Consider the following 60,948-nt stretch of genomic DNA (forward strand, 5'->3'; position numbering starts at 1 on the left):
TTTATATGTTGGTATTCAGACATAGTAAATACTTTTTGAATGTTGTAATATTTATTAAGTTTAATTGTAAACTTTCATGTACTTGCGAGAAGTAATTTTAAGATACATTTAATATATTTGATTGTAAACGCAATAAAACTGGTTACCGTTATAATTAAATGTCGGTCAGAGAAACCGGTTTGTTAAAGTACATGTGACATGTGATGTACATTTCACTACACGATTGAATGAATGAACATTCCATAGTAAATGTGTATCTACAGTTTATAGTAACACTATTATATTAGGTATCGTTTGAACTGTATTAAAATTGTCTGTGATATAATATGTGTATAATATATTCTATATGTTACATGAACTATCATTAATGTTTATAATCTTGTTATTTCAGAGTTTTTATTCTCTGGTAATAAAACCATCCGAACCTTAGAAAGTCTTCTAGTTATTAATTTATACCGGAAGAGACCCCTTTCACATAACCAAGCATAATCTTAAGATGTGGAATAAAAGTATACTCTAAAAATATAACTAATTCCAACCATCTACTAGGAAGAACTAGTTAAACGCAGAACCAACGACTGAAACGACGACAAACCAGAACTTTTATAGAAGTTTCAAACTTTTCCATCTTGCAAAAACACAATGCACAACAAACGCAAGAAGAAACTTCTAGTTTTACCAAAAACTGTTGATCAAATCGACATATATGGTATTTGGACACGTACAACCAAAGGTGATCTATTTCTGCTAACAGACGACAACACAGTTGGGTGTATGCTAATCTTCAGTACGCAAAATAATCTACCTCCTTATCAGCTACAGATATTATATATGGTGCTGGTACAACCAAAGACAACACATCATCTAGAGGGATGGCACAGCAAGCTGAAGAAACATGTCACGCATCAACATCCTAACATCTTTCAACTAATTAAACTTCTTAAACACAAGGAAGCCTTCAACGCCCTGTCCATGATACAGTATGCAGCCGGTGGGAAGAGAGTGGCAACGAAAAGAAGTATGTAGAAATCAACAATGCAGGAAGTCACAACAGTAGAATTTGGTGATGCAGCCTCCCAGCTTCTTCACATGGAAAAGATTGATAAACTGTTTGTGCTACAATGTGTGATTTGATTTAGAAATGTTGTATAATTTGTGTTATATTATGCTTGCTAGTATCTACAGTTGAATTTGTGTTATAAAAGTATTAAAATAATTTACTTATATTTGTTTTAATTTCTTTGATATTTATTTTGTTTAAAAAAAAAAACAGAATTCAAACAGAGGCAAAAATAACTTATCACCTGTTCTAATAATAAAAAAAGAACACTGGTCAATTAACAGTTGATTAAAAAATGTTTGTACAGTATAATCCTTTGTTTGCACAAGTTTTCCTCCTATTCCCACATGAAATTTTACCTTTTCTTACCAGATTTATAAAAGTGGGAATACAGGGAATGAACCGATGACATGAGGTCCCATAATAAAGTGCACATGTAAATTAAGAAAAAAAACATGATGTATTTCGTGTGATCATAATCCTCATGATCCTAGCTAAAACTGTAATTATAAGTATTGAATGCGTCTTTTTGTAACTTCATAAGGTTGTTAAATCGCTGACCGTGCGCTCATTTTTAGAATAAAACGGGGAAGTATTCATATAAAATGTACTTCGGCCAACGCTTTTACACCCCAAAAAAGTTCCCAAAAAAAAAAGCATTCAATTTTTAAATGAAAATCCCTGTGCCAATACAGGAACATGCAGGCAGTTGTAAAACATTCGTTCTGTTTGTTAATAACGTTTTATTTCTGCATCTTTTATGAACATCTTCATTTCAAATTTTTCCTCGGAGTTCGGTATTTATGTATATAGCTGATTCATTAAAATAAATATGTAACAGAATATCGAGATTTCCATAATTTTCATATGATGGAGACATAATTTTTCAATCAGTTTTATTAAAGTCTGGAGATGGCATGTCAGTTACTGCTAGTAGTTCTTTGTCAATTCTGCATATTCGTCTGTTACCTATTCTGACATCGGACTCGGACTTCTTTTAAACTGAGTTTTACTGCACGTATCGATGTGTACTTGTTAATTTTACATTGACAAGAGGATTACGAAGAGGTTTGAAATCCTAAAAAACACATTTAACCCTACTGAATTTTTGTGCCGGTTCCTAGTCAGGAGCGTTTGTTCCTTGTAAGTCTTGTATATCTTTTTTAATTTAATAATTTAATAAATATTGATTCATATATGCTTCTGAGTTAAGTGTGACATCCATTTTCGCTGAACTACAATAACTTGTTTAGGAGACAGCTTAAGGTGGTATGGGAGTCTAAAATAAAAATGATAGAATTTGTTCATACTTTGCCAAAACGTTGTATCTATTGATACATGTTGAAAAATATAATAAAAATGATAGGTCACCGCGCATTTTCTCAAGCTACAGGACGGGACAAAATGACACATTTTGTATGGATTATACAGGAAAAAACACCATTTTGTGATTAGAAACTAAACAAAATGATAGAATTGTTAAATACTTCAGGAAAAGATAGCTTTCAGACACTGCTTTGAGAATATCAAAAGGAAAGATAGGGTCACCGTACGTTTTTTCCGGCTAAAATACAAAATAGGAAAATTCCATACAGAATCCTTCAGAAAATGCACTTTTTCAGAGTTACCTCCCCTTAAAATGCCAATTTAAAAAAAAAAATAAAAACAACCAAAAATAATTAACATTTGCAAAAATATCAATATTTAGAAGTTATATTCTTATAAATTGGTACTTTTAAATGAAAATGTACATTAAACATTTGCATTCCTGCATCAAATTTTGCTAACTTGATGGAAAATCTGCACCTTTGATTCTCTGTTTTTTACAATCCAAGATGGAGGAAGACACCCATACCACCTTAAGCCCGGTTCCGGTTGCAGGATTTTTTTGTATTGAAGACCCATCGTTAGCATTGTGCTGATTTTTGCTCTTTGGTAGGGTTGTTGTCCTTTTGGCTTTCCCTTTCTATTTTCATTTTTTTACATTTAAACAAGCAAAAACCAATCCCTTACACAAATCAAAATTTCTAAACAGAAGCTGATATCTTACCATAAAATCTAAATCATTTAGCACGCTGCACCTAGGCTTTCGTACCTCCTTCAATAAGTAGATTTAAGTGAACCAAAACATTCGATTGACAGGTTAACGATTTTTGTATTTGTGATAGCGCTTAAAATCGTGTAAATTGTGCATCTTTATTTGGAACTATTTGAAAATAGTATTTTTTCTTAAGCTTGCTATTTTTGGACTTTATCTGAAAAACTACTCGGTCATAAAATGTATTGCTGTTATCATGGTAATCATAATAATTATATTTTAACCATTGTATAACTTATATTTTACGGTCAAAGTAGTCGTACTGACAGCATCAACTAGTATATGAAACTACATGTACGCCATTCTGAAGTCATCATATTGATAGCTACTGCACAGGACTTGTGTCTAAATCTTCCATTGGAGTTAAAGCGAGTCTTCACAGGTAATTAAGGGACTAGGTTACAGTCATTGTTGTTTTTTTCTATGGTCGGGTTGTTGTCTCTTTGGCACATTCCCCATTTCCATTCTCAATTTTATTTTATTGTCTATCGTTGAGATTGCTACCTTTTGCAAGCGGTCGTGTTTCATCTCGTTATCATCGTCATTCTAGTAGCTAGTCTCCTGGGTCTGTTGTTCAACCTGTCGTTAGTGCTAACGCGTCGTTAGAATTTCTTAATCATTCGATTAAAATTAATCATATGATTAGTGTGTTGTTCAACTTGTCGTGAATTTTAACGCTGCGTTAAAAAGGCTTAAACTGTCGTTAAAATTAATCCACCTCTTTGAGGTGTATTAAATTTTAATCATATGATTAAAGCATCCAAGATGGCTGCTGTACCAGTGCAAAAATGAGCTCATCCTCGAAATATGAGATGTTTAAGATATATTTAGCTCCTGGAAAGAGATTTCATCCAGAAAGAGCTTTAATATTTGAAAGAATCACAATATATTTACTAGGAGTTGAGTTGAAACATAAATTGGAAAGAGATTTGACAAGATGGGGCGAAGAATCGGACGCACTCATTCAATGGTCATTTGATAACAGAATGAAACTGCACATTTCGGCAGATTTCCGTTTGTATTTTACCGCTCAGTGACGGTGTTGATTGCAACGACGGCCACATTATTGTGCGGAATCATATAAACATTATATATTTTTTACCATTTAGTATTAAAACGTTTGGTGAGGACCCAAATCATGGGCGGATCCAGCCATTTGGGGGTAAGGGGGGTTGGGGGTTGGGGGGTCCAACAGTGCCTAAGTTAAAAGGGTTGTTCCAACCATATGTCTCCTTTCAAAGGCTTTGATTATCAAATAAAAATTTAGGGGTTCACGGACCCCAGTTACCCCCCTCATGAACCTCCACTCCAATTATTTATCATTATTATTGAAAATGTTGTACCGTAAGTGTTTTATGTTAGTGATTTAGTAAAAAAAAAAAAAAAAAAATGTCTTAAATTTTTCAACTGACGTGTAATATACAAAATCAAGCACCTGTTATCAAGAATCTGGAAAATCTCATTTGATTTTCCGAGTGTCAGAGATGTTTCAAAAGAAGCAACTCACCCCCGTTGGGAAAGAGGGAGAATTTCAGTTACTAGTGCCGGTCATTTAAATAATTTGGATCATTACAAAACATAATTTTATGTTTGATTTATTTAACACTCAACTATATGCTGAGTGGTATACCAAGAAATTTATTGTATATCAATAAAACTTATGTAAATCTATAATTAGTTTGAAGGTAATTTTCAAATATGAGATGTAATTAAAGAACTACCAATCAAAACGCTCGCTATCGCAGGTCGGAGACTATTAAGTAAAACCGATAAAACTTAATTATGTGTTGAAACTTCATGCAATAACATCTCTTTCGTGTATTTGAAAACGAGATAAAATGTTTTTATTTTACACAGCGTATATTATTTCATATGTCATACTCTCTTTATCTTTTGCATCAGCAGATAACAACAGAAATGGATTTGAAAAGCAGTCAAATCAAAAAATAATTTCAAGTAATACAACATTATTGGTAGATATCATATCATCATCTATTGAATGTGCATGTGTGTGTTCTATGGTACAGCAGTGTTGTTCTACAAGCTATGAAACGGCATCTGGACGCTGCATTTTAGAAAAGCGGAGTACACCAGAAACAGAGACAACTGACAATTCAAACATTATGGTGAAGATTCCAGGTATTTCAAATCCTTTTTTAACTTTAGATATGATGCTCTGTTAAAAAATGTGCGTATATGTGTTTGATATTTATATATAGTTTTGAAATCCTATTTTAAAAATCCTTGTTAATTTAACATAGTTTTTGAAAGACTTTAGTTTCAAATGCTTAAAGTTTGAAATAAAGTTTAAACATAAGACAGTTGATAGCATCAAACCAAATTTTAATGGTATGTTATCTATCAATAATTTTGTCTAATGCTTATTTCGTTTCTGTGTGTCGTTGTTCTCCTCTTATATTTCATGCGTTCCCCTTAGTTTTAGTTTGTGACCCGGATTTGTTTTTTTTTTTCTATCGATTTATGAGTTTTGAACATCGGTACACTACTGTTGATTTTATTTGAATCTGGACAACAGACTTTTTTCCTTTTCAATATAGGATTAAAGGCCTTTTTAAAGCAACTTATTTGTGTAAAACTCGAGAATTCACTCACAAACAAATAATGATATGTTTGTGAGTGACTTGGTCCAGTTTATACACCAATAAATTCCTTGAAAAGGGCGTTTTTTTTTCAATGTATTTTTTTTAAATTGGAAACAAGGGACATATTTTTTTCACACTCTCTATCACACGTAAATTGTACACTGGTGTCATTTAATTGGCCTGGCGCATGAATATATTTGTTGGTTAACGCATAAGTATGTACTCCGTTATTTATATACTATTTATCTATTTTAGTCTAATAAAAAAAATGTCATTTTAAAAAACAGTATAACTAAGCATAACTTTTTGTGAAAGCAACATCAGAAAACAATTTAAAATATTAATTCTGACGAAGGAAAATTCATGAATTCTTGTCGCTACCAATGATTTTACTTAGTAGTCCATAGTATATATTATTAATTTCTTACTTGGTAGAGGCATTTTCTTTGAAAATGTTGGGTTGAATTTGGCTTATAGCTTGTTTAACTTCTCACTTGTATGACAGTCGCATCAGATTTCTTTTATACAAAACTATGCGTGAACAAAACAAACAGACATGATAGGTAAAAATTTCAAAAATAGAGATAAAACAGTCGACATTGTGTTAAAATTGTAATCACAATAACAAACAAAATATGCACAAAATGGCATATAGACCAAGCATATTAGCAAACTTGTTTTAATTAGTACTTTCTTGATCTATGACAAATCTATCACACAAGGTGTAATATCACCAAATTATAGTAAGACACATCCAGTAACATACCAAAAGGGATAAACAAAGTGCAACCTATAAGCTTTCTTTGAACTATCTTAAGTCTTTACTGTCTCTTCGTCATTGTTTTGACATTGCACAATAAAGGCAACAATAGTTTCCTGCTTTTCAAAAGTCATAGATCGATTGAGATAAACACAAATCCGGGTAACAAAGTAAAATCATGATTTTTCATCCACTTCAATATATTATGTTCTTTCTGCAGATCAAAGTAACCTTAAACCAAGAGACTGCAGTGACCTTCCACCTTGCACGAGGAGCGGAGTATTTGAAATATACCCGGATGTCACTAACAAGATAGATGTATACTGTGATATGGATACTAATGGCGGTGGATGGACGGTATATAAGATTTATAAAATCAAAACCTTCAAAGAAAAAACAAAAAATAAAAAAATGGCTTATGAACCATTTGAACAAATAATCAAGTCAAGTCCAGGCAAAGAATCAGATATCGGTATGAGAGTGAAACATTCCTTAAGGACAATCTAGTATATTTACTTTAACTTCAACTTACCTGACAGTTCTTAGTTAGTATTGCCTTTGGTTTTGTTTGGTGAACTTGAAAATGTCAATTACAAATGTAATACAAGACACTGATATCCCTATGTTGAAGGCCGTACCTTGACCTATCATGGTTTACTTTTATGAATTGTTATTAGGATGGAGAGTTGTTTCATTTGCGATCATACCCCATCTTCCTTTATATATTGTTTGAAACAATAAGGTTAGATGTTTCTTCCATACCAGATTTTTACGGTTTTATTGTTGTATCATTTATACCTAAACACATTCATATTATAATTATTCTGATGATTTCGATATTTTTCATCTGCTGTTTTTAATTTCGATGCTTTTATAAGCTAATTGGTACCAATTAATCAACGCTGTCCTAGGATCTGTCCTCCGACCTATCTTAAGATAATATTAGGACCAACTTAATATACTTTTTAAGTAGTTAAAATAATGTGCTGCGGTTTAGTACTTAACAGAGTTCAACAAGACATCTCTTGCAAACGGACTACAGGAATTATTTCATTACGGATCACTGGCGATAAAGGATTGGACACCCTTAAGCTTTAATATCAGTATTTTATATTGATGTTTTTGTTTTGAAACTTTAAAAAATCTAAGAAGTTTTCTGATACAACCCTAAAACATGTCATAATCCTTAAAAACAATTTTCAACAAGCTTTTGCTATCTTTAATGAGTATTTTGATACGTATAAACTTGACATGATTTCAAATTCAAAAATGTCGCAGTAGTTATCTCGTCATATCGGTTATCGTTTAGTACATTGATTTTGTCATAGTTTTTGTAAGTTGAACATGGTTAAGTTAAATAACTTCCCAGAGTAATTAAAACAGTTCTCTTCAAACAAGCAAATAAAAAGCAAATGAAATGCTTGAAAATGTATAGTAAGTCAAACAATCTACATTAGAAATGTTGTTTGTGTGTTTCAGCTTAATATTTATAGTGTGTTTCAGCTGAATTAGTGTGTTTCAGCTCAATAATGATAGTGTGTTTCAGCTGAATTATAGTGTTTAAGCTCCATTTTGATAGTGTGTTTCAGCTCAATATTGATGGTGTGTTTCAGCTGAATTAGTGTGCTTAAGCTCAATATTGCTAGTGTGTTTCAGCCCAATTAGTGTGTTTCAGCTCAATTTTGATAGTGTGTTTCAGCTTAATATTGATAGTTTGTTCGAAAACGCTTGCAATAAAGCGAAGTCACATAATTTATCAACAGACTAAGATAGGAAACAAATCTTATTTGGAGAGTGAAATTGACAAAGTGTACAGTAAAAAATATTACTTTTCGTGACTTGTCTTTAAATGCAAAACGTACTACTGCGAGTGTCTTGTAAAATAATAAGTAATAAATTAGCACTCGTATAATCCCACATACAAAAACATCTTTTGACAAGGATGAGTTTGTTGGCTGCTCAAAAGTCTTTTATTGCTACAAAGAACATTACATTGAGCACAAATCGGAGGACTTACAAAAGCTACACAAAATTCCATACCAACAACAGCACATTGCCGACTCTTCTACATGTTCGACGTTAGAAATGTCCATTATATTGACAAATATTATTTCCTCAGTTAAAGAAGATCTTTAGAAATACTGTGAGACTTTTAGCTCGATTGGTGATATGAACCATATGAGGATTCTGAGATCTGGATAATTTTAAATCTCGATCGATCTCTGAAATTAGTTTTATTAAAACTTTTGATTTTTTAACTCTGCAAACCACCATTACACATTATTATACTCTTTTTTTTTAAATACACATACGAATGCTTAGTACGATTGATCATTGTTTAATAGGATTGATGCTATTAAATAAACGTTAATAATATCAGTATACTCATGCTTTAGGAAATGTAAGGTGAAAATGTATGGGGTTTTTTAAACAGTGAGTTTTTTTAGCTCGATTGGTGATATTTTTCTACATTTTTGTTTTTTTCTTGGATTGCTAAAAACGTCCCAGTATGTCAAAAATTTAAGTACAAATGTACAAATTTTGCTATTTATATTAAATCAAATGGTCGACTTAAGATGATAATAATGAAATTTGAACAATTGCATTTTTTCCCCAATTTTTATAACAAATGTTTTTTGATGGTTTTCTTAATAAGTTCAAAAAAAATATGAATTTCCTAATCATGTATTTAATCGATTCATTTTTATTATCGGGGCTCACCTATTGTTCGCTATATAATTTAATGTAGTGATTAAACACCTTTTAAGCACACTTAAGTGTCAATTGTTCCTACATCTACAAAGAGGCAGAGTTCCTATTAGATAGTCAATATTTGTTAATTTATTTTTTTTTAATTGAAAATATGTTTTGAACTAAAATATTTTAATAACTAATAATGGTATTCTTTTAACAAAGAAAGCAAAGAGACATTTACATTCAAAGTAAATTCACCAATAAAACTTTAGTGTATAAAACATTTTCTTAGACGTTTCGGTCACTGGCCTTCTTCAGTTTTTTTATTCTTCTAAATAACATGGTAGACCTTTAAATTTCACACTTATTAAGATGCTGTTGATTTAGTTTCTTGGTAATATTATAAAAGTAAAAACACAAAAATACTGAACTTAGAGGAAGATCAATTGGGAAAGTCCATAATCACATGGCAAAATCAAATAACAAAACGCATCAAAAACGAATGAACAAAAACTGTCATATTCCTCACTTGGAACAGGCATTTTCAAATGTAGAAAATGGTGGATTAAACCTGGTTCTATAGCGCTAACCCTCTCACTTTAATGACAGTCTCATCAATTTCCGATATTTTTACATTGATGCGTTAAATAAACAGACACAATAAATATAATAGTCAAAATATGGGTACATCAGTCATCATCGTTTAACAATTTTAAAAGGAACAATTTAACAGAACACAAAAACATCTACTATCTACGAACACATTTATTGATTAAATGTCTACTGTATAGTCCAGAAGTATAATAAATGAACTGAAGACGACCAGGGGCCTAAAAGTCTCGAATAATGGTTTATATACACCAATAACATATAGTTTGTTCTCTGTTGTCTATTTGAATTTTAAAACAAGGAAATAAAGTTATGTTATCAAAGAAAACTAATATTTCACTACTCCTTTTCCAAATTCTTTCAATTAACATGTTTATATTTAAAGTATTTACAAAACACGATTATTCACCCATATAAGCTTTTTATATGATAATCAAATGTATAATAAAAAGGGTTTTTATATCACAGTACACATTGAAATCATAAGTAATCATGCTAAAAAAAAGTAATAAAATGTAATCAGTTACTATAAGTTATCTACGTTCATATCCGTATATGGATATTTTAACACCATGAAGTACCCCAGTACACCTTGAGGCGTAGCCGAAGGGTGTACAGGGTACTGAAGGGTGTTAAAATATCCATATCTACGGATATGAACGTAGATAACGAATTTATCCCCGGTCTTAGTCCGAATCGGGCGAGTTTTATGGAAATTCGGGTACAAACTGTAACGCGAAAACAACGTTTTTTTCATTATCTAAAAAAGTTTTATTGAAATTTGGAAATTTTACATATTTTTTACGGGGTGTAGGGTACTACCTTTGGTATAACCCTACAGGTAGTCAAATATAAGTCGTTTTTAATACGGAGACAGAGAAACTGTATAGAGTCAAATTTGGCGCTCAATGTTGTGAGCGTTACGCCATAGATGGTGTGACGTCAACGTGGGTCATTTGCATAGCTAGGTCAGTAGTCCCATTCCTTGAAAATGTGGCAGTCAAGTGATGCATGTAATGAAATGAATGTAAATAATCGGCATAATAGGACAAAATCGTTAATGAATCAAATACTTAATTACAAACATTATGGATAATCTACAGAATTCATTATTTCACAAGGAGCAATCATGGAACTAAGGAAAACTTGCGTGAAGTTCCCCGGAATAATGGTTAGCAACGTCCGGGGATATGAGTTAGCAACACCCAGGGGCTATGGGTTTTGTAACGACGTGCGTTAACCAATCAAAATCCTGGATATATACTAAGCCGGGGATAAAATTTAATATAGGTCTAATTGTCATGTAATTGATTACATAAAATTATCAAAGTTATTGTAATATAATCGGTTATATTTTAAAGTTATTAACCTCATCCCTGTTCCTCATGTGAAATTGTAAAATCTTCTTATAGAAATGATTAACATTGTTTTTCAACATCAAAATGGTAGCATACGCAATAAACGTATTACTTTGAGATACCATACGACACATTTTTCTAAATAGACAACAAAATAGAAAAGCATGCTAAACAGAGGAACAAGTGATCAGTTTGCTGGAGGTTTTTTTATTGACAACATATTTGAGTAAAGAAGAAGACTTTTCAAAAGAATTGTCGACATTCCTATGGAAACAAACTTTGCGCCACGCCTTGGCGATCTCTTCCTGTTTTCATATGAGTCGAATTCTTGCAGACGAAGTCCTAAAAAGTAATCAAAGAAACCAGATCATCTTATTTCAAAATCAGATATATTTATGTCGTCTTTTCCATTAGCAATCAAAACTTTTCAAGTTTGCTTCAGTTATTATATTCTTAAGAAATTGAAGACTCAAGACACGGATTCTTTGCTTCATTTTTACACTTATACCTCAAATTTGACATGAGAGGTCATTTAAGTACCAGCATTTATGATAAACAATTCGATTTTAATATTTAAATTATAATTCCCTCCCTTTAGTAATATTATATAAACTTCACCTGCATACGGGTTTACATTTCGCAACTCTGTATTCAAGAGCTTGCAGCTGCAATTCAGACTTTGTAAAACGTTCACAGACAAGAGATTTGATGAATTAGGGGGTATTTCAAAGAACATCGCACTTTTACTTCAATTTAATAGGAAGATACCAAGAGTTTGTTATACCTTACAGTAATAAACGATGTTCTCGAAGCATAGTATGCAGTTGCTGGCGTTGTTTGTCATATTTATGTAGTGTTATAATATTCTTGTATTTGTCTTTGTAAATCATTATTTTAACTGTTTATTCTATTTTTGGCAATATCTATATGACGTGGCTCGGTATTGTACCTCTTTGTGATATTGTGTTACGGTAAAATTTTGTGTTCTTGTCTTTTGCTTTTTTTCAAATGTTCTTTATCTATGGGCCTCTTTGATTTTCTTCGATGACATATTTTTGTTTATAGTGATTAATATTATAACAGAATATTAACTGCTGTACATCAATTTTTGAGATTTTTACCTATAATGTCTGTTCACACAACGTCGTCAAAATAATGAAATTTTTGGCGACTCGCATACGAGTTAGAGGTTTAACATGTTTAGCTGGCTATACATCAAGGTCAAATCCACTCTTTTCAACATAAGAAATTCCTGTACCAATTAAGGAAAATGACAGTTGTTATTCATTTGTTTGAAGTGTTTAAGCTTTTGATTTTGCCATTTGATTGGGGATTTTCCATTTAGAATTTTCTTCGGAGTTTTTTTTTTTTTTCCTGCGATATAATCTAAATTCTCACTGCTCTTTTATACTAACTTTCGATATAATAATTACATAAACCGAAAGCGCGTCTTCTGTCTCACATTAAATATTTCTCCGTGTGTCCATTATGAACTCTGCCGGTAATATGGTCACCGGCATCCCTTGTAAAATAGATATAGACGTCTACTTGAAGTTGCAAAACGTAGTAACTTTCGTTTTCCATTTTGTTCTAGCAAACTCAACATCTATTGTTGTACTTGTCTTTTGAACCAGTCTATGATGAATAATATGAGATGTTGGGTTATACGCCAATAATACAGTAACCCAACTAAAAACTAACCAAACGATATTAAGAGGACACCATCATTCTTCACCAATCCACGAAACAAAATGTTAACGAGTGACAAGGACAACAGTTAACAATTATTTATTTTGTCGCATTAGAATTAGGCCGATTTTTATTAATTATTATTACAAACGGTATAGATTTTGTTCATTGTTAAAGGCTGTACGGTGACATACAGTTGCTTAAGTCTTTGTTATTTTGGTCTCGGGTGGATCTCATTTGCAATCAAACCGCATGTACTTATAATTTAAATACTGAATTCTTTTATCATTAATTAGTGTACTAAAATGACCGCTCATTCACCTTTGTCTAAATATGAAGCAGAGAAGCCGTATCTGTCGTTTCTTTAATTTTATGTTCTTGTGGATATAACATTATATAAATAACACATAGCTGAGAGGGTGATAGAGCAGATTGGTAACTCAAGAAAACATTGTCAACCGTGGCAAAGCCAAGGTTGACAATGTTGACAATTGTATATTGTCTATTTATGATCGTTACTCTTTCCTTATAGACGACAAGAATTACGTAACTGAAACATGTCTAACATGACAAAAACACGACACTTCTTCATCAAGCCATGACACCAAATTTTCTGTAATCTTACATTGTGTGCAAGGGTAGCTTTTTTATAATAATTTACGGCAGTTTTATATCATAACGAAATATGTGATGTAACAGACAGTGAGCAAAACACGTTTCATTAAGCACTAGAATCAAATCACAACTTTAAAATCTTTACATAGTCAAGCATTTTTCTGAAACAAAATAATAAACTACAAGATACTATTGTTGATGTTATATTAGCTATAAAGAAAGATACTTACATGACTAACTACCTTGAATTAATGGTATGAGGTTCCTTTAACCAAATATTTGAATATTTATTTTTTTGGTATTGTTTGTCATCAAAAAGACTTTTCAGTTTCGTTGAAATCTCGTTCTTGAATTATTTTCAAATCATGTGATACAAGTGGAAAATATCAATGAAATTAAAAAATATTGTAATCACACACAACTCTATCAAAATCATCAAAATTGGGAATTTTTAAAGGGCCGTAGCAAAAAAAGAAGTGCACCACCATATGATTGTTTCTTCACCGATTAATTATATACATCTTTAACACAGTAATGTCTAACTAAACAAAACAATGATAAAATTACTGTACTATACGCTCCTCGGTATGACGAGGTTACTTCCCGTGAATGATATCATCGGGAATACCTGGGGTCGATTAGTCAAATATACGTTTTGTGCTTTAATTGAATTATTTTTGTTTACAAACAAATGTAATTACTCATTCATTGATATATTTTAGATTATACAGCGACGCGTCGACAGTGTCGTTGATTTCTACAGATTCTGGAGTGACTACAAGAATGGCTTTGGAAGTGTTTCCGAAAACCACTGGCTTGGTGAGTATCAGCATTGAATTTTTCAGGTAATAAAACAGGGCGGCATAAACTAAAAAAATATTTGAAAGATTTTTTTAATATATGTATTTGCAATATCAGCCTTACCATCTTTGAGCATTAAAGAACAAGTAAACAATGATATGATCACAACTTTGAAACTATATTTTTTGTAAATTAAATTTGTTAATAGAAAAATCAAATTTATTATCAGTACTAGTACTTCATTCGTAAATTCAAATCAATATTCAGACAACTTATACGTTCAGGTATTTCACATCCAATTTTTATGGTATATTCTATGCAAAGCACAAAAATATAGGCATTTACTTCAGAAGATAATTAAACTACTACACAGACGTATTCAGATGTAAATTACTGAATAACAACGGACAAACTTTTATTAATTTACGGAAGTACATAATACATCACTATTATGAATAATGAACTGTGCTTAACACGAATGTATCAACGCCACAAAAAAGTGACGTCAATGTTCATTTTTTGAATATAGAATAACAAAAAATTAAGATCTACCGGATCGTTATTAATGTGGGCAGTATCTTAGGAGAACTCTTATTTATTGAACGAAAAGATCTTATCAAGATAAGGGTAAATGTTGATAAATGTATCCATGAAATATAATTTAAATCTATACTGAGTTTGGCAATAACAGTAAAGGAACAAGTCTGCTATTACAGGGACACAATCGGTGCCAATAGATCCGAGATATTTCGTAATGCATTTTTGTCAGACAATAAGTGAATATAAAAACAACCACCTGCGTTTTTCAATAATATTTTTACAGTGTGTTGTACTACTTTTGGGACAAATTATATCAAAATTATAGAAACCTTTATCGGCTTTAACTCAAAATACGGACAATGTTATGTTAGTAGGGTCTTGAAATCTTTTGACAACTTCCGAAGTACTAACTTTTAATCTTTTTTTCAGCTGGACCAAATCATTGCTTTACTTTAAAATCCATGACCCGTTGTTTTACAGTGTAATTTATTTCTACTTGCTATTTGAGGCATACAACATTAAGAAATAATACATTTGGAAGGGGTCTAACAATAAATGGCAAGCAACACCCTGTCCACACTAGGGACTATATTCCTTGACAACGAAAATCAGAGGACGGTAACTGTGTACTCGAAACAAAAGGAATACATTCAACCTGCCGACAAACTATCAAAAACTATTTAAAACATCCAAAGAGTTATATGCAATCAAATAATTTATTCCATTTTTATCACGGTTTTTGTATCAGAATGAACTGATACATACATGTATCATTAAAATATGTCCCCTTAATGGTTTTTTCAGTACAACTAAGAAAGTAAGAAAACAAATTTCAATCGACTTAAAATAGCATTTTCTTATTTTAGAATTGCTTCATTATCAAAGTCATAGTATCAACGGTTAAATTTGTTTTCAAATTTCAGAAATTTAAAAATCCAAAGCAATTTGTGTAATCTTTTAACACTAATATGATCATCCATGTAATCTCTTTTTTAAGGTAACGACAATTTACATATTTTAACGACATCAAGAAACTATGTCGTGAGATTTGAAATGCATGATTTCAATAACGATACTGCTTACGCAGAATATCAAGCATTTAAAGTTGACAATGAAGCTTCAAAATACAGGGTTACATTTACTGGATACAAGGGCAATGCTGGTAAGTGTTCGTATCTTGTTACAGGTTAGAATAATTTCAATGACAGGGGCAAATACTGTAATAATATGTTTTAAAAAAATGCGACCTTTTCATTTTAAGGTCACAATATGACCAGAATTCACCTGTATATTAAACATATATCTCCATTTCAAACAGATATTTCTAATGTTATTTTACACTAAGGTCCCAATGGTAAACAACAGTCTTTAAACAAATTAATGGACGACATAATGTTTGTTTTGATAGTTATGATTTTTATGATAGACCATATATTACAACTGTATATTTACTGTCGAAACCATGATTCAGTTTTCGTTTCCTGCTAAATGCCTTCACCAAAAGTTACAAATCTCTGAATTGTTACGTCATGATAGTAGTTATTAAAAGTACCAGGATTATAATTTTATACGCCAGACGCGCGTTTCGTCTACATAAGACTCATCAGTGACGCTCAGATCAAAATAGTTAAAAAGCCAAATAAATACAAAGTTGAAGAGCATTGAGGATCAAAAATTCCTAAAAGTTGTGAGTCATAAGACGCATACAACAAGTGAAGCTATTTCTGTTCGCATTAAAAATTCTTTTGTTTTTAGTTCATTGTGGAGCTAACCTGTTAGCTAATAGGTGTTAACTCTATAGTTAAAAATCTAAGTTGTTTCTTTTAATGCAAATTTTTCGATAGTGTAATTGGATTTTTTATACTAAATATTTATAAAGTGATAAATATATGTTGTATCATAACAATTGTGACAACTATCCACCAGGGTCAAAACGTCAAGAAAAGATAACAATGAAACAACCCAGAGCAAAACACAGCTTTATATTCACTTTTTGGTTATATTGCTGGAAGTGATTTTTATCTCCTTATCTATAGTTGAATGTCATAAGTTGAAGAACTCAATAGAAAATCATAACCTCCAAGCAGGAAACATCCATTATCCTAATTAATAAACACTAAGAGCAAGCTGTGTGTCAACAAATTGTATAGAACTTTCATGGAGCTAATAACATTTGGTCTCGTGAGGCAATGAGATAATTTGTGTGCTACCTTTTTGTAAGGTTGCAGTATAAAATGGTGGTATATAAGTTTCTCTTGATGATCAAATTTATAAACTATTAACTTCAGTAAAGTAATTGTAACTTAAATTTCAAAATAACAAAACATTATTGATTCATTGTAATATATGATGTCATGTAATTCGTCTCAAACATTGCTATGTAAATATAAAGAAGAAGACAATCCATTGTTAAACGAGCAATTAATAAACTGGACCAATGCTTTCACGAATTACAATGATGATAATTTTTGAATTGTTATTTACGATTTCAAAAAACATTTATACCAAATGTATAAACATGGAAACATGTTTGATTAAACGAATAACATTCCTGCATCTTCCGACGATTAATATGCAGAAAACAATAGTTCCAGCTGTTGGTAATGTGTCCACAATTTTGAATGTAACGCTTCTTCTGATTGGCTGACAGTGTTTTGTCTATCAGCTCATTGTCATAGGTTTGTCATGTGACCAGTACGTCATCAACGTTGCTTTCGTGATTGACTCCAGTTTTAATTGGAATTTGAAATTATATCATAACGAATGACTCCAATATTTGTTATGTCTAATTGAAATGAATTTTGAACGCTAGACACAAGTTTTGCTTCCAAAAGATCATCAGTAACGGTCGGATAAAAGTGTTTAAAAGGGAACTGTTGGAAAGACATATGCTCGTCATTCAACTGTATGTTATGTATTTGCATTTATTTATTAGGTAATGGATTTGAACATAATAATGGAATGAAATTTACTACACGAGATCGTGACAACGACCTTCACCCGTATCATTGTGGAAAGGGACAAATAGGTGCATGGTGGTACAACGCATGCGGAAAATCTAGTTTGAATGGCATTTACAAACCAGAAGGAACCGCAACAGGTGCCAAGATGCTATATTGGCACACATGGAGACAAACTACATTAAAAGCTACCGAAATCAAAATAAGACCTTTCAATTAGAAGATCCGGAAAACTTTTACCTGCATGAAGATTGTTGTATTTATGGAATGGAAACCTGCTTTATAAATATTTTCTATTGCAGTTATATTTTAGAATATAACAAACTAAGGAAAAATAAATCAGAGTAACCTATTGATATAATAAATTGATGAATGCTATACCGTAGTATCTTTCAGAATTACAATAATTAATGTTTGTGAATAAAAGTTGCAAACTGTCTGCATTTAAATAAAAAACGTAAACGAAAACCATGCTACAAGAAAGAAGAATAAATGTCATCCATCATGATTGGGTTTATTCTCCTCCATGGAACTTCCCGAAGTAAAAGAATGGTATTGGGTTTTTTTGGGTTTTTTTTCTTTCTTCATTTTAACCTCTACAACATCCTTTATCAGTTGATATTCGAATATCATCGCTGTGGTGTTAAGTTGTTATTCCAAAAACTACTGTCCGCTTTTCTCAATTTTTTTTCAGCTTGATTGTGTTTTTGTAATTCCTTTACTTCAACAGTTAGTTAGCAACCCCCATAGCAAAAATACCATCAAGTTGTTATTTATTTCTTTTATTTTATCTTAACCTCTACAGTATCCATTATCGATTGATATTAGAATAATCGGCGGCGGTGGTGTTTAATTGTTATTCCAAGAACTACTTTTTATTACTTTCACAGCTTCATTGTCTTATTTTTACCTCATTCACTTAAACAATTCGCAACCCCTATAGCAGAAATACCATCAACTTATTCTATACTTCTTTTAGAACTTTAGCAGCGATATTGTTCCTAATGTATACAAGTCGTATGAATTATTTTGCTGCGAACATCTCGTGTTTATAAATACTATTCATTATCTACGCTCGATACCTAACACCATCGCAAAGAAATTACTGATTAGTAGTTACAATTCTGTTCCTTAGTCTGATGAGTCCGATGACATTTCTTGATTAACTTTTATCAGGAATTCCCTAAGTTGAAAGTCGATGATGTAATGAACAAAAGAAACACTCAGAGCTTTATCATATCAAATAAACTGACAACGCCTGACTAAAAATGAAAAAAGACGAACAGACAAACAAAAGTACACATGACACAACATAGAAAACTAACAAATAAGAAACGCGAACCCCACCAAAAATGATGGGGGATCTCAGCTGTCCGGAAAGGTAAGCAGATCCTGCTCCACATGTGGCACCCGTCGTGTTGCTTACGTTATGACACATCCGGTAAATAGTCTAACTCGGTAGGTCACATTCATGAAAGGGAAGGGGATTGTAGTTACGACGCAAGGAACAAATCCGATATCATTTGTGAAACGGTTTTTCCATAACGGTCAACCAACTCGCGATGGCGTCCGTAAAATTTATGAAGCGATGATTTCAACTTCACCATTTGGACTTGGGTTAATAGCATACTTGTGAGCAGCAACACTCCATCAAGAAAATCATGATAGGAAATGCAAGCACGGGAATATCGTATCAATTCGGAGATATACACCCTGCTGAAATGTTGCTACTTAGAAATGGAAAGTTCACAATTGGAAAGCTGAAATCATCTCTTGTGTCGGTAAGTTTTGTTTTTAAATGACCCTCATTGTCAATTTCAAGATGTAAGTCAAGAATTGAGGCCAGCTTAACTGTATCTGTTGTATCCTTTATCTCTTGTTCGATTAGATAGATAACCTTCAACATAAACGCCAAAACCTGAAAATGGAAGTCACAGAACTATTTTACAACCTTTCTATCCGAACGTGTATGTACAGTGGAAGGATAAAAGGTTAATCACCATAGCTGTTATGACTGACGCTTTCGCGTAGTCAGGTGATCTTGCAATGATATATAAAAAAAGCAATAGTATAGATGCAGTCAATTTGATTAAAAAGTAAAATAGCAAAAATAATTCTCATAACACATAAAACGAATGGACGCCAATTGTCATATTCATAACTTACAGGTAATTTATGTAGAAAATGGTGTAATGAACCTAATTTCATCAATTATTACTTGAACGTTAATAATGTTTGTACTCTTGATACAGATTGTCTGAATTATATTTAACGAACATTCCTAAAGCTTTGATTTGGATGGGAGTGACCCGGTTACAAACTCGTCGAAGAGTGATAACCTTGAAATAATCTTTAGTCGACAAACTTCCTCGGGTTAAATCGGGTTTTTTTTCAATGGATCATGAGCAGTGTTGGTATATGACGTCATTGTGTTCGCAATCTTCTGGACTGCTTACACTATACACGGAAAGATTAAAGGAAAATGTCAGAAAATACGATAGTTGTTTAAGTAAACCTCAATCAAACTAAGTTCTACGCAGTTGATTAAGTGTTTAGTTTATTGCAAAAAAATGCAATTTTCTCATATGAGTATGCTAGATATTATTGGTGTGTAATCTAGAGCGATTAACTCACAAACTTAATAACTTTATAAATTTTTTGAGCCAGCGATCTAGTAACCTCAAGAACAAATGTGTTGAATCCTTTTTGTTCTTAACCTTAAAATTTGCAAGTTTCAATTAACAAATGATGATACACCGGCAACTTTCTATCATCAAATGCATAATTAAAATATCTTTACTTTGGAGTAAACTGCTATATTCATTTCTTAAATCCATTTAATTTTCGAATTTTTCAAAAGAATCTAGAATAAAATAACACCTACCTCAAAAACTTACTTGTATATAGATGTTATTAAAAATTTAAGCGTACAAGAAACGGAATAATCTTCATCTTGCGAGTTTTCATTCTCATATGACGTTCAAGTTCATAAAATTTCGCAGAATTTAATAATAAACTCCAATGTATCATTTCTATTTATGAATCATGAGAATATATGAATAGCAGTTATGCATCTGGGGTTTTTTTTTTAAATCACCATATGTTTAAACAGACTTATCCCATGCATCTTTATCGCGCAAAAACATCACAATAAAGAAATAGTTTCGGCCATATGGTCTGTGGAATTGTAAACCAAGGTAAGATTTGAAACGGACAAAACCAATTCAGATGTTTATAGATATACAAATCATATAAGATCATTACACAATACATCATTTGCTATTACACATCAAAGTATACACCATTTAAACATATATCATAACACTGAACCACAAAACAATGACAAAACATAATGGATGTCGACAGACACGTGTTTACAATCCAAAGAAACGACGCCATCGTGTAACTGATTCGTTTCATTTTTAGGAGACAACTTGAGGGAAAGCAACAAAATTGGTCTCTTAAGACAGGTGGTCTTTTAATACAGGTTAATTTTTATGACATTACCATAGAGGGATCTGAAATTAATGGTCTTGTCACACAGGTTTTTGTTAATTCAGGTAGTCTCTTGAGCAGGTTTAACTATATATACATATTTGTTATTCAATTTACTAACTTATTAACACTTTTTGATTTTTAGAAATCTTCAGAAATCAGCGAACAACTAGTCGATCATAATTATGTTGTAACTACAATCTGTTCCCTTTTTCACAAATGTGACCTACCGAATAGGACTATTTACTGGGTATGTATTAACACGAGCAACACGACGGGTGTCACATGTGGAGCAGTATCTGATTACCCTTCCAAGCACCTTGTTTGTGGGGTTCGTGTTCCTTGGTCTTTTGTTTTCTATGTTTTTATTCCACAAAAAGAATCAAACCTAAACTTTTGAAATTAAGAGATGTCTAACCTTAGTTTTAGTACAATTGTGTTTATTTATGAAATAATAATCACAATTTCACAACCTTTCATTTCGAACGTGCAGGTGACGTTTAATCACGAAATTGCATTGACACGATGAAAAATAGAGTCTTTAACGCAGTCAGATCGAATGGCAAAAATCAAAAGCTCAAACACACAAAACGAGTGGATAGCAACAGTCATATTTCTGACTTGAAAACGTGCGACTACAAATTTTTTATTTACTTGAAGACACGAATTTTGATCACAATATTGTGAATTAATGTATAAAATTAAAGATCAGTTCTTATCAATATTTTGCATAGTTTTGAATGTCGTACGCCACACATTCAAACCATTCCTGATCGCATGTTACATCATTACTTCATTCCCCTTTCACCATTCACCATAGCAGCATACACCTTCTACCATTGCACCATATGCCATACACCATTGCATCAATCACGTTTTTGGGGAAGTTTCCACTATTCAAGGGTTGTAGGTTATTTTCATATCTGTGGTAAATGTTTTGGTACTTCTTTGATCTATAACAAATCTTTCCCATAAGATGTACTACAACCAATTAAGTGTACCTCACACCCGTTTGCATACAAAAACGGGTCGAAAGTAATTTTCCCTTGAATCTGAAAGTTGTAGGAAATCAATCCTAATTTTCATTGCAGTAAAATATATCTGGGTTATAAACATATATTTTGGGCGTTTTAATGAACCACTTTTTTTTTATTTGGTGTCTGTAGAATATTTCGGAAACTTGAGATTACAAGGTTGCGAAAGCTTGCACACCGATAGAAAGAAAGAGTGGATCATTTGATTGGTTAGCTTACAGTAGTGGTTATTGTCTTATATGCAATAAAACGTTATGTGGAATTTTGTCAATAGTACTTGATAGGATTAAACAATATTCCTGCAAAGTATTTCTTCATTTTAAACAGAGATAACTTCTGTACAAATTATTAAAAAATGCAGATTTAACAAAGACAATTGGGGGAAAATCAATGGTGGTACTACACTTTATATTCACCATTGATTAATTAAAAACTCAGTACACAACCGTTTGAACGCAAAATTTTTTATGAAGTATAAGTTTTCTTTTAGTATAACTTGGTCAATACCTTTTTGAGGGGACTGTTTATCCCTGTCATATCGTTTGCTTTATAATCAGAGTTTAAGTTCTAAAATAAGTCTATGCAAGGAGAGGTTTAGTTGGTGTTGCTTAGTCTTAGATTTCTATGTTGTGTCTTCTGTACTATTATTTGTCTGTTTGTCTTTTTATTTTAAGCCATGGCGTTGTCAGTTTATTTTCAATCTATGAGTTTCACTGTCAAGTTGGTATCTTTTGTGCCTCTTTCATAAGACCTTGGAGTCGATGTACTTATTCAGATATTGTTACATACTTGAGTTTCTGAAACCTTCAAACGCAAGATCTTCTTCACTCTAATTTGTGTTTTGTTTTTTTTCTTCTCTATAGACTCAAGGTTTAACCACATTTCCAAACAAAGCCCAATCCTAGAAGTATAATGCATTACTAAAGTGATTTTAAATCTTGTAAAATATTATACTAATTTAGAAGATAATCCTTATAAAGTATGCCACGCTTCTATGTTTATTTTTATCTTTCAGTTCTAAAAGAAACTTTTAAGTAAAAAAAATATATTCTTCTTCATAAGCGCTTTTCTAACTATCTTATGAAAATATATGTAATATAAAACTATTGTTGGTTGCACTACGTACTGTAAATATATACCATGCAAATTCCCATTGAAAATCCTTTTACGTGTAAACATGTTCTATGTAGTCATTAAAATATATGTTATATACAACTATTATCATAATTATATGTTGCACTACAGTAACTGTAAATATTGACAATGCAATTGACCATAGAAAATCCTTTTACGACTGAAACTGTTCTATTTAATCATTAAAATGTATGTAATTTAAAACTTTAATAGGTTGCACTAGTGTTAATATAGACAATGCAATTTCCGACCAAATTCTTTTATGACTAAAACTGTTCTATGTAATCATTAAAATGTATGTAATTTAAGACTTTTATAGGTAGCACTAGTGTTAATATAGACAATGCAATTTCCGATCAAATTCTTTAACTGTTCTATTTATTCATTAAAATATTTTTAATATAAAACTATATTAATGGTTGCACTACTGTAAATATAGACAATGCAATTTACCATTGAAAACCCTTTACAAATAAAACTGTTCTATGTAATCATAAAAATATATGTTTACTATTATAGGTTGCACTATTGTAAATATAGACAATGCAATATCCCATAGAAATTCTTTACGGCTAAACCTGTTCTGCTTTAATTGTGCAGTTTTGTGACAAATATTCTAAAATTGAAAATTTAGACATTCACTATATATATGCAGTTCTATAATTTTCTCGACGGTCAAAACATAGGGCTGGTCGGTATATTTTTCACCTTTGTATACCTTTATATTTTAAAAATTCAAACATTTACACAAATGCTGTATGACCTCTCCTGTCAATTAGTGTCTATCGTTATCCATGTGTATGTATGCTTGTATTTTCAAAAGGTATGTCTTTACGAGATGAAGTACAAAATAAAGGCAACAGTAGTATACCGCTGTTCAAACTCATAAATCCATACAAACATCATGGGAACCAATATGTAAACAAATGCATGTTAATATTTTCCCCAAAAGAGGCGGGGTTTGTAAAACAGCTGTATAAACAAAATGCAACCTATAAGATTTGTCTATATTAAGTGTTCAGTCTTTGCTGTCTCTGCGTCCGGTTTTTTCGTGCGCCATAGTAAAGGCAGAAGAAGTATACCGCTGTTTGAAAGTCATAAATCGATAAAACTAAAATAAAATCCAGGTAACAAAGTAAAACCATGATTTTTCTTAGACTTTAGTATATTATGTCCTTTCTGCAGATCAAAGGAACCTTCAACCAAGACCCTGCAGTGACCTTCCACCTTGCACGAGGAGCGGAGTATTTGAAATATATCCGGAAATCACTAACAAGATATATGCATACTGTGATATGGATACTATTGGCGGTGGATGGACGATACAGTTACATTTAAAAATTCTTCTTTAACTGCCCCATTTATGGACATTATGTTTTCTGGTCTTTGCGTCCGATCGTTCGTTCGTTCGTCCGTTCGTTCGTCCGTTTGTCCTATTTTAGGTTAAAGTTTTGGTCAAGTTGTTTTTGATGGAGTTGAAGTTCAATCAACTTAAAACTTAGTACGCATTATACCTTTTACATGACCTTTCTTATTTTCTGCCAAATTAGAATTTTGATTCCAATTTCACGGTTCACCGAAAATAGAAAATGATAGGGGATTTTTGGGGTATCTGTGTTTCTTCGACCCAATCTTGTTACTTTTTGTTTTGAAAAACATATTTGAATCAACTTACCCTTCCAGAGCACCTGAGATCACCCCTTATTTTTGGTGGATTTCGTGTTGCCTATTCTTTAGTTTTCTATGTTGTGTCATGTATTCTATTGTTTGTATGTTTGTCTTCTTTCATTTTTAGCCAGGCGTTGTCAGTTTTTTTCGATTTATGACTGTCTCCTTGCTATCTTTCGTCCATCTTTAAGACCAGATTTTTATCGTCTCATTGTATCATACATACGTAAACACATTCATATATATACTATTCCGATGATTTTAATATTTTCATCTGGGACAATATCCTTAATTCGCCTTGAAATGAGGAACTCAAAAGTCACGTGTAAACAAAAAATCTATGTGTAGTGATATTTGACACATTTCTATGATAAACAAATGACTAAGTTGAACCATTTGTGTTAATTTAGAAAGTAAGGGAACACAGAATAAATGTGTAAAAACTATGGAGCCATTAAATGTGTTCAAAGTATTAAATTTTTAAAGAACTTTTTGTGTCAAAAATGGGATTTTTTACCATGAGGAGCCACATCGCAAAAGGATACTCGGGATTTGTTAATTTACTGAAAAATGAATCACACTTCGTACCCCGAAAATTTAACCACATATGTAAAAGTGTCTCAGCTTCGAAACAAGCCATCATACATATACAAGTTTATGATATGGGCTGAGCAACAGAAGAAAACGTTACCATTACCGCCTATGTAGAAACAATTACGCATATTGCCCCATCTTCTAACAAAAAATCCAGAGATATCTTAAGATGATTTCACCTTGTACACCACAGAAAATTGTGAAAATGATGGTTAGTATTTTTTTATTTATACCTAGTTATCATAAACAGTTTAAGATAAATATTATTGATAAAGATCAGCCAAAAGGCAATGAAATTTTCGCTTTTAAAATGCATTATTGGCACGGGGCTGAACACTTTTTTAGGCACAATCATAACTTTGTTTACCCCCGAGAAATCCTAAAGGAATTGTTTCTTTATTGAAAAAGGCAAGAAATAACTTACATGTAATATTATTAAATTGTAAGTAAACATGACACAATATAGTCTTGGTTATGTAATTATCACTCTGGTCTACAGGAATAACTGACAATCAAGAGAGATAACACACTTCACAAGAGTAAAGTGAGATACATCTTCACATGTGCTTTTATCCAATGATTTGACCCTGGTCAGTAGATATCATATGCAAATAAACAGAAAACAAACATGTACATGTATTAAGAAAATCATGAATTACTATTTTAATACCGAGCAAAACACTAGATATTGACATTTCTCAGTGAAAAGGGGGAGGGTCAAACCTACTTGAAAACAATATTGCTATTCAACTATTAAGCTAGTTAGCTACTACTCATTGCTTCTAATATAAACGGTTTGAATGAATTTGGCTAAGCAACAAGGGAGAAGCTTTTTTCTTTCTTTGCGATAAAACTTTCAAAAGTTAGATTTTTCTCTCTCAATAATACTTATGTATTTAAATTAAATGATAACACAGCTTGAGTAATTTTTTTTGTCTTATTTCAGTTCCAGACATATCATTACTTTTTTACATGAGATGGCAAACTAAAGGTTTTAAAAAGTCCTGAATAACTGGTAAGCATTTTGTTTTATTAGGCAAGCTCTAAATTATTTTTTTATGGTATTTGTGCAATTGAAATTACAGTCGGTATGTTAGAAATATGCTAATATGAAAACTGTTGCTATGGTCTTGATATTAAATGAAAAGGCTTGGTTACTGATCTTTTCGACTCGATATTTCGAGTTGAATCTTGCGGCAACTGTTTCCCATGTAACACTGCAAACTATATTTAGCACTATTTTGATCTGTTGTTATTTAATGACGCCATAATACATGTGATGTCACAATGTTTCCTTTAATACCTCATGTGGATTTCTCACTGATAAAAGTTTTTACTGAAATACATGTAAAAAGCCTTTTTTCTCAAATAGAAATTTGCACTTCATTGCACTCTAATTACATGATAAGAATGAATTTCTCAGTAGTTTCGAATGGTTTCCACAGTATTAGATACCAGATGTCCACTAGTAAGAATAATTATTATTTTTTTTTTTTTTTTTTATAAAATCTACTTTTTTGCATAATTTCTCTGTCAAAATGCACTTTTAGACACAAGAAAATGTTATGGAATGCTTTAACAGGGTCTGTGTATTGTAATTTAATGTTATCATCAGAAGTTTTGTCCTTGTTTTGAATAGTGAAGGTATACTGGAAGAAATTAATTATACATACACATTGTATTAAAAATAAATGAATATAGCGATAAAAGTGTCATTGCCATATAGTGCTGAAACGACTTTATTTTTTTTCAGAAATGGACAAAAATACACAGATTTATTCAGAATGTCATACCGATGAAGATCACCTAAAAATATATGGTCAGAACTATGGATTTCAATATGGGACAATATCCCTAATGCGCCTTGAAATGAGGAACTCAAAAGTCACGTGTAAACAAAAAATCTCTGTGTAGTGATATTTGACACATTTCTATGATAAACAAATGACTAAGCTGAACCATTTGTGTTAATTTAGAAAGTAAAGGAACACAGAATAAATGTGTAAAAACTATGGAGCCATTAAATGTGTTCAAAGTATTAAATTTTTAAAGAACTTATTGTGTCAAATATGGGATTTTTTACCATGAGGGGCCACATCGCAAAAGAATACTCGGGGTTTGCTAATTTACGGGGAAATGAATCACACTTCGTACCCCGAAAATTTAACCACATATGTAAAAATGTCTCAGCTTCGAAACAAGCCATCATACATATACAAGTTTATGATATGGGCTGAGCAACAGAAGAAAACGTTACCATTACCGCCTATGTAGAAACAATTGCGCATATTGCCCCATCTTCTAACAAAAAATCAAGAGATATCTTAAGATGATTTCACCTTGTACACCACAGAAAACTGTGAAAATGATGGTTAGTATTTTTTTATTTATACCTAGTTATCATAAACAGTTTAAGATAAACATTATTGATAAAGATCAGCCAAAAGGCAATGAAATTTTCGCTTTTAAAATGCATTACTGGCACGGGGCTGAACACTTTTTTTAGGCACAATCATAACTTTGTTTACCCCCGAGAAATCCTAAAGGAATTGTTTATTTATTGAAAAAGGCAAGAAATAACTTACAGGTTGCACTTTGTAAATACAGCTGTTTCTCAAAACACGCCTCTTTTGGGGAGTAATTGAATATTCATAGAAAATTCATTTTGTTTACATACTGGTTCCCAGTTATGCTCTCTGTGTTCCATATCGCAGAGACAGAACTTGGGAATGTTACCAGTAAATAAACACGTGTATATTGTTTACATTGAAATCTGTGGTAACCTTTCATTCGAGGTAGGGGTAGTTAAGAAAATTAGTGTAAGTTTAAACTCTGAGAAGTTCAGGGCATATAAACGTTGAAAATATGCCGCACAGCCCTATATTTTGACCTTTAAACAAAATTGTGGTGCATATGAACTTTCAATTCTAGGATAAGATTTTTTTCAAAACTTCATAGTAAAAGTGGTACAGTTTTAGCCGTAAAAGGAGTTCCTATGGGAAATTGCATTGTCAATATTTACAGAAATGCAACCTACATGTAATATTATTAAATTGTAAGTAAACATGACACAATATAGTCTTGGTTATGTAATTATCACTCTGGTCTACAGGAATAACTGACAATCAAGGGAGATAACACACTTCACACGAGTAAAGTGAGATACATCATCACATGTGCTTTTATCCAATGATTTGACCCTGGTCAGTAGATATCATATGCAAATAAACAGAAAACAAACATGTACATGTATTAAGAAAATCATGAATTACTATTTTTAATACACACGAGCAAAACACTTGATATTGACATTTCTCAGTGAAAAGGGGGAGGGTCAAACCTTCTTGAAAACAATATTGCTATTCAACTATTAAGCTAGTTAGCTACTACTCATTGCTTCTAATATAAACGGTTTAAATGAATTTGGCTAAGCAACAAGGGAGAAGCTTTTTTCTTTCTTTGCGATAAAACTTTCAAAAGTTAGATTTTTCTCTCTCAATAATACTTATGTATTTAAATTAAATGATAACACAGCTTGAGTAAATTTTTTTGTCTTATTTCAGTTCCAGACATATCATTACTATTTTACATGAGATGGCAAACTAAAGGTTTTAAAAGTCCTGAATAACTGGTAAGCATTTTGTTTTATTAGGCAAGCTCTAAATTGTTTATTTGTGGTATTTATGCAATTGAAATTACAGTCGGTATGTTAGAAATATGCTAATATGAAAACTGTTGCTATGGTCTTGATATTAAATGAAAAGGCTTGGTTACTGATCTTTTCGACTCGATATTTCGAGTTGAATCTTGCGGCAACTGTTTCCCATGTAACACTGCAAACTATATTTAGCACTATTTTGATCTGTCGTTATTTAATGACGCCATAATACATGGGATGTCACAATGTTTCCTTTAATACCTCATGTGGATTTTTCACTGAAAAAAGTTTGTACTGAAATACATGTAAAAAGCCTTTTTTCTCAAATAGAAATTTGCACTTCATTGCACTCTAATTACATGATAAGAATGAATTTCTCAGTAGTTTCGAATGGTTTCCACAGTATTAGATACCAGATGTCCACTAGTAAGAATAATTATTATTTTTTTTTTTTTTTATATAAAATCTACTTTTTTGCATAATTTCTCTGTCAAAATGCACTTTTAGACACAAGAAAATGTTATGGAATGCTTTAACAGGGTCTGTGTATTGTAATTTAATGTTATCATCAGAAGTTTTGTCCTTGTTTTGAATAGTGAAGGTATACTGGAAGAAATTAATTATACATACACATTGTATTAAAAATAAATGAATATAGCGATAAAAGTGTCATTGCCATATAGTGCTGAAACGACTTTATTTTTTTTTTCAGAAATGGACAAAAATACACAGATTTATTCAGAATGTCATACCGATGAAGATCACCTAAAAATATTTGGTCAGAACTATGGATTTCAATATGGGACAATATCCCTAATGCGCCTTGAAATGAGGAACTCAAAAGTCACGTGTAAACAAAAAATCTCTGTGTAGTGATATTTGACACATTTCTATGATAAACAAATGACTAAGCTGAACCATTTGTGTTAATTTAGAAAGTAAGGGAACACAGAATAAATGTGTAAAAACTATGGAGCCATTAAATGTGTTCAAAGTATTAAATTTTTAAAGAACTTATTGTGTCAAATATGGGATTTTTTACCATGAGGGGCCACATCGCAAAAGAATACTCGGGGTTTGCTAATTTACGGGAAAATGAATCACACTTCGTACCCCGAAAATTTAACCACATATGTAAAAATGTCTCAGCTTCGAAACAAGCCATCATACATATACAAGTTTATGATATGGGCTGAGCAACAGAAGAAAACGTTACCATTACCGCCTATGTAGAAACAATTGCGCATATTGCCCCATCTGCTAGATTTGATTTCGATGTTTTTATAATCTTGGTGCAAGTTATTCGATGCTTTCATGATCTTTCCTCGTAACTTACTTAGAATAATATCAAGAACCACTATCGGCATTTATGTATTTTTGAGTGACTTAAATTCAATACGCTACGGTTTAAAACTTTACAGAGTGCAAAGGCAAATCCCGTGCATCGTTTATATAAATATGGAGTACGATATTTTATCATTGCGGATCAAACGCGATAATAGATTAATAGATTTGATATCTTTAATGAGTGTTTTGATACGTTCAAACTTTACATGATTTCATATTCCAAAATGTTATCATCGGGAATACCTTGGGACGGTTAGTCAAATATATGTGATATGTAAATTTATTTTATTATGATTGTTTTAAGGCGAACAAAATGATGTAGTTACTCATTTACTAATATATTTTAAGATCATACAACGACGTGTCGACAGTTCAGTTAATTTCTACAGATTCTGGAGTGACTACAAGAATGGCTTTGGAAGTGTTTCCGAAAACCACTAGCTTGGTGAGTATTAGTATGTTTTGATTGGGTGAATACAACTATCTTTTTTTTAAATGTCGTAAGTATGTCAGGCGAATATAGCACTATAGAGTAGACAAACAATAAAATTATCTGAATGATTACAACTCTGAAAATATATATTTTGTAAACGAAATTTGTTAACCAAAATATTTGGGAAACAATGATTAACTCGACATTTACGCCGATTGCTGTGTATCATTGCCGGATCATCTTCTTATTGATAATATTATATAGAAATAAGAAGATGTGATATGATTGCCAATGAGTCAACTTTCCTACAAAGTTCAAATTAAATAAATGTAAGCAATTATTGGCAACCGTACAATAATGAGAAAACTCTTACCGATAAGTTAAATATAAAAATGCCCCGACATGAAAATATAAAACAATTTATTTGTGAAAACTGAACCACTTTTTATTATAACAAATCAATTTACGGAAAAATATTGCAGAAATGGACGATGACAAACTCATACAGATTACGGCTGGGTTAAGCATGTTTATGAGGGTTCAGTCCTCCCCTTACATGGAACAATGAGACATGTAAGACAACACGTAGTACAACAATAGAAAAAGTTTAAAAAAAGAAATAAAAATTGCTAACTTATTAGATCGATATAAGACAGAAAACATCTAACCAAAAACACACCGGCCGTAGAATAGTTTGAGTAATTCCACCAATAAAAAGATGCATAGTACATTTCTCAAAGTACTTACATCGTGAATGTTTTTGTTGTATAAATAATCCCAGTGGCGGATCCAGAATTTTTCGTAAGTGGGGGCATACTAACTGCCTAAAAGGGGATCCGCTCAGGTGATTCCCTATATTATTAACCAAATTTTTCCCAGGGCTGCCTCTGAATGCTCCCATATGTTTAAAATGTACTTTAAATAAAAAGGAATTTACAAATGGCATAGTACATTACATGAAATAATTTAATAGTACGTTATGTATTAAAAAGTCTTAGGTCAAAAACACTTGAAATAATTCAGGGTCAATTTAGGCCCCTAGCACATACATTGTATTTACATTTAAAAATGCATAACTACAGCTGAATTTATTAAAACTTGCTTTTTGGGGGGCTGATATCTATTGCATGTAATTTTAGTCTCAAGAGGCATACATGTATATTTGAACCACTTACTATCCTACAGAAGAAAAGAAAAATAACATTTGAAATACAGCAGTTACTAAAAATATTGTAAAATGCGAATATACTGAAATCTTTAATTTCATGACAGACGTTATGTACATACAAATCTCATGATCCTCATCACATTTTTCTTGCTCCATAAAGTTTGTAAGATAAGGGTTTCGACTATTCATACAACTCATTCTGCCAATTTTTCTGTGATAATCTACTTTTCGCTAGATTTAGAGTTCACAAATGAAGAATACAAATTGATAAAACCCATATGTTGTACCAATTTACACCACTGTCCCAGGTTAAGGGAAAGGGTTGTCACCTTCAAACATTAACCCCACAACATTATGTATATGCCTGTCCCAAGTCATGAACCTGTTATTCAGACAGTGGTTGTCTTTTGTTGTGTCACACATTTTTTTTTTCATCATTTTGTACATTAATATGCCTTCAGTTTTTTCATTTGAATTGTTTTTCATTAGTCATCGAAGGGCCTTTTACAGCTAACTATGCGATAACGGCTTTTGACCTGTAGCTGTTAACTTCTGTGTCATTTGGTCTATTGCGGAGAGTTGCCTCATTAACAATCAATTATCATACCACATCTTCCTTTTATATTGAAACACAAATATTGACACATAAAAACCTGTCAGATAGAAAGTCAGAATGAAACTTATGGATAAAAACTTAGCAGACTGTCAGCTCACACTTTTCATTCATTTTGTTGTAACAAATATGGTTTAAGCACAATAATAACCAGATGCTCCGCAGGGCGCAGCATTATACAACTGCAGAGGTCAACCCTCTTTGAAAAATAAACAACAACTGTTATTTTGCTAAAAAAAATCTCTTGGATGGCTGGTGACCCGCAAAATGTATTTCAATTTAATAAAAATACAGACATCAAGCTTTACAGTATGAAAAAATTAGCAACGTCTGTCATTTATTTTGCTCTGAAAATTCAATCAAAGATATTTTATGCCTGTTTTCCCTATATTTAGCCTAATTGCACTCATTTTCAGAGGTTAAAAAATCTCTTGGTTGGCCGGTGACCCCCAAATTTTATTTCAATTTTATAAAAAAGAGACATCAAGCTTTACAGTTTGAAAAAATGAGCAACTTCTGTCATTTATTTTGCTCTGAAAATTCAATCAAAGATATTTTATGTCTGTTTTCCCTATATTTCCATATAACCTATTTGCACTCATTTTCAGAGGTCAAAATATGTCTTAGATGGCCGGTGACCTCAAATTTTTTTTTGCATTTTTTCATTTATAATCATCTTTTCATCCCCCTCCCCTTTTTGTCTTTTTTTCTGGTATAAGTCGTATTAGTAAATCTGTTTGCAAAATCGTATATGGTTGGCTGTCTTGATACTTTAGTTTCTTCTGTACTGAATGTTAATTGTATGGTCAATCCTTTTTAGTTTATTACATATAAAATTTTGAATTATTGAAAACATGAGGATTTTCTACCTGAAATCAGGAATATCCTTAGTTATTTTTGGTACATTTTTGAACGGTCTATGTTCTATGCTCTTCAGCTACGTTATGACTTAGCCTGCCATCTAATGTGATACGAAACCACTGATGAGTCCAGTAGACGAGACACAAGTCTAGCATACCATTATGTTTGCACCTGTCTTAAGTCAGGAATCTGATGTTTAATCGTTTGTTGGTGTGAATCATACGTGTTTCTTTTTTTTCTTTTTTTTTTAATAGATTAGACCGTTGGTTTCCCCGTTTGAAAATTTTACACATGTCATTTATAGAATCCTTTATATCTTGCTGTCCGGTATGAGTCAAATCTCCGAGTTGAAGACCGTACTTTTACCTATAATGATTTACTTCTACAAATTGTGACTTGGATGAGAGAGTTGTATCATTGGCACTCATATCACATCTTCTTTATCTATTTGTATCATTTATGTGTTTGTAAAATTTGATGAAACACAATTATTGATTTTTTCATAGACTCTATTAATATTTTCTGTTAGCGTGTGAACCTTAGGTCTTCCAAATAATTGAGTCAAGAGGAGGGTTTCCCGACAAGATATAATCGACGGCTGTTCATTTTTTTTCTTTTTTTTTTTGTGTTTCCAATTGAAATAATTTCAATTCCATATCTATCGATATTTGGTTATTCAATATAGTAATTTCATAAAAAGCTATTTAAAAACAACAGTTAAGGACCAGTCGATCATGCTTTAATTAAGAGTTCATCCACAAATATTAATTTTATGAAATTCGGAACAAACATACTCATGTCATCGAATTTATGCAGACGTTTAAAGGGTGATCATTGAATCTTGTAGCAGGAACAACTTAACCAAACGATGTGAACAGCCTTGAAAAGTACGCATTGGTGCTACGACTCTGTTTGACAGGATATTCAGTTATTCAATGCGACTGTCATACAAATTAGAGGTTTAGCTATCTTTAAAATCAGATTCAATCAACCATGTTCTACATCAGAAAATGCCTGTACCAAGTCAGAAATATGACAATTATTATCCATTCGTTTGATGTGTTTTATCTTTTGATTTTGGCATTTGATTAAAGATTTTGTGTTTTGAATTTTCCTCGGAGTTCAATATTTTTTGAGATTTTACTTTTTACACTTTCTACATCTACATGTACGTCAGTAGGCAGCACAAATAGGTTCAGTAGAAATAGTACTATAAATGTTATCAACTAATAGTGTTAAATGTCATGAACTCTTGTTTCAAAAGATATTGCATGAACAAAATGAATTGTAATATCTTATTATGAAAGCAAAGTATTATCCAAAGTTTAAGTCTATAACAAAAAATATACAATGTTATATGTATGACTAATATTCATGATGATGCATACTTTTCAAGAATCCAAGGCAACTTGCTATCTTATCTAAATAAATATAAAAAAAAAAGAAAAAAAAGTATTCACACATTGGATAACGATATTGACAGCTTAGCTTAGTAAAACTATCGAAATTGTGACAGTTATTTTGACAGACGTAAAGTAATCAAAAATACCAAACTTTAAACATTTAAACCAAAGATATATCCATTAAAATATCCAACTTAAAACGTTATCAACCAACGGATCGAATGTCAAACATTAGACAGAACATTATATCAAGGGAATTCATGTTATCAATATGTGTACTAATTAACTTTTTAATAAATAATTTAATCGAAACTCGAAATCTTATTGACAAAACTTTTCATACGATAAACATATCTTTGAAAACCATTAGTATTGTGCATAATTTAGGTAATGTAAAATATACGTCTTTGAAGGTTCAATTTTATGTCCCTATGGTTATTTTCACATATAGATAAAGGTAATTTTAAATATGAGATGTAAACAAAGTACTACCAATCCAAAACCTCAGTGCCTCAGGTAGAAGACAATTAAGTAAAATCAATAATACTTCATTATTTGTTCAAATTTCATATAGTGACATCTCTTTTGTTTATTTGAAAACGCGACAAAATGTGTTTATTTCACACAGTGTCTATTTTTGTATATATATCAATTGCTATTTGTTTTGCATTAGCAGAAAATAACCGAAATAAATTTGAAAAGCAGACAAATCAAAGAATAATTTCGAGTAATACAACATTATTGATAGAGATTGTGACATCATCAGTTGAATGTGCGTGTGTGTGTTCTATAGCTCAACAGTGTTGTTCTACAAGCTACGAAACGGCATCTGGACGCTGCATTTTAGATACAAGGTCTACACCGGAAACAGAGATAACAGCCAATTCAAACTTCATGATGAAGATTCCAGGTATTTCAAATACTATTTTTCAAACTTTTAATATTTTAGGGATGTTTGCTGATTTTGTTTTTGACCGCTCCATGTTGCTCTATTCATAAATGTGTACGCTAGTCTGCATTTTTTCAAGTGTTTGATATTCATATATAGTTTTTAAATCCATTTTTGAACATCCTTGTTAATTTATCATAGTTTTTGAAAGAATAAAGTTTCAAACGCTAAATGTATTTTTTTTATTTTTTACATGTTTCTCTAAAAATTAAGGACACGGACAACGAACTTTTCCCCCTTTTTAACAATGTTTAAGTTCTGTTATTTAATTTCTCGCTTAAGTTGCTATGGTTTTGTTCCGTTATTTATATACTATTACTCTGTTATTTTAAAAACAGTGTAGCCAACATTATGTATGTATTATAAGCATAACATTTTGTGAAGGCAACATCAGAGAACAATTTAAAAATCTGAATCATGATGAAGGAAAATTCTAGAAATGTCCTTTAGATGTTTCTAATAAATTTTCATTTTCTAGCACCTTATCACTACCAATGATGCTGTACTTGTAGTCGGTAGGTTATTTTCATATCAGTGGTTATAGCTTTGGTACTTCCTAGATCTATAACAAATCTTTCACAAAAGGTGTAATACTACCAACTGATAGTACGTCACATCCGGTTGCATACGAAAAAGGGTAAACAAAAATATTCCCTTGAATGTGACAGATGAAGGAAATTAATCCAACATTTCATTGCAGTAAAAAATGTGTGGGTCATTAACATATATCTTGGGTGTATCAAAGCACCATTATTTTCTATAGAATGTTTTGGAAACCTGAGGTTACATCATTTCTAAAGCTTGCACACAGATAAAAGAAAAGAGGTTTTGATTGGTTCATTTCCAGTGATGGTTATTTTCTTAATGCAATGAAACGTTATGTAAAATTTTGTCTATAGTTCTGGACAGGATCAAACTTTAATCAGGTTTCTCTTTAGTTGAAACAAAGATAAATTCTGCACAATGTTTGAAAAGTACAAATTTAACAAAGACTAATAGGATAAATTGATAAAGGTATTACACCATAAATTTACCATTGATTAATTATAAACGCAGTGCACAACCATTTAAACGCATAATTTCTTTTTCTTTTACTATAACTTTTTTCTTCTTTATATGAAGGTATAAGCACATTTGTAAACCACGCCAACTGCTAGAGGAGTAATGCATTGCTTAAGAGATTTTAAATCTTGTACAATATTATACTAACTTAGAAGATAATCCTTATAACGTAGGCCACGATTATATGTTTTGTTTTATCTTTCAATTTTAAAAGGAACTTTTAAGCAAATGAAACAATATTCTTCTTATAAGCGCTTATCTAACTATCTTATGAAATATAGAACTATTATTGGTTGCACTACTGTAAATAAAGACAATGCCATTGTCTATAGAAAATCCTTTTACGACTAAAACTGTTCTATTTAATAATTAAAATATAATATGAAATTTAAAACTTTTATAGGTTGCACTAGTGTAAATATAGACAATGTAATTTCCAAACAAATTCTTTTACGACTAAAACTGTTCTATTAATCATTCAAATATATGTAATATAAAACTATATTTCATGTTGTACTACTGTTAATATAGAAAATGCTTTTTCCCATTGAAAATTCTTTTACAACTAAACAAGTTCTGCTTTCACTGTGCTTAAACGGCTGTGGGTAACTTAAGTTACCCACAGCCCAAGATGGAGCCGCCTTGCGTCGGTTGGATACTTCTCTTCTATAGCATAACAATACCATGAATGCATCAATTAAACAACTGAATTTAAAAGTTGTATTAATCGTTTAGGGAAACCCCTAAACTGGACAGGTGATTAAATTCTACAAAATAAACGATCACAGCACGATTTGAAAAAACACTTAGGCTGTCTGTAACTTCAAAACAACTTGTCCGTAACTTTTTTCATCATACCAATAGAGATGTCCGTAACTTCCATAGAATCGACATACGTGGATGTAATGTTTAAACTTATGATAGAGATTGCATCGAATACATATTCACAAAACGAAGTAGATGTCTAGTATGATATAATTCATTGTATCGATGGAAGACAAAATTGGGAAAAATATGAAAAAAAATAACAATAAAACGAAAATACCCGAATCGCCTGGTTCGGAGGGTGGTTTCCGATGATTGCAGATAAACTGTTGAAACATCATTGTTCGTTTTTATTTTTGAACAAGTAGACTACACAAGTATTTTTACACATACATGTAGCGTGTATACACTTACTGATTTTCTGCCAGCATCGACAAGGGTAGCGTGAATCCGGGATTTTTGGATGGGAACCCAAATTGCCCAGATAGACTATACGAGACTTCAGTGCACAAACTTCTTTCCGTCTTTTTGAAAAAGCAAAAAAACTTTTCTCTCATCCCTACAAAAAAAAAAACATCAGCATTGACAGTAAAATAAAAGGGGGTGTCAATCTAGGCACTCTGGGACGTTGCGCACGATATTGCGACACGCTGGCCAAGATTTGCCGTAAATGGGAAAACTTGAAGAGAGGAAATTTTGTATAAATGAATCAACATAGTTTTACAGCTAGCTGCATATTTCATTTGTATGCAAGTTGCATTAAATCTCATTAAACTGAATAAAACTAAAAGACACAATAGGTAAAAGTCAGTGACAATAAAAGGAATAGAGCAGTCAACATGGTGTAACAATTAGACATAGTATATAAAAATATGAATAACTACGTAAGACAACAGGGTAATTCAATAGTATAACAACCCCTGATAACATACAAAGAGAGAAAAAAAACATACTAGGAAACATATTCAAAAAATCATAACACTATAACTAACTGGTGGGATGTATAAAAACCGAGTCGCGTCAAAGAGTATTCATCAAAATACACATAAAAAAGAAACAGAGGTGAAGGTAAACCGCAAACAGATAATTAAACTCAAAACATTAAAGAGTATGAAAAAGCCTTGGTCTGAAGCGAAAAACGTCTATAAGACACACATTAGTTAATAAAAGTTCAAACCATAACCAGGATCGAGTACCACAAACCCCACATAAAACTTCCGTTGTGTAAGTATGATCACATTTGGTGGTGAATGAGCAGTATAAACGGTCGTGTAGTTTACAAATAAGGGGTTTTATGATGTAAATTGTCTTTAAATTGTTGAAATTATAAGAGAGAAGACGTTATTAAAATCAAAATATATTTTATTGGCGAAGTAAGATCATGACTTCTGTCGGTTACCAACCCACAAACAAAGGGTCTTTGGGCAACCGTAAATTAGATGCAAATAAAATAGATAAATAAAATTCAAAATTCAAATAAAAACTAAAATGAAATAAAATTTTTAAATAATGGGGTGCTGACTTGAACCCTGGCAACAGATGTCCAAAATCAACATGAGAAACTACGTTTGAGGTGGAAATGAAGATTACATGGATTAATGTTCAAAATTAAATAATAATACAGTGATAAATCAAGTTCATCGGTACTGGTGCAGCCTATAAAGTACGCCACTAAACAAGTTCAAAAACATTCATTTCATAAAGAATGTTTTGGAACTTGTTACCGCCAACCAGTACCATACATTGAGAGTCGATAAAACTGATAACTCTGATTGTAATATTGTGTAATAACAAGAATCTGACCGCAGTAACTACTAGCTAACAGATTCCCGAAGCCAATGACCTATTTCGCCGTTTGATGGTCAATAAATGGATGCAAATTGATAATAGCATAACTGGATAATAAATAGATGAAAATAGATAACAGCATAACTGAAGTTGTAACTTGTATAAAATTAGATAACTTTCAATATCTGACAAATAAATATTCAATCCCACTGTAGTTTGGTTCAATCACGTATTTGGAACTTGTTCTTGTATTGCAATCGTGGTAACATTGGAACCAAGCAAATTTGACTAAGGTAACAAATCTTGGAGAAAATCAATATCGCTTATAAGTTAAGTCCTATCGTATTGAGCGCTTTGTCCGATGTAATGTCCATTTTAGTGGATTACTTAATATTGCGGGGCCCTTCGAGAATGAGCATACGATTAGTTTATCTCTTTACCTAAAGTGCCTCATAACACTTTGACCTTGCTAACAAATTGTGATACGAAAATGTATAAGAGAACACAACCATAAGTAACTACAATCTTCCGAGCACGAACGAAGTCATTTGGTGATTGAAAAACCCACTATCCAAGCACGCTTTTGGAAACATGAAATATCTTAAATTGACAATCAATCAAAATCAGCTCCAGATTGGTAATATACAATATAGAAAAATAATTAAAATTGATATGATAACAGATGGAGATATTTGACTTGCCAACTGTTATGTTTGTAATCAAATATATGGTTAATACTTTTTATATTACCAATGACTGAATTCTATTTTTACCATCAGAAAATATAAAAACTAAAAGATCTGACATGAATGTCAATGAGGCAACTATTTGCCTAAAACTTAATAGCGTGGGCGTTAACAGCTATAAGCCACCGTACAACCTTCAGCATTGAACATAGTCCATACAGTATAATAGCAATAAAAGGCCCTGGCAACAATTCAAACAAGAAAACAAGGCCATATTTAAGTATAAATCAATTTAAACGTAAAACAAGTATAAAAGACTGCAACAAACTACAAGTCTGTGAGAACTAAGCCCTCCCGTAACCGGGGACAGTGGTTAACAACACAAAATAAAACAAAGTTGAGGTAGGTTTGACTCATCAGATCGACACAAAACGCAATACACAACTAACGAATAGACTAAAGACATCAAGTACCCACCTAAGAGTACTCGCAGTTACTGAAGGCTTGTTCAAAGCCAATTGAAACTAGTAAATGAATCGTGTTTCCCAGACAAAAACTTTTTAAACTGAGGTGCAGTTAAGACCCCCCAAAATTTGACTCTACAAATAGCCGATGGAATATTTGCCGTCTTATGGCGCTCGTCAATACGGCATTAAAACTGGTATCGTGTAACATTTTGTTGTGTTTGTTTAATTTTTTATTTATTTTTTTTCAGTTTTGTTTTTGTTTTTTGTTTTTGTTTTGTTTTTGTTTTGTTTTGATTTTGTTTTATTGCATATAATGCGTATGGCGTTCGACAACAATTATTATCCCAAATCATTTATGACTGCTTCAAAAAACGAATAGTCTCTAATATACGTATATACATAAAATTCCATGTATAACTGTTCACAGTATTTAACCCAATTGCGTTGTTTCTCTTTCAGATAACAATCGTACTAATTAGCAGTTTTATAGTCTGAGATATACGCTACTATTAAATCTAAACCACAAAAGCAATAAAATTAATTCATCGCCTAACTTATTTGAACTTTTCTTGACCTCTGTAATGATATAGATAAGATTTAAGAAAACCATTAACCCAAACAATAACTCGCTTAAGATGTAAATTTATATCAGCAATTTTCAGACGATAATTTTATCAAAGATCTACACATCTGGTATTAAAGTTTGTAAACGTATATTGCAGAAGTGTATACTATTTCTTCTCTATTCGTTATTAATGGTAATTAAAAGATTATAATTGCCAGTGAGACAACTATCCACTAAAGTACAAATGAAGTAAATGTAAGCAAATGTATGCAACCGTACGGCTTTCAACAATGAGAAAAACTCATACCGTATAGTCTGCTATTAGAGGCCCCGACATGAAAAATATAAAACAATTCAATTGAGAAAACTAACGGCCTAATTTATAACAAAACAGTTTACGAAAAACAAATATGACAGACATAAACCAACGATGCCTTTTTCCAAGTATAGTAGTAAAACTATCTTGCCTTGCTGATCAATTTTCTAAAATTTGGGACTAATGGAAACATTGTTATCTGTAAAACTAATATCATTTGAATGCGCAAGTGGATTGATAGCTACTAGTTCCACTCATATGAAAAATCCAATAAAGCTAATTTAAACAAACCCCGAAAAATAAAGATTCGTTACTTGAACGGCAAACAGATGGCAATAATATTTTCAGTTTATGTAAATATTTGATAGTTATAGCAATCTTGAAAATCAAAATTTGATTATCTTGTCCATTACATGTAGCATTTTATTTTTCTGGGCACGATTAAAACGTTCGCAAAATAACTGTGTGAGTAATGACGGTTTATCCTAGTGCAAGACCTTAGTTTGATCACATTATTTATACATAATACAGACAGGGTATGAATGATTTGTTGTGATCATGGAACATGAATAATAGCCATAGATCTAAATCAACTGGTCCCCAATTACAAGACTGTGAAATTGCTTTCTTTAACCGAAACAGCTCGTTTCCAACTTATGACCTGAACCCTGCTAGCTCCAAGTCTTATTTGCTCATATACTGGATGAGTTCTCTTGCCTACTTCAAATTGGTTGTTAAATAAATATCTAATTATAAAAATGCATCAGTTTACTTACTGATATCATCGATATTTACCGTTGATGAATTTTTATATAGCTGCGAGATACCATTTATTTTTTTTATATTATATATATATACTTCGCACAAATAGTGCAGAACTAGTTTCTGAAATTACTGAAATGGTTCTCTCTTTTATAAAGATGACATATGAAAATAAATCAAATTTAGGTAAACTTGTGGTGAGAATGATATAATTAGAATAATTGTAAAAATTCCTTCGTGATATGTACACATACTAAAAATGCTCTGAATATAAAATTACTTGCGGGACTATACCTTCGCAGTGTAATTATAAAATAAATCAGTGTTGAAATGTTTTCTAATCGGGATGAGATATATAGATAAGAAACCAATTCGAAATAAATCAATCTTATTCTTATTCTTATTCCTGGTATGTTCTTTCATAGTAAAAGCAATCCGGATCAATATAGTATTCGCCATTTTTAATCGTGTTCCTTATTATGCTCGAAATGCTACTACTGAAATCATTGGTAAAGCTAAAAATGTCATGTACTGAATTAGCTATATTAAAATTAAAGAATAAAAGATGTACCTGTTTTATCACTGTATTTAGATAAGGCATACTGCCACTTCTCTGACTAACATACATATAGATGGTCCTGCTGATGAATGAAATAATCCTGCATAACAATTTTTCAGTTTCTGTTTCAGAGGCGTAGCTTTTTTGACATCACAGGTGGCTAAAGCAGTTTTCTTTACCCCAATTATAACACCTCTTTCAACGCCTTTTCTACTCAGACATCATAAACCTTCCAATAAATGTCATTATGAACAAATATAATTAAAATTAAAAACCAATTGTTCAGAGAACAATTGAAAGTCTTTCCACAACAATGAAATTTGGATAAGAAGGTAGTTTCTTCATACTGATGCGATAAATGATGGTTTAATTATCTTTTTGAGTGATATAAGGGAGATAATATGCTACTTCCGGTAAAATGAATGTCACATCCTGTCTCATATGATAGCTTCTTCCACACTGATTCCAAAAATATATAGTTTCTATATACTTTTGTATGTAGAATGGGAGATAATTGGCCACTTCCGGTTTGTTGGAAGTCATTTTTATTCTTCAGTAATCTGTTTTATGTATCTATATGACAAAATATATGGATTCTGGGTACTTTTAGGTGAAAAAATTGCAAAACAAAGTACTTCCGGTTTTCTAAAGGTCACTTCCGGTAGCCATTTTTCAAGGTCATTTGTCACTTAACCTTTTGTATGAGGTCAAATGTCTTTATAATGAACTTAATTGAAGTTATAATCAAATAACCTCATATCAAGACATTTCAGGGGCAACAACTCCTATAAGATGCCATTTAATTTTATAAGACTAAATGTAGCATATCTTCATTACCATAAAGCTGACATTTTGCACTTGTTCTTTAATATGTATCTTTCAAAGTGTCAGAAAAAATGCAAAAACAAGCAAAAGTCACAATTGAGAACTTGACCTTGACCTTTGACCTTGACCTCATTTTCTAAGTTAAGACCTAGGGGACTCAAATAAAAACATTCCAGGGTTATACGGTTAACTGTTTATGAGTAAAATAAACATACCGACAAATTTATTTTGTAAAGGTAGATAACTCCTATAAAATTTCATCGAATCGCTTCGATCCAAATACGCCAAAAATTACTGAGGATGTAACGAACAATTTGTAAAAAGAATTCTGTCGCTATCTTGTTTTGTTACGAAGGAGATGCACACAGAGTGTAAACAGTGAAAAGGGAGATAACTCTTACATAGAAAATGATTCGGCTTAGCAGGGTGAAATTTAAAAGCGCATAAAGTATACGATACCATATGAGAAATATCTAAGCGACATATTGCGAAACAAACATTTTGCGCAAGAACAAAATTTGGCGGAAGAAAAAAAAAAAATAATAATCAGAAGAAAAACAATAAGTCTTTCCACAGAAAAGTGGAAAGACTTAATAATATATATTTTATACACTAAAATAAATATCAAAATGTGTGCAATGCAATTTGGATAACCGAAAAAACAATCGGTTATAAAGACATTACTTCAAAATATGAATGAATATTATTTGAAAATAAATATTATAATATATATCAGAGACATATTGTATTATATGTGTCTGTATATATGCAACGCAATTTGGTTGACCTAAAAATAACCGGTTATAAAGACATCACTGTAGCTGCCATATCAAAAATTTTATCAACTAATTTCTTTTAACGGAGGCTCAACTTTGAAATATATTTACGATTTACTGCTGTCCTTAATACGCTAATTTAAAAGAACAATAAATGGTACCATAAATTAATTAATTGCATTTGATGGTGTTAATGTCCCACAAGGCAACCCCATTATTAAATAATAGTTAACATACCTGATAATGGACCAATACCATTTTAATCTGCATTACGAAATGTAAAATGAATAGAAATACCTGGAATCTAGTTTTCAATTTTAATACCTCGATAAAAAGATACAAAAATTTTAATGTAACTGGAATTAAAAACTATGTGAATCAAACATTTATAATTAATTCGCTCGTATTATAATAACTTTAGTCAAAGATTTGTATACTATATATAAATCATTGCTTTAGTAAATTGTCCACTAATGTATAAATTATCAAGTTGAATGTGACCGATTTTAAATTAATTAATCAATAATATGTTGAAATTGAAAAGTTAATAAGATAAGTATTTACATTAATTATGCGTACAATAAACTCAACAATCTGACCTTAGATAAATTCAGTTACTTCCTAGCAGACCGTGCATTCAAACTATTGTGAGGAGTACTTTAGCTGTTAAAATTGATATGCCGTGTAATCGAATTAAGACATGCGCGTTACATTGACCTGTGCATGAACTCTCGCAAGTCTTGCCTTCCTCTGATAACGCGATTGAACGGTCAAGCCCTTTAAATCGAATTATAAATGTTAAAATTTTGAATGAAAAGTTACCCACATCTGCAAATAAAGTTAATGACGTCTGCTTAGTTTCGATCAAAAAGTTACGGACGTCTTATGCTTTTTATAAAGTTGGCCTTGCGCTTTAATGAACTCTAAATTAATAAACTTATGGTAATTGTTAGTGATTTCTTTATTCAAGAAACCTATAAATATTTACATTCTGCATGAAAAACGTTGCAAAAAGTAGATTCTGTATGCATTAAATATCAACGAGTTCAGAGTCCGCCATCTTGGGCTGTGGGTAACTTAAGTTACCCACAGCCGTTTAAGCACAGTTACTATACAATTTTGTAACAAATTATATCCTAGAATTGAAAGATTACACATTCACTATATATATACAGGGACGCCTCCGGGTGCGGGAATTTCTCGCTACATTGAAGACCTGTTGGTGACCCTCTGCTGTTGTTTTTTATTTGGTCGGGTTGTTGTCTCTTTGACACATTCCCCATTTCCATTCTCAATTTTCCACAGTCAAAATATAGAGATGGGCGGCATATTCTCAACGTTTTTATTTCTTGAACTTTTAAGAGTTCAAAGGTATAAAAATTATGTATTACCCCTCCAATAAGGGTCAACCGCCATTTATGTGTATGTATGGTAAAAAAAAATCTAAAGGTGTGTCACTACGAAATGAAGTAAAAACATCATATATGGAAACCAGTATGTAAACAAAATAAATCAATATTAAATTTTTTCCCAAAAGAGGCGGGGTTTGTTAAACAGCTATATAAACAAAGTGTAACATATAAGAGTTGTTTATACTAAGTTTTAAGTCTTTGCTGTCTCTTCGTCATTTTGTTTTGAATGCCATAATAAAGGCAACAGTAGTATACCGCTGTTCGAAAGTCATAAATCGATTGAGACAAAAACAAATCCGGGTTACAAAGTAAAACTATGATTTTTATCGACTTTAGTATATTATGTCTTTTCTACAGATCAAAGCAACATTCAACCAAGAGACTGTAGTGACCTCCCATCTTGCACGAGAAGTGGGGTGTTTGAAATATACCCGGATGTAACTAACAAGATAGATGTATACTGTGATATGGATACTAATGGCGGTGGATGGACGGTACTGTAGATTTATAAAATCCAAAACTTTTTAAAAAAAAAGACTGATGAACCAATTGAACAAATAGTCACGTCAAGTCCAGGCAAGGATTCAGATCTCTGTATGAATGAGAAATGTTCCTTAATTTAAATTTATTGGATTTACTTTAACAAAGAAGTGAGGCTTTTGAAAAAGATCCATTTAAGAACCAAACTATGGCCATTTTGAAATTTTATGATAAAGTTGAAATTCAAAGCCATATTTTGCCTATAGATAACATTATATCCGAATGTTCTTGTCAGTAGCAATGCACTTTTGACCATGATACAGCAAATGCTATTTACATGCGTAACGAATGAAATATAAGCCAAATAGTTATCAAAAGTACCAGGATTATAATTTTATACGCCAGACGCGCGTTTCGTCTACATAAGACTCATCAGTGACGCTCAGATCAAAATAGTTCAAAACGCCAAAGAAATACAAAGTTGAAGAGCATTGAGGACCCAAAATTCCAAAAAGTTGTGCCAAATACGGCTAAGGTAATCTAAAGTAATGATTATTCCAATACCACATGCCAGGAAATAATATCACTTGTTAACTTTACAATCAATAGAAGTAAATCAAAAGAAAAAATTGCAGATATTTGTTATGCAAAACCCTATTTTACAATAGTTGATTAAAAGTTGATACACGTGTAGCGTGTCTGAAGACTTATCAATATTCTATGAATCTAGAAATGTTACAATATCAGAAATGTGAAACCGTCCATAGACGCTTTATATTTCTCAGATCCGGATTCATGGGGAGGGATGAAGGGGCGTACGTAATAAATATCCTATTTTGAATTGGTGAAATTGAACCCTGTTGGTGGCAAGGGAAGTTATTATTCGTTCTTAATTGACTAGGCGTGTTGTTTATTTCTGTGCCATTTGGTCTCTTGTGGAGAGTTGTTTCATTGGAAATTATACCACATCTTCTTTTTTATATTGTAAGTTTTACTGTCCAAAATTTTTGGTGTTCTCTTTGTTATTAAAATAATCAAAATGGTGTCACCTTTTGCACATATTGACAAATGTCAATCTGATTGAAATCTAGAACACGTTTCCCCAATTTGTCCATCTTGCAACTTTTTTTACTTTTTGTTTAAAAAAAAAATTTGGGATCATCTTAGTCACGCTCATGATTTTTTAAATCGGATGTGGCGTTAGATGCATAGCGTACAACTTACCTGGCTGTTTTTAGTTGACATTTTGTTTTGTTTGGTTACCTTCTTTCGAGCAAAAGGGCAATTACAAATGTAATATAAGACACAGATATCAATATATTGTTATGAACAAAACTTCAATCTTGATTTTTGGTTTGCACAAAACTACAAAATTTCTTCAGACGATTCGAGGACATGGCCGGTCCTTAAAGCGTTTCGATAAACAGGCCCTTGCTATATATATCTTTAATGAGTGTTAAAACTTGAAATATATTTCAAATTCCAAATTGTTATTATCGGAAATACCTGGGGGACGGTTATTCAAACATATGTTTTTTTGTGCATTAATTGTAGTTTTTTTGTTTAAAGACGTACAGATGTAATTACACATTCATTAATATATATTTTAAGATCGTACAGCGACGCGTCGACAGTTCTGTTGATTTCTACAGATACTGGAGTGACTACAAGAACGGTTTTGGAAGTGTTTCCGAAAACCACTGGATTGGTGAGTATCATTATCGAAAAATAAAAGAGAAGAGGCATCAACCAAAAGTATATTTTTTTAATTTCTTAAATATCTCAGGCGATTATATATATATTTATATATAAGCCATACGGACAATACAATTCCCAAATATTAAAGAACAAACAAACAATGAAATTATCTGTAAGATTAAAACTTTGAAAATATGTATTTTGTAAACTTAATTGTTAATCAGAAAATTTGGGAAACGATGATTAACTCGCAACATACGTCGATCGCTGTTTATCATTGCCGAATCTACTTCTAAAATAAGGAGATGAGGTATGATTGCCAATGAATCAACTATCCAACAAAGTTCAAGTAAAATAGTTGTAAGCAATTATGGTCAACCGTACAATAATGAAAAAAAAAACCATACCATGAAGTCGAATATAAAATGCCCCTACATGACAAATATGAAACAATTTTATTGGGAAAACTAACAAACTATTTTATAACAAATCAATTTACGGAAAACAAATATTTCAGACATGTACCATGCCAGACACATACAGATTGTGGCGGGATAAAACTTGTTTTTGAGGGTTCAGTCCTCCTCTAACATGAGACAATAATTACAAAGCTTAAAGTACAACAATAGACACACTTTAAGAATGAAATGAAGAGGCCTTAACTCACTAGATCGATGTAAAGCAGAAAACATCTAACAAAAACACACACCGGCCGTAGAAGGGTATTTAAGAAATTCCATCAATAAAAAGGCGCAAAGTACAAATCTTGAAGTACTCACATTCAGTTTTTGACAGCTAGTTTAAATCAAAAACAACTAATAAAAACAATTATGTATCTAAGACTTAAATATCAAGCAGTACACATCCAGCATCCAAGACGTGATTAACAGCCAAAGAAAAACATGACCTTATGCAATGCTAAAATAAAGGGTATCGACATATTGTAGTACCGTGAAAGTGCATATGTGTATAAGAAATAAATAAAGGCACCAGTAGTATACAGTTGTTTAAAAGTCATAAATCGATTAAAAGAAAACAAATCCGGGTTACAAACTAAAACCGAGGGAAACAACACATTTTAAGAAAAAAATTGTAGGTTGCAATTAGGGCTTTCCGAAAAGTGGCTTGAATTACTTTTGGAGTGTCAAAAATACGTTTAAAGTACTTGATTATTCACATGCCTTTAATGATGATTTCGATTCTGTTAAAGGTTATGAATTTTCTACCCTACATGTTCATGTATATACCACTTTGCCTTATCATCTTATTAAAAAAAAATCACATTGGAATTTAAAAAGTCCAAATTCGAATTAATATGTTCAAACTCTTTAAGGTTATTTTCTAGTACCAACAAACAAAAGAACTATGTTATTGGGCTTGCTTTGATACAATAACTACCCTTGATTTTTGATTAGATTATATATTCTGCGCTATGGAGATTCCGTATATCGTCGGGTTATCGGAATTGCAATGGTGATAGACTGTGCACCTCTTATTGCGGAGCTGTTTCTGTATTGTTATGAGTTACTATTAATGACTTCATTCGGCAAAGACCCAACAAAAACATCTGATACAGAAATTTAATATCACTTTGAGATATTTGAATAATATATTTGCTCTCAACAATTACGACTTCAGTATGTACACTGAATAGATTTATTCGATTGAACTGACTTAAATGAAGCTTATACAAACATGGAATACCGCCTTTTCCTGGATCTTGATGTTTATATCTTTAAGGTAACACGATACCGAATGACGTTACGCCATGAGTTATCGTTCCTGACGTTATCGACTAACGTTCACACATATAAGCCAATAAAGCGGGTTTTGTGTGATATTTTTAACGGTCACTTTCCCTAGATGCAGAGTGCCGAGAGTTTTGATGCAATACGTAGCGGTTATTTGACATAGATTGTTTTATCGTTTTCCGGCAATCATTCTGCTCATTATTAATCTTTAAAAAGTATTACTTTACTTTTTAAATATTCTGTTTCTTTGATATTTGAGCATCTGCACGCTTCATCTATATATGTTCTTATGCATAACAGACACAGTTTTATCACTTTATTTTTATTCTTGGTATAGATATAGGAAGATGTGATGTGAGTGCCAATGAGACAACTCTCAATCCAAATAACAATTTATAAAAGTAAACCTTGGTTTATTATTGCAAGTACTTATTCATGATTCACGCCGTATCCCCATGAAATTTTGTTTTGAAAGTAGAAATCTAATTTATAGAAGCTTAGGATGATGTGTGAAAAAACTGGCAATTTTACAACTATTAATTCGTTTCAAAATGTTCGGACAAAATTGAAATCTATTTGGATGAGAATACGGATATAATTGGGGGTAAAAGCACAATACAAGCAGACGTTGAAAATCATATAGAAAATAGTTTGTTTGTATGGAATGTAAAAAAGTGGTTATTTAGCCGAATAACTTTTCCTGTGTTCCATGCGTAAACAGTCTCTGAAATTCATTGGTCTGTACAGAGTAAATTCGATATAGTTTTGGAAATATTTTAAAATACAGTGCCACCTTTGTAATCGTATAAACCAGGTCTACTCAGGACGGACAGCAACATCGGAATGAAGCATTAGAAAATTAACGAAGGCTGAGAAATACATGGGCACTTGATTCGGCAGAAATAAAATAAGAAAATTCAGGTTCTGTTACAGTCTGAATAAAGCCAGCCCCGAGTATCCACTTGCGTCTACAAACGCATGTTGATAGTTGAGGCTGGCTGTAGTCAGACCGGTTCCGTGTTCCCTGATTCCGTTATAATTTTGTTCTCGAAATTTACATGCAAACGACTGACTTTTTATTATTCAAACGGCAAGAGACTGTAAAAAAGCTAGATCTTGAAATCATTTACATTTTATCTTCGTGTTAATTTACGATTGCATGGGTATTCGGTGGGTTTTTTTAGTTTTGAGTTGGAAATAATGTACATGTAAAAGTTGGGACACAAAACGACTGAAAGAAAATTAACAAAGTTACCTTTTGGGGCTCTGAGGGCCATATTGCTCGCATACTAGGCGTCGGAAAAGGCTCGGAAAGTTTCTTTCTTAAAATTAGTTTTTAGAACAAGTATACAAGTATATATATACATGTATAGTTACAGTTAAAATTTTCCCGACCATCATCGCGGATGCCCTTGCCTCTATTGCAAAACCTACCTATTGTATTTATTGTTAACTTGTTCTCGTCCTGAACATGCATGAAATATTTTCCACTGGACGTTAACCAACCAATAATCAAAGCAATCAATCCTACAATTTACACCCGTCACTTGGAACTTTAGTTGTTAAAATTTAGATCATTGCCTCTAATTTTTTCAAAAAAATCGACAAATTTTAAACGCAGACCGCGAGTGAGACCAAAATTGAACAGTTACGCAAAACTAAATATCTACGTTACCGCTTGCTCATTATGGAAGTTGGGTAACATGAGACTTTATTGGTAAAAGTACAAGTACAAATAAAAAAAAATTGTGTACATGTACATGTTATTTGTACAAAAGTTGGCTGATAGAAAGATAAGTGGAGATATGTGATATGCAATTTATAAGATAGCAACAGCTGGGCTACATACAATACATGTAGTATGTAAACGACATCAACACCAAAGACATCAAGAAAATCGTGACTAATGCTAATTGGAATAGTATCTTTACACTTCTTATTTGTAGTTTTAGTAAATGTTGGAAAATTTTGAATATGTGTAGTATAATTTTCACAGTATCATTTCAGTCTCTTGGTAAATATTAGTTTAAGTCTTAAAACTTTTGCTCTTCTCTAGAAAATTCAAATCATAATGAAATATAAGGAAATGCGGTAAAATTTCCAATTAATCAACTTTCCACCAAAGACGGAATGACGGAAATGCTAGCCTTCTTACATTGCTACTACATTTCAGATCTCCAAATTACCATTCCATGATATGAACTGCATATCCAAAAATATGCATTGTCACCAAATTACTTATAGAGCACATATCATCATATTGTTTAACATTTGTCCGTTCGACCGTTAATTCCGCACTTAGTATATATAGGGTTAATTCGGCTAATTATTTAGGACTACTGTTGTTTAAAACTATGTACCTGGTGTTACTACTCATAGTATAGGTGCGCATATCGTCTGGATTTTCTTTTTTTGTTTCATGACAGGTTGCTGGATTAGGCATTTTGATAAAATACAAAGGCACAAAGAGTACAGACTCCGGCTTACATCTGATACAGGTTGAATTTCAAGCTGGAACTTTTAAATTTCGCATATACATATATGATCTCAAGATTTGTTATGTAAATAATTTTTCACAAATGACAGAATTTTGAAATTTGTGAAATTTTGCATACAGTTTGCTAACCCGAATAATTCAGTCCCTCCCCGTAATCGATCTCGCCTACTTACTAAATGTAGTAAGCGGAATATAACAACTGAATTATTCGGGTTAATAGTTTGCAAGGTTTGTCCGACTTGCTGAGCAAACAAGTAACACATTTACACCACGCAGAGTACACTATACTACATGTATTGTATGTACCAAGTCAAGAATATGACAGCTGTTTACCATTCTTTTGATGTTTTTCAGCTTTTGATTTCGTCATTTTATAAAGGGGTTTTTTCGTTTTGAATTTTTCTTGGAGTTTTGTTATTTTATTTTTTGGAATGTGTATTTTATCAAGATCATTATTTTTCCTCATAATTTTCACAAATAACAGAATGTTTAACCTTTTTTGACTTGTGCATCAAATGTGTCTTTTATAAACAACTATTTTCAAAATTGTATTGTATCGTTCCGAACATGCATGAACTATTTGCCACTGAACGTTAAACACCCATCAAACCGAGCAATTTAAAAACTGTTTTAAAAAAAAATGAATCAAATCTTTTATAATACTATATTTCTGCATCACGGAATGCAGTGATGATACCACCATTGTCTAATATGATGGAGTTAAAAATTAGTAATTCGGATGAATCTCACGTGAAATGTTTTATTTAATTTTCACATAAACTTAACAAAAATCTGAAGGTATTTTTTATGGTTTTAATCAAATTTTAGAACAAAGATATTATTTAAATAATTTTATTTTAAATATTTACGTGAATTTAACGTGTACAAAGTTCCGGTGATTAATGCATGAACTATTATCATAAGATTCACATGAAACCTGTTCACGCAAGTTTCAAGTATATACTCGTTTGATGTGAAAATCAGACGATATTAATATTAATTCATATGAGTGAAATTCCATGTGCAGGACGAAATAAAATTATATCTGATTCAGTAGAATTTTATATTGCATTACTAGGAACTTAACGATAGTCGACAGGGAGAATGAAAATAAAATATACTCATTCAGATCCCGACACATATTTTTTTCTCCATTTCTCTGAGAAGGAATAACGTTATATTCCGTACAATAACGTCACACGTTTTTGGTCAAATTCTAGGCCTATCGACCAACTTTGAAGCCATTTATTTCAAAAACAAGGATGGTGACATATGAGTTTCTTTACGTGTATGGATTCACTATGCAATCCTGGATATTATGTTAGTTTTTTGTTTTTCTCCGTATATAAGAAAATAGCCATCCATTCGAAAATCTAAAAAGGTAAGCCGAAAAAAAGGTATTTCCCCTATATACCTAAGTAAATTTGTCGCCAAAATTGACGTTTTCCTATGAAAATCACAAAAAAAACTAAAATAGTGACCCCCATTTTTTATCACATATTCCGATGTAACTCGATTCAAAATACACGTATGCCAAAAAATTTGGAAATCGGGAGATATGGCATTCGGTATCGTCTTACCTTAACGGGAAGGTTAATACCAAAATTTATGAAAAAAGAGATGAGTTTTTATTTCCTTTTGTTAATTATTCATTTTGAGATGGTGACGTTCCTTTGTCACTATTCTATGTTGTTTATTTATTTCAACTTGTTCGATTCACTCGTGTATGTAACTGCGATTTTGATTTTAATAAAAGAAATCTATGTATCACTCAATAATTATTGTAGCAGGGTTTTGGATATCACAAACTAGTCAAAACATTTACTAAATAATATTATCGGTACATAGACTTCATTCAAAAACTTAAATCAACATTCAGACGTCTTATACGTTCAAAGTTTTATTTGTTATGTAAAAAAACGAATGTCTCTCCAATGAAAATATCGTTTCTAGTTTCAGATTTTTTTCATTATCAAAGTCATGATTTAATCAGTAAAATTGTTTTTTGATTTCTGAAATTTCAGAAATCAAAAAATATTGTGTAATCTTTCTAAAAAAAAAAAGTCAATAGCGTATGATTTGTTTTCAGCATCATAAAATAGAAATTTAGCCACACTGCATCGTTAAAACGAAAATTTAAATGAATGAGCAAAAGTCCTTTTGATTCTGAAAGGCGAATAGAATCACAATTAAAGAACTGCACTGTCTTTTTTATGTTATGTATCGTTGTTTATTTAATGAGGTGAGGAATTGGTAAAAATACTCATCATAGCTACCAGAATTAATATTTTATATTTGCACAAAACGCGCCTTTCGTCTACAAAAGACTCATCAGACACGCTCGAATCAAAAAAAGGTAAGAAGGCTTAATAAAGTAGTTTAAAGAGCATTGAGGACCAAAACTTCCTAAAGGATTTGCAAATTACAGCTTCGATAATCTATTCCTGAGGTAGAAAATCCTTAGTATTAAAAAAAAAACTAAGTTTTGTAAACAGTTAATCTATAATTATGATCATATGTATGAGGTTGTTAAATTTGATATATGACTATTTTTGTTAAATATTTGTTTGTTTTTTATTGTTATTAAGATACTTGTTGTACTTGTACATCCTGTCATTATTGTTTGTGATATTCATGTATTCTTGTCTTTCATTTTTTGCTAATGTTCCTTCTCTATATGCCTTTTGGTGTTACTTCGAAAACTTTCATTTTTGCTATGTGCTTTTTCTGTATGCCTTTTTATGTTTCTTTGTTACATATATGACTTGGTTCTGTACTTATACATCCCGTCATTGTGTTATTGTACTATGGTAAATTTGTGTATTCTTGTCCTTAATTTGTGCTAATATGTTTGGTCTATATGCCATTTTGTGCTTCTTTGTTACATATTCGTATGGTTTTATTTTAGTGATTAAGATTATAACACAATGTTGACTGCTGTATTGTAAACATGTTTTGTTCACGCATCGTTGTCAATATAATGGAATGTGATGCGACTGTCATACAAGTGATAGGTTTAGCTAGCTATAAAACCAGGTTCAATCCACCATTTTCTACATAAGAAAATGCCTGTACAAAGTCAGGAATATGGCAGTTGTTATCCATTCGTTTGATGTATTTGAGCTTTTGATTTTGCCATTTGATTAGGGACTTTTTGTTTTGAATTTTCCTCGGAGTTCAGTATTTTCGAGATTTTACTTTTTATGAATCATTATAATGGTAAATCATGTCAACACATAAGTGCTGACTACTTGGCTGGTGATATCCGTGGGGAATAAAAACTCCACCAGAAGTGGCAGTGAACATACACTTGTTTTCCCATATGTATAAAACTGTAATTTTTAATTGTAATTTTCACCAAAAAAATTGTTTACACTAATATGATTATCCTTATAGTCTCTTTTTCAGGTAACGACAATTTACATATTTTAACCACATCTAGAAACTTTTCCGTGAGATTTGAAGTGCATGACTTCAACAACGATACTGCTTACGCAGAATATCAATACTTTAAAGTCAACAATGAAGCTTCACAATACAGGGTTACAGTCTCTGGATACACGGGCACTGCTGGTAAGTGTTAGTGCTTTGGTACTGGTTAAAAGGGGTTAAAGGGATAGGATCAAATACTTGAATAATATGTTTTCCAAACGCGACCAACACATGTCAAGGTCGCAACATTCCATTACCAGAAGCACCTGTATATTAAACATATATCTCCAAGTTAAACAGATATTTCCGTGCTTGCGTTTTATGTCTTGATTCCTTTATAATAAATTGTTACTGCTTACAATGAAGTTTTTTAAACAACTAGTAATAATGAAGTTTTTCATTCAAAAAGCTTAAAAGACGTCATCATGCTTTTGTTGATCGTTAGGATTTTTATGACAAACCATAGATTATATTTTCTGTCGAAACAACAATATTAATTATGTGTTTTGATGACTTTGGTTATTTTATTTTCCTTTTTTATTTTTTTTGTTTTGTTTTTAGATCATTGTGGAGGAAACTTTTCAGCTAATCGGTTTTTATTATATATTAGGAAAACCGGTTGTTTCTTTCCATGCAAATTTTTTTTAATCCTTTTTATACTAAGTATTTATATAGTGAGAAATATATGTTGTATCATTACAAATGTGACAACTATTCACCAGTGACCGAACGTGAAGGATACGGAAAAATATAGGTCACTGAATCGCCTTCTACAATAAGCAAAACCCACACCGTACAATAAGCTATAAAAACAAAAAACACAACAAAATGGAAAACAGTTCAAAAGAAGAAACCAACGACGGGTCCTAGATACAATCAGAATTTAGATGGTTTAAGGTGGTACCTAACACTACAGGGAGATAACTCTGTCAAGTCAGCTAAACGTTTTTATTACGTTGTGTTGTAAAAGGAATATTAAGCTTCTCAATGATCAAAATTGATGTTTGTCAAATTGCTATATAACCAGTGTAATTTTTCTGACAAAACGGTTGGTTCAAAATTTTTTATATTTGAACATTTTTGTTAAAGGGTCAAAGTAAATACTTTGACAAAATTTTATGAAAATTAAACCAGCCAAATTAATTTTAGTGAAAGTGTTGGGTACCACCTTAATCGCGTTTGGGAGCGGTTAATGCCATAATCCTAAAAGTTAGACGCAAAGTACCAAAAGGATATTCAAACATATAATTCGAAAAAAGTTAGAGATAGTTTATTTTTTACCAGTATAAAAATTAATGTTCAAAAACAATGTAAGCAGTATTTTTTTTTAATAAAAGCCTATATTTTGCATATCATATTAAAAAGAGGCAAAAGATACCAATCAGATATTCAAACTCAAGTCGGAAAACAAACTGTTTAGGGGCCAGCCGAGGGACGCCACCGGGTGCGGGAATTCCTCGCTACATTGAAGATCTGTTGGTGACCTTCTGCTGTTGTTTTTTCTATGGTCGGGTTGTTGTTTCTTTGACACATTCCCCATTTCCATTCTCAATTTTATGACAATGTCATGGCAAAAAAAAAACAACCATAGTACACAAAAAACAACACACAATGTAGTCAACTAAAGCCTGAACAATACAATTCCGTTTTTAAAAAAAACGGATGTGATCTCAAGTGCTCTGGAAAAGTAAGCAGATTCTGCACATCTTGTGGCCCGGGAACTATGGAAATAAATCGTTTGATCAACTCACAATTGTATAATAATAGTATTTATTTTACCGACCTATATCGGTGTAATTGTGTTTACAATAACTTTTGCCCAAAAGCTGTTAGTCAAGATGTGTTTTGTGCAGGCATGGAGTAATCTAAATGAGTAAGCGTAATGTCATATAAAAAGTAATTAACAAAAATACTGAAATAAGGATGTGTGTCAATTTGTTTTATGATAATCTTCAGTAAGCTAATGACATTTGGTCTAATAGGGCATAGAAAGGATTTTTGTGATACCTATTTGATAGGTTGCAGTATAAAATGTTGTATATAATTTCATTTGATAATAAAATTTATAAAATGTAATGTGTAATAGATTGCATTACTTTAGTAAAGTAATTATAATATATTGCATTACTTTAGTAAAGTAATTGGCCAAAATTTTTTATTGTAAGTTATGATTTCAGTGAGAATAATGATGGTAACTTTTGAATTGTCATGTACGATTTCATTACATGTTAATATCAAATAATTAAATTTTGGATGTAACGCGTCTTTTGATTGGGGACAGTGTTTTGTCTATCAGCTAATGTACATATGTAAACGTGACGACATCAACTTCTTTTTAATGATTTACTCAGGCTTAAAATAGAATTTAAAATTAAATTATAAGGAATGACTGAAAAAAAGTTCGATTAACCGGTTAACGTTTTTGCTTCTTCCGACCGTTAATATGACGACAACACTAGTTTTAGCTGTTGGTAATGTGTTCACAATATATCCGTGGATCATGTCTTTGTTTTTAAATAATTTGATTTTGGATGTAAAGCTTTTTCCGATTGGCTGACAGTGTTTTGTCTATCAGCTAATAAACAACGTTTTGTCATGTGACCGTTATCTCATCTACATTTTTTTTCATGATTGACTCCAGCTATAAATAAAATTTGGAATTAAATTATAAGGAATGACTGTAATATTTTTTCTGTCTAATTGAAAAAAAATTGTAAGCAAGACACATGTTTTGTCTCCAAAATATCATCAGTGACGGGGGAATAAAAAAGCTTGAAAGAGTTCTGTTGGAAAAAACATATGTCCGGCATTCAACTGCATGTCATGTGTTCGCGTTTGTTTTTTAGGTAATGGATTTGAAAGTAATAATGGAATGAAATTTACTACAAGAGATCGTGACAACGACCTTCACGCGTATCATTGTGGGTTGGGACAGCAAGGTGCTTGGTGGTACAATGCATGCGGAAAATCTAGTTTGAATGGCATTTACAAACCAGAGGGAACCATAGCTGCAAAGACGATATATTGGAAATTATGGGGACCAACTACATTAAAAGCTACCGAAATCAAAATAAGACCTATCAATTAGAAGATCCGATAACCATTTGCTTTATTTTCTGGTCTGCATGAACATGATGAACGTTGTGGCATTTACGAAATGAAGAAATTATGTTGCATTATGAATATTCCCTACTGCAATTAAATACAAGTATATAACAAGTTGAGGCTAAATCAGAGTAACCTATTTATATTATGAATAGAAGAATTCTATACTCTAGTGTCTTTCAGAATTACAATCAAAAAGCGTGCACCATGATAAAAGAAGGAAGAAGAAAATTCATCCATTATGCTTGGTTTGTTTCTGCTCCTTGGCACTTCCCGAAGTATAATAAACTTGTTTTTTGTTTTCTGTTTTTATTTTTATCTTAACCTTTGCAATATCCTTTATCAGTTGATTTTAGAATATTATCGCTGTGGTGTTTAGATGTTATTCCAAGAAGTACTTTCTGCTTGTTTAAAGTTTTTAATACTTCCTTTAACTTCAACAGTTTCCAACCTCCATGGCAGAAATACCATCAGCTTGTTTTTCTTTTATAACTTTTGCAGCGTTATTGTTCCAGTGCTTACAAAAAGTGTGGATTATTTTGCTGCGTACATTTCGTGTTTATAAATACATTTCATTATCTACGCTCGATACCTAACATAATCGCAAAGATATTATTGATTAGTATATTACAATTGTGTTCCTAAGTCTGTTGCGTCCGAAGTTTTTTCTAATTCCTTCGTCAGGAATTCTCTAACAGTTGAAAGCCGATGATGTACAAAAATGAAATACTAGTAATAAGAGCTTTATGATAAAATAGGACATAGAAAATTGAAACAAAGCGCTATAAAGTCCATGCGTTCGTAGTGTTTTTCAGGATTTACCTTCATCTGTAACACTCAAAGCCGAATAGTTGAAAGTCAATGATGTATAAGAACCAAAACAGTTCTAGAACTTCATGACGCAAAAGTATCTTAAAAATAGCCAAATATATCTAAGGTGTACTTTACCTGAGGATGGTGAAACCTTAGTTTCTTTGTAATTTAAAAGTTTGAAAATCGGACGATTTAAGAAAGGTTTGTTATAAATCAATTGCCAATTACATAAAATTATTAAGTCAATTTTGCCTAATCGAGTTTGAATCTTAGTTTCTTTCTTTTTTCTAAATTCTTCAACGGCGAATTTTAGAAAAATATGTTACAAAACATGTCATGCTTATGAAACTACTGACTACTGAACTAATAGTACCATCAGAGATTAACAGTTCACCGGCAGAAGTACCGATCAAGTAATAGTAAATAAAAATAACGCTTTAGAACATTTCATGTGTTGGAAGCTCTTTTCTGGATAAACTTCAACAGAAACGCATCAATCTAAAAACTTGATATACAGGAGCCCGTTTCACAAAAAAACTAACGACTAAGATTGATCGTAAGTATACTGAATTGTTCACGACTTACGATAAATCTTAGTCGGAAGTATTTAAGTAAAACCGACTCAAGGAATGTATAATCTTAGTTGGAGCACAGTTGAATTTATTTATGACAATCGCAATTTTACAACCTTCCAATCCAAACGTGCAGGTGCAGATGAAGTTTAGTCATTAAAACTGGTATGAATGACGTTTTTAGGTAGTCATGTGATCTTGCAATGATATAAATATGAAACAATATTATTGATGCGGTTATTTTTTTATGTAGAAAATTGGGAATTAAACCTGATTGTCTGAATTATATTTGTGAACATTTATAAAGCTTTGATTTGAGTGGAAGTGTCCAGGTTAACTCGTCGAAGAGTGATAACCTTGAAATAAGCTTTATTCGACAAACGTCCTCGAGTAAAATCGCGTTTTGCCAATGCATCATGAGCAATGATAGTATATGACATCATTGTGTGCTCACTCTACTGAACTGTTACAAA

General features: G+C 31.7%; 2 protein-coding genes and 2 long non-coding RNA genes across 5 annotated transcripts in view; all 4 read left to right on the forward strand.

Annotated features, from left to right (window-relative positions):
• The window catches only part of LOC139502539 (uncharacterized), a 9,567-nt gene extending 9,192 nt beyond the window's left edge, over positions 1–375 (forward strand). Inside the window, exon 4 of one of the 2 annotated variants that reach the window (XR_011658874.1) lies at positions 1–375. This exon is cut by the window's left edge and continues 177 nt beyond it. This is a non-coding gene — a long non-coding RNA (uncharacterized lncRNA). The other variant, XR_011658873.1, reaches the window with a different exon arrangement.
• Positions 376–4,986: 4,611 nt separating this feature from the next.
• Positions 4,987–18,124, forward strand: LOC139503225 (techylectin-5A-like). Its single transcript, XM_071292986.1, has 5 exons — positions 4,987–5,297; positions 6,742–6,878; positions 14,209–14,305; positions 15,825–15,989; positions 17,763–18,124. Exons 1-5 carry the CDS (start codon positions 4,997–4,999, stop codon positions 18,005–18,007), a joined length of 945 nt encoding a protein of 314 aa, XP_071149087.1. The 5' UTR covers positions 4,987–4,996; the 3' UTR covers positions 18,008–18,124.
• A 7,591-nt stretch (positions 18,125–25,715) lies between these two features.
• On the forward strand, positions 25,716–27,720 carry LOC139503705 (uncharacterized). Its single transcript, XR_011659172.1, has 3 exons — positions 25,716–25,923; positions 26,659–26,727; positions 27,466–27,720. It is a non-coding gene; the product is annotated as an uncharacterized lncRNA (long non-coding RNA).
• Positions 27,721–35,801: 8,081 nt separating this feature from the next.
• LOC139504071 (fibrinogen-like protein A) lies at positions 35,802–59,073 on the forward strand. Its single transcript, XM_071294130.1, has 5 exons — positions 35,802–36,105; positions 46,485–46,621; positions 48,219–48,315; positions 55,962–56,126; positions 58,832–59,073. Exons 1-5 carry the CDS (start codon positions 35,805–35,807, stop codon positions 59,071–59,073), a joined length of 942 nt encoding a protein of 313 aa, XP_071150231.1. The 5' UTR covers positions 35,802–35,804.
• Positions 59,074–60,948: the final 1,875 nt, after the last annotated feature.

This window comes from Mytilus edulis, chromosome 14 (assembly GCF_963676685.1).
Source record: "Mytilus edulis chromosome 14, xbMytEdul2.2, whole genome shotgun sequence".
NCBI classification, from domain to species: Eukaryota; Metazoa; Mollusca; class Bivalvia; order Mytilida; family Mytilidae; genus Mytilus; species Mytilus edulis.

Coding starts and splice junctions, on each gene's coding strand:
- LOC139504071 (XM_071294130.1), top strand. CDS start 35,805: ATGTGTTTATTTCACACAGTGTCTATTTTTGTATATATATCAATTGCT. Junction 36,106..46,484: donor CTTCATGATGAAGATTCCAG/GTATTTCAAATA, acceptor TCTTTTCTACAG/ATCAAAGCAACATTCAACCA. Junction 48,316..55,961: donor TTCCGAAAACCACTGGATTG/GTGAGTATCATT, acceptor TCTCTTTTTCAG/GTAACGACAATTTACATATT.
- LOC139503225 (XM_071292986.1), top strand. CDS start 4,997: ATGTTTTTATTTTACACAGCGTATATTATTTCATATGTCATACTCTCT. Junction 6,879..14,208: donor CTAATGGCGGTGGATGGACG/GTATATAAGATT, acceptor GATATATTTTAG/ATTATACAGCGACGCGTCGA. Junction 15,990..17,762: donor TGGATACAAGGGCAATGCTG/GTAAGTGTTCGT, acceptor TTTATTTATTAG/GTAATGGATTTGAACATAAT.